Source organism: Scyliorhinus torazame, chromosome 14, assembly GCF_047496885.1.
Source record: "Scyliorhinus torazame isolate Kashiwa2021f chromosome 14, sScyTor2.1, whole genome shotgun sequence".
Lineage (NCBI taxonomy): Eukaryota > Metazoa > Chordata > Chondrichthyes > Carcharhiniformes > Scyliorhinidae > Scyliorhinus > Scyliorhinus torazame.
The window spans coordinates 175,326,444-175,398,532 of NC_092720.1; the positions used below are offsets into that span (position 1 = coordinate 175,326,444).

The 72,089-nt window shown below is 45.4% G+C and overlaps 6 non-coding genes across 6 annotated transcripts; all 6 read right to left on the reverse strand.

The window, feature by feature from the left end:
• Positions 1-27,865: 27,865 nt before the first annotated feature.
• On the reverse strand, positions 27,866-27,939 carry trnan-guu (transfer RNA asparagine (anticodon GUU)). The gene has a single exon. It is a non-coding gene; the product is annotated as a tRNA-Asn (tRNA).
• A 5,859-nt stretch (positions 27,940-33,798) lies between these two features.
• trnan-guu (transfer RNA asparagine (anticodon GUU)) lies at positions 33,799-33,872 on the reverse strand. The gene has a single exon. It is a non-coding gene; the product is annotated as a tRNA-Asn (tRNA).
• Positions 33,873-35,779: 1,907 nt separating this feature from the next.
• trnan-guu (transfer RNA asparagine (anticodon GUU)) lies at positions 35,780-35,853 on the reverse strand. Its single transcript has one exon. It is a non-coding gene; the product is annotated as a tRNA-Asn (tRNA).
• Positions 35,854-37,769: 1,916 nt separating this feature from the next.
• Positions 37,770-37,843, reverse strand: trnan-guu (transfer RNA asparagine (anticodon GUU)). Its single transcript has one exon. It is a non-coding gene; the product is annotated as a tRNA-Asn (tRNA).
• Positions 37,844-39,749: 1,906 nt separating this feature from the next.
• Positions 39,750-39,823, reverse strand: trnan-guu (transfer RNA asparagine (anticodon GUU)). Its single transcript has one exon. It is a non-coding gene; the product is annotated as a tRNA-Asn (tRNA).
• Positions 39,824-41,732: 1,909 nt separating this feature from the next.
• On the reverse strand, positions 41,733-41,806 carry trnan-guu (transfer RNA asparagine (anticodon GUU)). The gene has a single exon. It is a non-coding gene; the product is annotated as a tRNA-Asn (tRNA).
• Between the last annotated feature and the right edge of the window lie 30,283 nt (positions 41,807-72,089).

Genomic DNA, 72,089 nt, shown 5'->3' on the forward strand with positions numbered 1-72,089 from the left:
CCATTGTTGTATTTTCTGCTTCCAAATATTCGCAATGAAACCAATATTAAACTGTTTTTTCTGATGTGCAGTAAGGACAGTTTTTGTGACTTCTAAATATCAGTTAATTTCTCGAATTATTCTAAACATGGGAAATGTTTCTTGACTGCCTCTGATCAGTCGGCAGCGCCCTTCGTTCTCCCCGGATTCTGATTCTCGAAGTGTTTCTCAACATTCACAAAACTGGTGCTTGATTTTCGTGCGTCGCTGCGTTTCCGTTTTCTCCACTGCCAACTGGTTCTATTTCCCCAAATTCTGCCCGCTCCTCCTCGTTGCATCGTGAACAGATGTCAGGAAATACATTTATATGGCGAGAATATCGACTTCTCCGCCCACATACCAGTTATAATTTGGAACGACTCTTATTTGCCTTCTAACCCTCTTTGATCCAAAGAGAAAAATCTCGGCACCTTTCGTCCTCGTGCTCGAAGTCCCTCCCACAGTCCAAAGACGTGAAGGTTCGGTGGAGTGGCCATGCTAAACAAAGAACAAAGAAATGTACAGCACAGGAACAGGCCCTTCCGCCCTCCAAGCCCGTGCCGACCATGCTGCCCGACTAAACTACAATCTTCTACACTTCCTGGGTCCGTATCCCTCTCTTCCCATCCTATTCATGGATTTGTCAAGATGCCCCTTAAATGTCACTATCGTCCCTGCTTCCACCACCTTCTCCGGTAGCGACTTCCAGGCACCCACGACCCTCTGTGTAAAAAACTTGCCTCGTACATCTACTCTAAACCTTGCCCCTCTCACCTTAAACCTATGCCCCTCCCCCCCAGGAATTGACCCCTCTACCCTGGGAAAACGCCTCTGACTATCCACTCTGTCTATGCCCCTCATAATTTTGTAGACCTCTATCAGGTCGCCCCTCAACCTCCGTCGTTCCAGTCAGAACAAACCGAGTTTATTCAACCGCTCCTCGTAGCTAATGCCCTCCATACCAGGCAACATTCTGGTAAATCTCTTGTGCACCCTCTCTAAAGCCTCCACATCCTTCTGGTAGTGTGGCGACCAGAATTGAACATTATACTCCAAGTGTGACATAACTAAGGTTCTATACAGCTGCAACATGGCTTGCCAATTCTTATACTCAATGCACGGGCCAATGAAGGCAAGCATGCCCTATGCCTTCTTGACTACCTTCTCCACCTGTGTTGCCCCTTTCAATGACCTGTGGACCTGTACTCCTAGATCTCTCTGACTTTCAATACTCTTGAGGGTTCTACCATTCACTGTATATTCCCTACCGGCATTAGACCTTCCAAAATGCATCACCTCACATTTGATCGGATTAAACTCCATCTGCCATCTCTCCACCCAAGTCTCCAAACAATCTAAATCCTGCTGTATCCTCTGACAGCACTCATCGCTTTCTGCAATTCCACCAACCATTGTGTTGTCTGCAAACTTACTAATCAGATCAGTTTACATTTTCCTCCAAATCATTTATATATACTACAAACAGCAAAGGCCACAGGACTGATCTTTGCGGAACACCACTGGTCACAGCCCTGCAATTCGAAAAGCATCCTTCCATTGCTACTCTCTGCCTTCTATGACCTAGCCAGTTCTGTATCCACCTTGCCAGCTCACCCCTGATCCTGTGTGACTTCACGGTTTGTACTAGTATACCATGAGGGACCTTGTCAAAGGCCTTACTGAAGTCCATATAGACAACAGCCACTGCCCTACCTGCATCAATCATTTTTGTGACCTCCTCGAAAAACTCTATCAAGTTAGTGAGACACGACCTCCCCTTCACAAAACCATGCTGTCTCTTACTAATACGTCCATTTGCTTCCAAATGCGTGTAGAGCCTGTCTCGAAGAATTTTCTCTAATAATTTCCCGACCACTGAAGTAAGGCTCACCGGCCTGTAGTTCCCTGGATTACCCTTGCTACCCTTCTTAAACAGAGGAACAACATTGGCTATTCTCCGGTCTTCTGGGACATCACCTGAAGCCAGTGAGGATTGCAGGATTTCTGACAAGGCCTCAGGAATTTCCTCTGCAGCCTCCTTCAGTATTCTGAGGTAGATCCCATCAGGCCCTGGGGACTTATCTCCCTTAATATATTTTAAGACTCCCAACACCTCGTCTTTTTGGATCTCAATGTGATCCAGGCTCTCTCCACACCCTTCTCGCGACTCAACATCTACCAATTCCTTTTCATTGGTGAATACTGATGCAAAGTATTCATTCAATACCGCGGCCATTTCCTCTGGCTCCACACATAGATTCCCTTGCCTATCCTTCAGTGGGCCAACCCTTTCTCTGGCTACCCTCTTGCTTTTTATGTACGTGTAAAAAGCCTTGGGATTTTCCTTAACCCTATTTGCCAATGACTTTTCGTGACATATTCTAGCCCTCCTGACTCCTTTCTTATGTTCCTTCCTACTTTCCTTATATTCCACACAGACATCGTCTGTTCCCAGGCTTTCAGCCCTGACAAATGCCTCTTTTTTTCTTGTTGACGAGGCCAACAATATCACTCGATATCCTCACAGGAACATGCCGGTCCTGAATTCCTTTCAAATGACACTTGAAAGCCTCCCAACATGTCAGATGTTGATTTGCCCTCAAACATCCGCCCCCAATGTAGGTTAATCAGTTCCCGCCTAATATTATCATAATTAGCCTTCCCCCAATTTAGTACATTCACCGTAGGACCACTCTTATCCTTGTCCACCAGCACTTTAAAACTTACTGAATTGTGGTCACTGTTCCCGAAATGCTCCCTTACTGAAACTTCTACCACCTGGCCGGGCTCATTCCCCAATACCAGGTCCAGTACCGCCCCTTCACTAGTTGGACTGTCTACATATTGTTTTAAGAAGCCCTCCTGGATGCTCCTTACAAACCCTGCCCCGTCTAAGCCCCGGGCACCAAGTGAGTCCCAGTCAGTATTGGGGAAGTTGAAGTCTCCCATCACCACAACCCTGTTGTTTTTACTCTTTTCCAAAATCTGTCTACCTATCTGCTCCTCTATCTCCCGCTGGCTGTTGGGAGGCCTGTAGTAAACCCCCAACATTGTGACTGCACCCTTCTTATTCCTGATCTCTACCCATATAGCCTCACTGCCCTCTGAGGTGTCCTCCCGCAGTACAGCTGTGATATCCTCCCTAACCAGTAGCGCAACTCCGTCTCCCCTTTTACATCCGCCTCTATTCCGCCTGAAACGTCTAAATCCTGGAACGTTTAGCTGCAAATCCTGCTCTTCCCTCAACCAGGTCTCTGTAATGGCAACAATATCATAGTTCCAAGTACTAATCCAAACTCTAAGTTCATCTGCCTTACCCTTAATACTTCTTGCATTAAAACATATGCACTTCAGGCCACCAGACCCGCTGTGTTCAGCAACGTCTCCCTGTCTGCTCTGCCTCATTTCCCTAGTTTTCCCTCAATGCTCTCCCGTTCTGACCTATTGCTCCCGTGCCCACCCCCTGTCATACTAGTTTAAACCCTCCCGTGTCACACTAGCAAATCTCGCAGCCAGGATATTTCCGCCTCTCCAGTTTAGATGCAACCCGTCCTTCTTATATGGGTCACGCCTGCCCCGGAAGAGCTTCCAGTGGTCCAGATAACGGAAACCCTCCCTCCTACGCCAGCTGTTTAGCCACGTGTTTAGCTGCTCTATCTTCCTAGTTCTAGCCTCACAGGCACGTGACACAGGGAGTAATCCCGAGATTACAACCCTAGAGGTCCTTTCTTTTAACTTTCTGCCTAGTTCCCCGAATTCCTGTGGCAGGATCTCATACCCCGTCCTGCCTATGTCGTTAGTACCAATATGTACAACGGTCTCTGCCTGTTGGCCCTCCCGCTTCAGGATGCCCTCTACCAGTTCGGAGACATCCTGGACCCTGGCACCAGGGAGGCAACATACCATCCTGGAGTCTCTTTCACGTTCACAGAAGCGCCTATCTGTGCCCCTGTCTATAGAGTCACCAATTACTATTGTTCGTCTGCGCTTTAACCTCCCTTCTGAACATCAGAGCCAGCCGTGGTGCCACTGCTCTGGCTGCTGCTGTTTTCCCCTGATAGGCTATCCTCCCCGACAGTATGCAAAGGGGTATACCTATTCGAGAGCATCACAACCACAGGGGATTCCTGCACTGACTGCCTGCCCTTTTTGGTGGTCACCCATTTCTCTGCCTGCAGCTTGGGTGTGACCTCATTTATATAACTGCGATCTATGACGTTTTCCGCCACCTGCATGCTCCTAAGTGCATCCAATTGCCGCTCCAACCGAACCATACGGTCTGTGAGGAGCTCCAGTTGGGTGCACTATCTGCAGATCAAGCCATCCTGAACGCTGGAAGCCTCCCGGACCTGCCACATCTCATAGTCAGAGCACTGCACCCCTCTAACTGACAATGCGTCAATTAATTAGTAAATTAAAATGAAAAGTTAAATTTTAAAAAAAAGTTACTGTTAACTAACTGTTTCCTAGCACTAGATTTCTACTATAAATGTGAAAGCTAAATATAGTACTCTCCGATCTCTGGCTTAGATACCCCCCCTAAATTATAATAAAGTAAGTATGTTTAATTAGTTACCAATGCTTAATTTTTTAAATTTAGTGTACATTCCCAACCAGTCACTCAGGTCACAGCTTTTCTGTCATGTCACTTCAGTCCCCCCCCCACCCCCCCACCCCCCCACCCCCCACCCCCCACCCCCCCACCCCCCACCCCCCCACCCCCCCACCCCCCCCACCCCCCCACCCACCCCCCCCCCACCCCCCCACCCCCCCACCCACCCCCCCCCACCCCCCCACCCACCCCCCCCCACCCCCCCACCCCCCCCCCCACCCCCCCACCCCCCCCCACCCCCCCCACCCCCCCCCCACCCCCCCCCACCCCCCCCCACCCCCCCAACCCCCCCCACCCCCCCACCCCCCCAACCCCCCCCCCCCACCCACCACCACACACACACACACACACACAATTTGAAAAGGTAATTTGTGTGTGTGCCATTTTGTCCATTGATTAGCAGTTTAGCTGGATTGGACATCATCAACGTGCCGGGTGACGGGTATACAGCGCAGGAACGTGGTCACGTCGTCCTCTGCTGATTTTTTGAAACCATTTCATCATGTGTGCCTTTCCTCTCATTCCTGAATTTTGTCAGTGAAAACACACACTCTCTCTACTTCCACGATTGAACTTTTTCGCCGAAGTTGTACTTCGGATCGCCTCTCATTCGCCGTCTAACCCTCTTTAATCGAGAGAGAAATCTGGGCCGCTTTCGTCCCACTGTTGCTCCTGGGGTGAATGACTGTCTATCGTAGTTCAAATTATATCGATTAACTCTTGGGATGTGAACTGCCTGTTTATAATCAGAATGACAGCGTATGGCGTGTTTAAGATTGGAACCGGAGGAAAGAAATCAATCAGTGTGGCTTGAAGTATAAACACTACCCAGGTGGATGATTTGACCCCACATAGATACGAAGTATAAAAACACTTTAGCGAGGCGTGGGATAACACTTCGTCGCTGGGTGGGATAGAACCACTAATTTTTCGGTTTATAGCCGAACGCGCTAACCGATTGCGCTACAGAGACGACAACTGCTGTTGTTCATCGAATAAACATGCCAAATTATGATGGAAACAGTCTGATCTTCTCCACATGATATTCGCAAATAATTGTTGATGCACCAATCTGGAACAAAAACACGAAAGGCTGGTGGGCAATCGCAGCATATCTGACAGCATCTGTGGAGACAGAACGCAGTCTGTGTTTCAAACCAGGGTGACTGTGTGTCACAGAACGAAGTCGACACCATTTGCTGTGGCCCTGTCAATTACGCGCCTCCAGCCTTCTACATTCGAGCCATTGTTGTAATTTCTGGTTCCAGATATTTGCAATAAAACCGATATTCAACTGTATTTTCTGATGTGCAGTGAGGACATAGTCTCTAAATATCAGTTAATTTCTCAAATCATTCCAAACAAGGGAAATGTGTCTTGACTGTCTCTGATCAGTCAGATAGCGCCCTTCGTTCTCCTCGGATTCTGTTTCTCGAAGTGTTTCCCAACATTCACAAAACTGGTACTTCATTTTCGTGTGTGGCGTCGTTTCCGTTTTCTCCACTGCAAAGTGGCTCTATTTCCCAAAATTCTACCCACTCCTCCTCATTGCGACATGAACAGACGTCAGGAAATACATTTATATGGTGACTATCGAAACCAAGATTATTCTTCGCGGATACAGAAGGTTCAGTGCGTATTTGCTTAAGACACTTTGAAATATTGGGTGAATTGCCGAAGAAGCTAATGCAGCAAATTGAGGGAGACTGTTTCAGTTCCAAAAAGACAAGAACCGGAGGAGTATGATTGAACATTATAGTTAAAGTTTTAAACGGGGAACTGAGCAGATTCTCTTTTTCACAACATTTTGAATTCTGGAGCATCAAACAGGAGCAGAAGCACGCACTCAGTGGTGAGCCCGTTTTAAAGAGGCCTTTGCACAGAAAGTTCCACAGAGTTTATTCAGACGAACACGTCAACTTATCACTGCCCTGCCTTGGATTGGAACCGCGGTTGCTGCAGCCTCAACGCAAAGCACGATCGACTGTATGATTACGGTGCCTCACGTTATCGCCGAGGCAACCTGCAACTGTCGATGTGCTTGGTCATCAACTGTTTGGAATCCAACATGGCCCACGCTTTCTGACTCCCTCATTACACCTTTCGTAGATACACAGTTTGGATGCCTTAAACATGGTTCCATAATAATGTTCCTGCAACAAGGAAATATGCACTTAAAGCCAAGCTCATAAAAATAATCATGCAACCGCTATAATATGTAATACATAACACTTTCGACATTCATCCCAAACATATGGAATTTGGACGTTCTCCTGGTGTCTACATAGTGTTGTCCTCGTGCTCGAGGTCCCTCCCACAGTCCAAAGATGTGAAACGTCGGTGGGTTTTCCATGCTAAAGTGTGCCAAATTGTCCATTGATTAGCAGTTTAGCTGGATTGGACATAATCAACGTCCCGGGTTACGGGTATACTGCGCAGAAACGTGGTCACTTCGGCACCTGAAGATTTTTTGAAACCATTTAATCCTGTATGCCGTTCCTCTCATTCCTGAATATTGTCAGTGCAAACAATCTCTCTCTCTATTTCCACGACTGAACTTCTCCGCCCACATGCCAGTTGCACTTTGGAACGCGTCACGTTCGACGTCTAAACCTCTTTAATCCAAAGAGAAAAATCGCGGCCCCTTTCGTTCCACTGTTGCTATTTGGGTGAATGTCTGTCTATCGTAGTTCAAATGAATATTGATTAACTCTTGTGGTGTGAACTGACTGTTTATAATCAGACTGACTGCATGTGGCGTGGGTAATATTGGAACCGGAGGAAAGAACTCTAATCAATATGGCATGAAGTATAAAAACCACCAAGGTCGGTGATTTGATCCCACAGAGATACGAAGTGCAATAACAATTCAGTTGGGGGTGGGATAACAGTTCGTCTTTTGGTGGAATCGAATCACAATTCTTTCGGTTAATAGACGAACGCGCTACTCGATTGCGCCATAAAGACGACAATAGCTGCTCTCCCTCCAATAAACATGCAAACAGTCTAATTTTGCCCACATGATAATCGCAAATTATTGATGATGCACCAATCTGGAACAAAAACATAAAAGGCTGGGCAATCTCATCAGGTCTGACAGCATCTGTGGAGAGAGATCGCAGTCTGTGTTTCAAGCCAGGGTGACTGCGTGTCACAGAACGAAGACTACACCATTAGCCGTAGCCCTGTCAATTGCACGCCTTCAGCCTTCTCCATTCGATCCATTGTTGTATTTTCTGCTTCCAGATATTCGCAATGAAACCAATATTAGACTGTGTTTTCTGATGTGCAGTAAGGACAGTTTTCGTGGATTCTAAATGTCAGTTAATTTCTCGAATTTTTCCAAAGAAGGGAAATGTTTCTTCACTGTCCCTGATAAGTCGGACAGCGCTCTTCGTTCTCCACGGATTATGTTTCTCGAAGTGTTTCTCAACATCCACAAAATTGGTGCTTGATTTTCGTGTGTCGCTTCGCTTCCGTATTGTCCACTGCAAACTGGCTTTATTTCTCAAAATTGTGCTCACTCCTCCTCATTGCATCATGACCAGATGTCAGGAAATACATTTATATGGAGAAACTATCGAGGTGCTGTGCGTATTTGGTTGAGACACTTGAACATTTTGGGTGAATGCCCGCAGAAGCTAATGCAGCAAATTGAGAGAGACTGTTTTCGCTTCCAAAAAGACAAGAACCGGAGGTGTATGATTGGTGATAATAGTTAAAATATTAAACCGGGAGCTGAGGAGATTCTCGTCTTCACAACAGTTTGAATTCTGGAGTGTCGTGTACCACTGCATTAGGGGATGTAAGGTAGGACCTGCACTACAGGTTCGCCGGTAGGCCCTGCCGGCTGGCTCCGCCCACTAAGATCTCTATAAGTATGCATGACCTCCATTGCCCTGCCATTTCGCCTGCTGCAGCAGGAGGACACGCACCTGACTGCAATAAATCCACAGTGGTACCCAATCTGCGTCTTTGTGCAAATGATTGCACATCAATGTATTGCAGTCATATTTTTCCACAGAATGGATGTCAGAATCAAACCAGATCGCCTGCAGCTGGATCCGCAGTCGCCCCACGCCAGAAAAGACTTTACTCACTGGATAGCGTGTTTTGAGGCCTATATCAACGCTGCAGACCCGCCCCAATGGAGGCTCAGAAGAAAAACGTCCTGTGCTCCAGGCTGAGCTCCAGCGTGTTCCCGTTGATCCAAGACGCCTCGAATTACGCGAAAGCAATGGCATTCCTTAAAGAACACTCTGCTCAGAAGACAAACATGCTCTTCGCCAGGCATGTACTTGCCACCCGCTCGCAACTACCTGGTGAGTCCATCGAAGATTTCTGGCATGCACTAATTCCACTTGTTCGGGACTGTGACTGTTAGGCCATTAACGGCGCTGAACACGTGAACCTCCTCATGCGCGATGCTTTTGTGACGGGATTTGCATCGGACCGCATCCGAGAACGATTACTGGAAGGGGCCACGCTCGAACTGGCTGAGACAAAAACCTTGGAGCTCTCCATGATGGTCGCATCCTGTAATGTACAGTCCTATCTCTCCCGCCGCGCTGCCCACCCGTCTACCAATTCCTATTGTCCCTGGACCCCGCCGGCGACGTCCTCAGACTGGGCCCTGCCTTCCAATATGCCTGCACCGCACGCCGACCCGCGCGCCCCGTGGGTCCCCGCTGCTACTTCTGCGGTCAGCAGAAGCACCCCGCCAACCCTGCCCGACCCACACTGCTGTTTGTGAATCCTGCAGAACGATGGGCCACTTCGCGGCTTTGTGCCAGGCCCGTGCAGCCGCTGTGATCGCGCCCACTATCGCCATCTTCCCCACACCAAACGCACAATGGGGGCCACCATCTTCTCCTCCCAGAGCCATGGGCGAACAATGGGCGCCGTCATCCTGTCCCCCTTAGGCCACGTGCGCCCCATCGGCGCCGACAACTTGTCCCGACCCCGCAATATGCACACCTTGGGCGCCGCCATCTTATTTCTCACAGGGTCTTCAGACATCCCGAGAACGGAACCGCACACGCTCGCAATCCGCAGCATCCGACAACTAACTGGAGCTTGCTTCCATGACACTGGACCAATCTCGCCCGCACAACCAGGCCACCGTGTCGAAGATGGTGAAAATCAACGGCCACGCGACCTCATGCCTGCTGGACTCCGGGAGCACCAACAGCTTCATACACCCAGATACGCTAAGACGCTGCTGCCTAGCGGTCCATCCTGCCAATCAAAGTATGTCACTGGCCTCCGGATCCCACTCCGTCCCGATCCAAGGCTACTGTACAGTCACCCTCACTGTCCAGGGTGTAGAATGTAATAACTTCCGCCTCTATGTCCTTCCTAACCTCTGCGCTGCACTCCTGTTGGGCCTGGACTTCCAGTGCAATCTCCAGAGCCTCACCCTCAAATTCGGCGGGCCCTGACCCGCCCCTCCCCCTCACCGTTTGCGGCCACGCGACCTTCAAGGTCGATCCCACCTCGATTTTTGCCAATCTAACTGCAGATTGCAAGCACGTTGCCACCAGGAGCAGACGGTACAGCAACCAGGACAAGACCTTGATCAGGTTCGAAGTCCAACGACTGCTTAAGGAAGGTATTATCGAGGCCAGCAACAGCCCCTGGAGAGCCCAAGTGGTAGTGGTTAAAACTGGGGAGAAACACAGAATGGTCGTGGACTGCAGCCAGACCATCAATTGGTACACGCAGCTCGATGCGTACCCCCTCCCATACATTTCTAGGGGAAAGCCATGGGGTGCAGGTCTCCGGCACAGAGTCTGTCCCTGTTGCTCAGAAGGGAAGGGGGGAGAGGAGTAGAGCATTCGTCATTGGAGACTCCATAGTTAGGGGGATAGATAGGGGATTCTGTGGGAACGAGAGAGAATCGCGGTTGGTGTGTTGCCTCCCAGGTGCCAGGGTGCGTGATGTCTCGGATCGTGTTTTCGGGATCCTTAAGTGGGAGGGGAAGCAGCCCAAGTCGTGGTCCACATAGGCAGCAACGACATAGGAAGGAAAAGGGATTGGGATGTAAAGCAGAAATTCAGGGAGCTAGGGTGAAAACCTAGATCTAGGACAAACAGAGTTATTATCTTTGGGTTGTTACCCCTGCCGTGTGATAGCGAGACGAGGAATAGGGAAAGAGAGGAGTTGAACACGTGGTTACAGGGATGGTGCAGGAGGGAGGATTTCCGATTTCTGGATAATTGGGGCTAATTCTGGGGTTGGTGGGACCTCTACAAACGGGATGGACTACACCTGGGCCAGATGGGTACCAATATCCTCAGGGGGGAATTTGCTAATCCTCTTCGGAAGGGTTTAAACTAGTTCAGCAGGTGCTTGGGATCCTGAATTGTAGCTCCAGTATACAGGAGGTTGAGAGCAGTGAGGTCATGAGTAAGGTTTAAAAGTTGCAGGAGTGTACTGGCAGGCAGGAAGGTGGTTTAAAATATGTCTTCTTTAATGCCAGGAGCATCCGGAATACGGTGGCTGAACCTGCGCCATGGGTTGGTACCTGGGACTTCGATGTTGTGGCCATTTCGGAGACATGGATAGAGCAGGGACAGCAATGGTTGTTGCTGGTGCCGGGGCTTAGATATTTCAGTAAGTTCAAGGAAGGTGGTAAAAGAGGGGGAGCGGTGGCATTGTTAGTCAAGGACAGTATTACGGTGGCAGAAAGGAGGTTTGATGAGGACTCGTCTACTGACGTAGTATGGGCTGAGGTTAGAAACAGGAAAGGAGAGGTCACCCTGTTAGGGGTTTTATATAGGCCTACGAAAAGTTCCAGAGATGTAGAGGAAAGGATTGCAAAGATGATCCTGGATAGGAGCGAAAGCAACAGGGTAGTTGAAATAGGGGACTTTAACTTTCCAAATATTGACTGGAAACACTATGGTTCGAGTACTTTAGATGGGTCCGTTTTTGTCCAATGTGTGCAGGAGGGTTTCCTGACACAGTATGTAGATAGGCCAACGAGAGGCGAGGCTGTATTGGATTTGGTACTGGGCGATGAACCAGGACAGGTGTTAGATTTGGAGATAGGTGAGCACTTTGGTGATAGTGACCACAATTCGATTACGTTTACTTTAGTGATGGAAAGGAATAGGTATATACCGCAGGGCAAGAGTTATATCTGGGGGAAAGGCAATTATGATGCGATGAGGCAAGACTTAGTATGCCTCGGATGGAGAGGAATACTGCAGGGGACGGGCACAATGGAAATGTGGAGCTTGTTCAAGGAACAGCTACTGCGTGTCCTTGATAAGTATGTACCTGTCAGGCAGGGAGGAAGTGGTCGAGCAAGGGAACCGTGGTTTACTAAGACACTCGAAACACTTCTCAAGAGGAAGAAGGAGGCTTATGTAAAGATGAGACATGCAGGTTCAGTTATGGCGCTCGAGAGTTCCACGTTAGCTTGGAAGGATCTAAAGAGAGAGCTAAGAAGAGCCAGGAGGGGACATGAGAAGTCTTTGGAAGGTAGGATCAAGGCTAATCCGAAAGCTTACTGTAGATATGTCAGGAATAAAAGAGTGACTAGAGTAAGAGTAGGGCCAGTCAAGGACAGTAATGGGAAGTTGTGCTTGGAGTCCGAGGAGACAGGAGCGGTGCTAAATGAATATTTTTCGTTAGTATTCACACAGGAAAAAGACAATGCTGTCGGGGAGAATACTGAGATTCAGGCTCCTAGACTAGAAGGGCTTGACGTTCATAAGGAGGAGGTGTTAACAATTCTGGAAAGTGTGAATATAGATAAATCCCCTGGGCCGGATCGGATTTATCCTAGGATTCTCTGGGAAGCTAGGGAGGAGATTGCTGAGCCTTTGGCTTTGATCTTTAAGTCATCTTTGTGTACAGGAATAGTGCCAGTAGACTGGAGGATAGCAAATGTTGTCCCCTTGTTCAAGAAGGGAAGTAGAGACAACCCCGGTAACTATAGACCAGTGAGCCTTACTTCTGTTGTGGGCAAAATCTTGGAAAGGTTCATAAGAGATAGGATGTATAATCATCTGGAAAGGAATAATTTGATTAGACATAGTCAACACGGTTTTGTGAAGGGTAGGTCGTGCCTCACAAACCTTATTGAGTTATTTCAGAAGGTGACCAAACAGGTGGATGAGGGTAAAGCAGTTGATGTGATGTATATGGATTTCAGTAAAGCGTTTGATAAGGTTCCCATAGGCTACTGCTGAAAATACGGAAGCATGGGATTCAGGGAGATTTTGCAGTTTGGATCAGAAATTGGCTAACTGGAAGAAGACAAAGGGTGGTGGTTGATGGGAAGTGTTCAGCCTGGAGTCCAGTTGCTCGTGGTGTACCACAAGGATCTGTTTTGGGGCCACTGCTGTTTGTCATTTTTATAAATGACCTGGAGGAGGGCGTAGAAGGATGAGTGAGTAAATTTGCAGATGACACTAAAGTCGGTGGAGTTGTGGACAGTGTGGAAGGATGTTACCAGTTACAGAGGGACATAGCTAAACTGCAGCGCTGGGCTGAGAGGTGGAAAATGGAGTTTAATGCAGAAAAGTGTGAGAGGATTCGTTTTGGAAGGAATAACAGGAAGACAGAGTACTGGGCTAATGGTAAGATTCTTGGAAGTGTGGATGAGCAGAGAGATCTCGGTGTCCATGTACATAGATCCCTGAAATTTGCCACCCAGGTCGAGAGGGTTGTTAAGAAGGCGTACGGTGTGTTAGCTTTTATTGGTAGAGGGATTGAGTTTTGGAGCCATGAGGTCGTGTTGCAGCTGTACAAAACTCTGGTGCGGCCGCATTTGGAGTATTGCGTACAATTCTGGCCGCCGCATTATAGGAAGGATGTGGAAGCATTGGAAAGGGTGCAGAGGAGATTTACCAGAATGTTGCCTGGTTATGGAGGGACGATCTTATGAGGAAAGGCTGAAGGACTTGAGGCTGTTTTTGTTAGAGAGAAGAAGGTTAAGAGGTGACTTAATTGAGGCATACAAGATGATCAGAGGATTGGATAGGGTGGACAGCGAGAGCCTTTTTCCTCGGATGCTGATGTCTAGCACAAGGGTACATAGCTTTAAATTGAGGGGAGATAGATATAAGACAGATGTCACAGGTAGGTTCTTTACTCAGAGAGTAGTAAGTGCGTGGAATGCCCTGCCTGCAGCAGTAGTGGACTCGCCAACACTTAGTGCATTCAAATGGTCATTGGATAGACATATGGACAATAAGGGAATAGTGTAGATAGGCTTTAGAGTGGTTTCACAGGTCGGCGCAACATCGAGGGCCGAAGGGCCTGTACTGCGCTGTAATGTTCTATGTTCTATGTTCATATCTGATATGATTAATCAGATTGCGCAGTACCGGGTCTTTGTAACAATTGACCTGAAATCCGCCTACCACCAGCTCCCCTTCCAGAAGTCGGACCGTCCATACACTGCCTTCGTGGTGCACCGTCGCCTCTATCACTTCCTTAGTGTCCTTTTCAGCATCACAAACGGGGTCTCGGTCTTCCAAAGGGAAATGGACCGAATGGTCGACCAGTGCGGTTTGCGGGCCACATTTCCGCACTTAGATAATATCACCATCTGCGCCCATGACCAGCAGGACCACGATGCCAAACTCGATAAATTCCTCCACACTGCAATTCTTCTCAACGTGACCTATAACAAAGAGAAGTGCATGTTCAGCATGACCCGGTTAGCCATTCTTGGCTATGTAGTCCTAAACGGACTTATCAGGCCCGACCCTGACTGCATGCGCCCCCTCATGGAGCTCCCCCTACCCCACTGCCCCAAGGCCCTCAAACGCTGCCAGGGGTTCTTTTCCTACTATGCCCAGTTGCTCCCAAACTATGCGGACAAGGCCCGCCCACTCATTCAGTCCACCCAATTCCCTCTTGCAGCCGACGCACAACACGCTTTCGCCTGCATCAGAGCAGACATCGCCAAGGCCGGGATTCGCGCAGTGGAGGAGTCACTGCATTTTCAAGTAGAAAGCGACGCTTCAGACATCGCCCTTGCCGCCACTCTAAACCAAGCAGTCAGACCCGTGGCATTCTTTTCCCGCACCCTTCATGCCTCTGAAATTCGTCACTCATCCATCGAAAAGGAGGCCCAAGCTACAGCTGAAGCTCTGCGGCATTGTAGGCATAACCTGGCCGGTAAGAGATTCACTCTCCTTACGGACCAACGGTCAGTAGCCTTCATGTTCAAGAACACACATCGAGGCAAGATCAAAAATGATAAAACCTTGTGGTGGAGAATCGAGCTCTCCACCTATAATTACGGGATTTTGTATCGCCCTGGTAAACTCAACGAGCCCCCCAGACGCCCTCTCCCAAGGTACATGTGCCAGCGCACAAGTGGACCAACTCCGGTCCTGACACGACAGCGGTTGTCACCCGGCAGTGAGTCGATTGGACCATCTGGTCAAAGCTCGCAAACTGCCCGACTCCATCGAGGAAGTAAGGACAGTCACCAGGGACTGCCAGGTCTGTGCGGAGTGCAAGCCACACTTCTACTGGCCGGACCATGCATGCCTGGTGAAGGCTTCCCGCCTCTTCGAACTCCTCAGCGTGGATTTCAAAGGAACCCTTCCATCCATCGACTGTAACACGTACATTCTTAGTATGGTCGATGAGTACTCCAGGTTCCCCTACGCCATCCCATGCCGCTATGACGTCTTCCACCATCATCAAGGCCCTCAACACCATCTTCACTCTGTTTGGATTCCCCGCTTACACCCACAGTGACAGGGGATCCTCCTTCATGAGTGATGAGCTGCGTCAGTTCCTGCTCAGCAGCATAGCCTCCAACAGGGCAACCAGCTACAACCCCAGGGTAAACGGGCAAGTAGAACGGCAGAATGTGATGGTTAGGAGGGCAATTCAGCTGGCCCTACGGTCCAGGAACCTCCCAGCCTCTCGCTCGCAGGAGATCCCCCCTGACGCTCTGCACTCCATCCGGTCACTATTGTGCACAGCCATTAATACCACACCCCATGAAGGTGTTTTTACCTTCCCCAGGAAGTACACATTCGGGGTTTCGCTGCCGACTAGGCTCGCCACTCCACGACCGGTCCCTCCCTGGAGGCACGTCCGACTCCACAAGGCGGAGCACTTGGTGGACAGCGTTCAACTGCTCCACGCCATCCCTCAATATGCCTACGTGGAGTTCCCCGACGACCGCCAAGATACTGTCTCACTCAGGGACCTGGCACCGCCAGGTACCACCCCAACACAATCCCCCACCCATGCGCCCCCCTCCCACCACGCCGCCAACATTGACCCCACCAGACCCCCACCCCCCCCCGCCTTCTGCACAAGAGGACGTAGAGGATATCGGCACGCACACGGATTTCCCCGATGACTGGCCAGCATCAGCACCACCACCACTGCCATCGGTGCCACCTCCACCACCGACTTCGCCGCCACCATTATGCCACTCTCAACGAAGCACCAAAGCACCGGATTGTCTGAACCTTTGACAGACTCCGGACGGTCAACATGGACTTTTCTTTTTTTTCTTCTTAAAACTGTACATAATTGCACTGTTTGTATATAATTTCACATCACCCCCCCCCCCCCCCCGCCCCCCGCCCGCCGGAGCCATTTTTAACAGGGGGTGAATGTGGTGAACAATTGTATTCGGGGATGTAAGGTAGGACCTGCTCTTCAGGTTCGCCGGTCGCCCCTGCCGACTGCCTCCGCCCACTAAGATCTGTGTAAATATGCATGGCCTGCATTGCCTTGCCATTTCGCCAGCTGCAGCAGGAGGCCACGCATCTGACTGCAATAAAGCCACAGTTGTACCAAATCTGCGTCTTTGTGCAATTGATTGCGCATCATGGAGCATCAAACAGGAGAAGAAGCACGCATTCAGTTGTGAACCCGTTTTAAAGAAGCCTTTACACAGAGAATTCCTCATCCGTTTATTTTCGAAAAACATATCAACTTATCGCTGCTGTGGTTCGGATTCTAATCGAGGTTACTGCGGCCACAACGCAGAGTACTAACCAGTATACGATCACGCACCACACGTTACCGCCGAGTAGACTTGCGACTGTGGATGTACTTGGTCGTCAACAGTTTGGAATCTATCATGGCCCACACATTACGACTCCCTAATTACAACTTTAGTAGATATAGAGTTTGGATGCATTAAATACGGTTCTATAATAATGTTCCTGCAACAAGGATTTATGCACTTTAGCCGAGGCTCATAAAAATAATCATGCAACCGCTATAATATATAATACAAAACAATTTCGATATTCATCCCAAACATATGGAATTCGGACGTTCTCCCGGTGTCTGCATCGGTTTTCTCCTCCTGCTCGAAGTCCCTTCCACAGTCCAAAGACGTGAAGGTTCGGTGGATTGGTCATGCTAAAGTGTGCCAGATTGTCCAGAGGTTAGCAGTTTAGCTGGATTGGCCATGATCAACATGCCGGGTTCTGGGTATACTGCGGGGGATCTTGGACATGGCGTCCCATGCTGATTATTTTGAACCATTTAATCCTGCATCCCTTTCCTCTCATTCTGCACTTTGGAACGCCTGTCATTCGCCGTCTAACCCTCTTTGATCGAAAGAGAAAAATCTAGGCCCCGTTCGTCCCACTGTTGCTATTGAGATGAATGTCTGTCTATCGTAGTTCAAATTAATATTGATTTACTCTTTGGGGATGATCTTACTGTTTAAAATCAGAATTATAGCATTTGGCGTGTTTTATACTGGGACAGGAGGAAATAAATCAAATCAATGTGGCATGAAGAATAAAAAGCAGGGGTGCTTTTCATACAGGGGTGGGACAACTCTTCGTCTCTGGGTGGGAACAAACAACCAACCTTTCGGCTAACACCACGATTGCGCCACGGAGACGACAACTGCTAGCTTATCCTCGAATAGACATGCCAAATTATGATGGAAACAGTCTCATCTGATCCACATTACAATAGCAAATGAGTGTTGATGCACCAATCTGGAACAAAAACACAAAAGGCTGGACAATCTTAGCAGGTCCGACAGCATCTGTGGAGAGATAACACAGTCTGTGTTTCAAGCCAGGGTGACTTTGTGTCACAGAATAAAGACAACACCAGTTACAGAACGAAGACTGCACCATTATCCGGAGACCTGTCAAAAACGCGCCTCCAGCCTTCCACATTAGAGCCATTGTCGTTATTTCTGCTTCTAGATATTCGCAATGAAATCAATATAAATCTGTATTTCATGATGTGCAGTAGGGACAGTTTTCTTAGTTCCTAAATATCAGTTAAATTCTCCAATCATTCGAAACAAGGCAAATGTGTCTTGACTGTCTCTGGTCAGTCGCACAGCACCCTTCGTTGCCCCCGGATTTTGTTTCTCGAGGTATTTCCCAACATTCGCAAAACTGGTGCTTGATTTTCGTGTGTCGCTTCGTTTCCGTTTTCTCCACTGCCATCTGGCTCTATTTTCCAAAATTCTGCCCTCTCCTCCTCATTGCATCATGCTCCGATGTCAGGAAATTCAATTATATGGAGAGACCATCGAGACCAAAATTATTCTCCTCGTGGACAGCAGATTCAGTGGGTATTTGGTTGAGACACTTCAAAATTCGGGGTGAATAGCAGAAGAAGCTGTTGCAGCTAATTGAGAGAGGCAGTTTTCACTTCCAAAAAGACATGAACCGGATGAGTATTATTGATGATAATAGCTAAAGTATAAAACGGGGAGCTGAGGTGATTCTCGTGTTTTTTTGTTTTTTTAAATATGTTTTATTGAAAATTTTTTCGATCAAGATTTTTTCCCTTTACAGATCAAACATAACAGTAAAGAAAGTTTAACAATAAACAAATGACTAATCAACATGGTCATCTAATCGTTTAACATAAACTAAAACTTCCACCCCCCCCCCTCCCCCCTGGGATGCTGCTGCTGGTCATCTGTCTTCCCTCTAACGTTCCCCTAGGTAGTCGAGGAATGGCTGCCACCGCCTGGTGAACCCTTGAGCCGATCCTCTCAGGGCAAACTTTATCCGCTCCAGTTTTATGAACCCCGCCATATCGTTTACCCAGGCCTCCAGTCCGGAGGGTTTCGCCTCCTTCCACATGAGTAGAATTCTACGCCGGGCTCATCCGCAACTCCAAATAGAGCTAGCCCCCAGCCTGGTTTAACCCGGGCCTTCACCACCTTGGAAATCACTCCCGTCACTCCCTTCCAATACCCCTTCAGTGCCGGGCACGACCAAAACATATGTTTGTGGTTTGACCGGCTTCCGCCGCACATCCCACACTTGTCCTCCACTCCAAAGAACCTGCTCAGTCTTTCTCCCGTTATGTGTGCTCTATGTAGCACTTTGAATTGAATCAGGCTAAGCCTGGCGAACGAGGAAGAGGAATTTACCCTGCATAGGTCATCAGCCCACATACCCTCCTCTATCTCCTCCCCTAGCTCTTCTTCCCACTTTCCTTTTAATTCGCCCATCAACTCCTCCCCCTCTTCCGTGATTCTCGTGTTCACAACAGTTTAAATTCTGGTGCATCAAAAAAGAGCAGAAGCATGTACACAGTTGCGAACCAGTTTAAAAAAGGCCTTTACACCGAGTATTCCTCATCCGTTCATTTGGGAAAAACACTCTCTCTTTATTTCCACGATTGAACTTCACCGCCCTCATACCATTTGCACTTTGGGGCGCCTCTATTTCGCCTTCTCACCCTCATTGATCCAAAGAGAAAAGCCACGGCCCCTTTCGTCCCACTATTGCTATTCGGGTGAATGTCTGTCTATCGGAATTCAAATTAATATTGATTCACTCCTTGGGTGTGAACTGACTGTTTAAAATCAGAATGACAGCATTTGGCGTGTTTAATATTGGAACCTGAGGAATTAAATCAAACCAACATGGCAAGAAGTACAAAAAAAAAACCCAAGATGGGTGATTCGATCCCACAGAGAGAGAAAGTATAGAAAACGCTTCATCAGGGGTGCGACAGAACTTCGGCTGTGGGTGGAATCGATCCAACAACGTTTCAGTTACCAGACGAACGCGCTAACCGATTGGGCAACGGAGACGACAACCGCTGCCTCATATTCGAATAAACATGCCAAATTATGATGGAAACAGTCTAATCTTGTCCACATCATAATAGCGAATTATGGCTGATGCACCAATCTGGAACAAAAACACAAATGGCTGGGTAATCTCAGCAGGTCTGACAGCAGCTGTGGAGAGAGAATGCAGTCTATGTTTCAAGGAAGGGTGACTGTGTGTCACAGAACGAAGACTGAACCATGACCCGTTGCCCTGTCAATAACGCGCCTCCAACCTTCCACATTCGAGCCATTGTCGTATTTTCTGCTTCCAGATATTCGCAATGAAACCAATATTAATCTGTATTTAATGATGTGCAGTCAGGACAGTTTTCTTAGTTTCTAAATATCAGTTAATTCTCGACTCAATCGAAACAACGTAAATGTGTCTTGACTGTCTTTGATCAGTCGGGGAGCGCCCTTCGTTCTCCCCGGATTTGTTTCTCGAAGTGTTTCCCTCACAAAACTGGTGCTTGATTTTCACGTGTCGCTTCATTTCCGTTTTCTCCACTGCCAACTAGCTCTATTTCCCAAAAGTTTGCCCACTCCTCCTCATTGCACCATGACCAGATGTCAGCAAATACATTTAAATTGCTATGGGCTAGGGTTTAGAGAAACCCAAAGTGCATCATGGAGTTCACCTGACCCACAACTTTTAGTAGATTGTGGTATGGGGAGCACACGGTTCACTCTACAGGTATGGAAAAGCAGAAAAAAAGTGTTTTTTTAAAACTAAACAATGTTTATTCTATGAACTCAGATCAACCTTCTTAAAACAAACAGTTAATATTTTAGCAACCAGTAAATCAAATATACCGCCAAAGAATACAACACTAAGTGATCTGTATGCTTTCCTTTTAACATTCAAAAGACTTAACAACCCTCCAAACAGGAGCATATTAGGATTTACCTTCAAGACTGAAAACATTTATAATTATTTTGAATTCACCAAATGACTAAGAGATGGTCCTTCATGTCAGAGATCAACAGCAGTGCAGCCCACAGACACATCCAAGCTCTTTCTCAAACTGAAACTAAATAAAGCAGAAGTGAAGCTCAGCTCCACCCACACTGTGACACCACTCCTGTAACATGAACAGCTCAATTTCTCAAAGGTACATTTCTTAAAGACCCATTGATTAAAGCTTACTCTCACGTGACACCTCCCCCTCCCAAGAGAAAAACCGCAACCGTAACTTCAAGATGGTTTCATTTTTCACCCTTTCACCATCCTTTAAGAATTGCACACAGTAAATAAACGTTTCGTTTCAAATGAACAACATACGCAAACAGGTACAATAATATAGTACATTTTTTCCCTTCATCTTCCTCCTACTTACATTGCTTCCGTTCATCACATTCGTGACAGAGCATCAGCTATCACGTTTGCTCGTCCTGCCACATCGAATATTTTTAAATGAAATGTCTGTAACAGTAAACTCCAGCGAAACAGCCTTGCATTGTTGTTCTGGAATCGCTCCCAAAATTGCAAACGGATTATGATCAGTATATATAACGGTGTGAGATGGATTGCTAGTTACGTAAATGTGAAAATGTTACAAAGCCAGCACCAAACTCAAAATCGCCTTCTCAATCGTGGAATACCTTTTCTGGGGAGAATTCAATTTCTTTGAAAAATAACCAAAAGGCCGCTCGAGCGCTTCGTCGTCGTTCTGTAGAAGCATCGCACCTACACCCACATCACTCGCATCAACCGCCACTTTGAATGCTTTGGTGTAATGTGGGATGGCTAACACAGAAGCAGTGGTTAACACCGCATTCAGGCCGTGAAATGCCTGTTGACACTCCGCTGTCCAATGGAATTTGTGACGCGTCTTGAGTAAGTCAGTCAGTGGTGCGACCACACTGCTAAAATTGGGTAAAAATTTCTGGTAAAATCCACTCATACCAAGAAATCGCATTATTTCCCGTCGTGCCGAGGGTATCGGAAACTCCCCAATGACTTTCGTTTTCACATCCCGTGGGACCGTTCGACCCTGTCCGATTGTATGGCCAAGGAAAGTGACAAATTCACTTTTGGCTCGGCTTATTATCAAACCCGCCTCCTGAAGTTGATCGAATAACCCTATCAGATGTGTTAAATGTTCTTTCCATGACTAGCTGAAAATTAACAGATCATCGATGTATACCGCACAATTGGGTAATCCTGTTAACCGTTGAAATGTGACTGGTGCGTTTTTCCTGCCAAATGGCATAACTTTGAATTGGTATATACCACCTGGAGTCACAAAAGCTGAAATCTCCTTCGCCCTTCCGGGTAAAGGTACATGCCCGCAACGTTTAAGTAAATCCAATTTAGAAATAAGCACTGATTGGCCCACTTTCTCAATGCAATCCTCCAAACGTGGGATAGGATCAGAGTCCGTTCCTCTAACTGCATTAACCTTTCCATAGTCCACACATAACCGTTGGGTACCGCCTGGCTTTGGTACCATCACTATGGGTGAGCTACATTGGCTGCAACCCACTTCGTTTGTGCCATCATTAAGCACACTCTCACTCTCTTTGTTAATCTGTGCCAATTGTAAAGGGTTAAGTCCATATGGATGTTGTTTGATTGGAATAGCATTTCCCACATCTACATCATGTATAGCTATTTTAGTACTTCGCAATTTATCTCCGCAAACTTGTCCATGTGATATCAATAACTCTTTCAGGTCAGTTCGTTTTTCCCCTGGAAGATAACTCAACAATTTATCCCAATTTCTAAGAACATCCTAATTTTCCAATTTAATTTGAGGTATGTGAAATTTACAGTCATCTGGATGTGGTTCGATACTTTGAGTTGAATCATTAAAACCTCCTCCTTTTTCTCTCCTCCCCTTTCAAAGTAACTTTTAAGCATATTCACGTGATACACTCGGTGATTCTTCCTTCTATCTGGTATTTTTGCCACATAATTCACCTCACTTAATTACCTCTCAATTTGATAAGTTCCACAAAACCTAACTTTTAAAGGTTCACCTACCACGGGGAACAATACTCAAACAGTTTCTCCACTGGCAAAACAACAAACTTTGGATTTCTTGCCCGCTACCCATTTAATCACATTTTGTGCAACTTTTAAATGCTGTCTAGCCAATTCACCTGCTCTATTTAATCGTTCCCTAAAATTTGAAAGGCAATCCAAAAATCTATTTTCCGATATCTCCCTCACCAATTTTTCCTTAATCAATTTAAGTGGTCCTCTTACCTCATGACCAAAAGTTCAAAAGGACTAAATTATGTTGACTCATTAGTTGCATCCCTAATTGCAAACAGATGAATGGAATTCCTTTATCGCAATCCCCTGGATAATCTTGACAATAAGCCCTCAACATTGTCTTTAATGTCTGATGCCACCTTTCTAACGCTCCCTGCGATTCTGGATGGTAGGCAGTTGATTTAAATTATTTTATTCCTAAGCTATTCAAAACTTCTTTGAATAACCTCGAGATAAAATTTGATCCATGATCCGATAGTATCTCCGTGGGTAGTCCATGTCCAGTAAAGTATTTAATTAATTCCTCCACAATCCTTTTAGCTGTAACATTACGTACTGGAATGGCCTCTGGAAACCTAGTGGACGCATCCATTGTAGTCAAAAGACATTGATTCCCACTTTTTGTTTTCGGAAGCGGTTCGATGCAATCAATTAGGACCTTGGTAAAAGGTTCCTCAAATGCTGGAATGGTATTAAGGGCGCTGGTTTTATCACCACTTGAGGTTTCCCTGTCACTTGACATGTGTGACATGATTGACAACATTTAACTACATCTTTATGTAGTCCAGGCAAATAAAAATGTTTTTGGATTTTAACTTGAGTTTTCCATTGCCCCAAAAGACCTCCCACTGGTACCTTATTTGCAACTCGCAACACATCCTTTCTACACCCTACCGGCAATACTACTTGATGAACTTCTGCACACTTTTCATCCGCCTGCATATGTAAAGGTCTCCATTTTCACATCAAGACATTACTTTTGCGGTAATAACGCTCTGGTATACATTCAGAATCCTCTTCCGTGTATGCTTTCTGATACATCCGTTTTATTTCCATATCTTTCTGTTGTATCTCCGCCAATATTCCTGAACTAAAAATATGCGCCTCATCCTCCACCTGGTCCTCTTCTGTTTTACCACATCAGCCTTCCAAGTTCAATCACCAACACTGTGACTTTACATGGCCTAGTTTATTACAGTGAAAACATTTAAACTTTTCATTTCTTTTCCATCCTCCTGAATTTCCTTGTTAATCTTTTAAAATCTTTTTAATTTTAACTCTCCTTATTACCTCCCATCAGATCACCTTTACCTTTACCACTTGAGCATTTCTCATGTCCCAATTTCTATCCCTCACAGGCTGAAACTGATGTCGGAAACCAAGCTTTGATTTATGACCTAATTCATAATCACCTGCCATTTCTGCTGCTAATCTCGCAGTTTTAACCCTCTGCTCTCCAACATGAGGCTAAGTGAATGAGGTAGGGTCTGGCAGATGGAATACAATGTTGACAAATGTGAGGTTATCCATTTTGGTAGGAATAACAGCAAAAGGGATTATTATTTAAATGATAAAATATTAAAACATGCTGCTGTGCAGAGTGACCTGGGTGTGCTAGTGCATGAGTCGCAAAATGTTGGTTTTCAGGTGCAACAGGTGATTAAGAAGGCAAATGGAATTTTGTCCTTCATTGCTAGAGGGATGGAGTTTAAGAATGGGGAGGCTCTGCTGCAATTGTATAAGGTGTTAGTGAGGCCACACCTGGAGTACTGTGTTCAGTTTTGGCCTCCTTACTTGAGAAAGGACGTACTGGCACTGGAGGGTGTGCAGAGGAGATTCACTAGGTTAATCCCAGACCTGAAGGGGTTGGATTACGAGGCGAGGTTGAGTAGACTGGGACTGTACTCGTTGGAATTTAGAAGGATGAGGGGGGGATCTTATAGAAACATATAAGATTATGAAGGGAATAGATAGGATAGATGCGGGCAGGTTGTTTCCACTGGCGGGTGAAAGCAGAACTAGGGGGCATAGCCTCAAAATAAGGGGAAGTAGATTTAGGACTGAGTTTCAGAGGAACGTCGTCACCCAAAGGGTTGTGAATCTATGGAATCCCTTGCCCAGTGAAGCAGTAGAGGCTCCTTCATTAAATGTTTTTAAGATAAAGATAGATAGTTTTTTGATGAATAGAGGGATTAAGGGTTATGGTGTTCGGGCAGGAAAGTGGAGCTCAGTCCACAAAAGATCAGCCATGATCTCATTGAATGGTGGAGCAGGCTCGAGGGGCCAGATGGCCTACTCCTGCTCCTAGTTCTTATGTTGTTATGAGTTCTCATAACATCAGGAATTGAATTTTTAAACTCCTCTAAAATTATAATTTCTCTGAGAGCTTCATACGTTTGGTCTATTTTCAAACCCCTCATCCACCTACCAAAATTACTCTGTTTGAGCCTTTCAAACTCCATGTATGTTTGCCCAAATGCTTTCCTTAAATTTCTAAACCTTTGTCTGTAGACTTCTGGCATTAGTTCAGATGCACCCAAGATAGATGTTTTCACCTCCTCATACGTCCCAGATAACTCCACCGGTAATGATGCGAAGACTTCACTAACTCTACCTCCCAGCTTTGTTTGAATCATCAATACCCACATGTCCTGTGGCCATTTCATTTGTTTAGCTACCTTGTCAAATGAAATGAAAAAAGCTTGCACTTCCTTCTCGTCAAACCTTGGAAAAGCTTGGACATATTTAATCGATCCACGCCAAGCCTTCGACTTTGACGGTTTTTCTCAATATCCTCATCAATATGATCCAACTGTACGTTTCCCTTTCCATCTGCAAATTTTAACTGACTGTCATGTTTAGTGGCCATTGAGACTTCCGGGTGCGGCTATGCAGAGCTAGGTCGCATATTCGGTAGCTCCTGCTTGGAACGGACTTTTGGGCTCTTTTGCAGGTCCCCCACGGCATTTGTTTGACATTTCCCGGTGTGGGAAGAAGGCTGCAATATTCCCCCGACAGTGTCCCCCAGGAACGGTATGTCTCTTGGGTGCCAGACACAGCAGAAACAGTAAAGGATTTGGCTGCAACTGCAGGATAAACAGTGCCTCTTCCAGCATCCAGGCGGGGGAAGGGCAAGCTTAAAGCTGCAAGCTGACCTGAGGGCCTGTATCAAAGGTGAATTCTAGCAGCAGAGGGAACAACTGTGAAAAGATCTCATCAAGGCCACTGAAGGGACTTCCGGTTGCGGTGATGCCTAGCTAGCCGCACGTTTCGGCAGCTCCAGCTCCGACGGACCTTCTGGCTCTTTTAAGAGCCCCAACGGGGAATTTTTTGACGACGCAACCCGGTGTGGGGTGTGTGGGAAGAGAGTCTCCACCCCCCACCCCCCCACCCCCAAACGAAGGAAGAAAAAACCGGCGGCGGCGGCTGCAGCGCGAGGAATCGTCGACCAAAGGGTCAGAAAGAGAGAAGTACAAGATGGCGGGGGAGAAAGCGCAGGCGACATGGGGGCCTGAGCAGGATGAAATTGTGAGACGGTGCGCGGAGCTGCTGAAGAGGGAGGTGCTGACCCCGTTGCTACAGGCAATTGAGGGGCTCAAGGAGACACTAAAGACCCAGGAGACAGAGCTCCGCGTGGTGGAGCAGAAGGTGACAGATATTGAGGACGAGATCCTGGGCCTGGCGGTTAAGACACAGACGCACGAGGCACTTCATAAAAATTGTACTGAAAGGATCGAGGCCCTAGAAAATGGAGCGCGAAGGAAGAACCTTCGGATACAGGGTCTCCCTGAGGGTGTGGAAGGAGTGCTCTGTGGAGCGTACGCAAGTACGATGCTGAGCTCACTGATGGGTGCTGAGGCCCCTACGGGCCCCTTGGAGGTGGAGTGGGCAAATCGGATTCCGGCGAGAAGACCAAAAGCGGGAGAACCACCCAGGGCGGTAATCGCGCGATTTTACTGCCTTAAGGATAGAGAAGAGGTCCTGAGATGGGCTAAAAAGGTGCAGAGTAGCAGATAACAAAGAACAAAGAACAAAGAACAAAGAAATGTACAGCACAGGAACAGGCCCTTCGGCCCTCCAAGCCCGTGCCGACCATGCTGCCCGACTAAACTACAATCTTCTACACTTCCTGGGTCCGTATCCTTCTATTCCCATCCTATTCATATATTTGTCAAGATGCCCCTTAAATGTCCCTATCGTCCCTGCTTCCACTACCTCCTCCGGTAGCGAGTTCCAGGCACCCACTACCCTCTGCGTAAAAAACTTGCATCGTACATCTACTCTAAACCTTGCCCCTCTCACCTTAACCCTGTGCCCCCTAGTAATTGACCCCTCTACCCTGGGGAAAAGCCTCTGACTATCCACTCTGTCTATGCCCCTCATACTTTTGTATACCTCTATCAGGTCTCCCCTCAACCTCCTTTGTTCCAGTGAGAACAAACCGAGTTTATTCAACCGCTCCTCATAGCTAATGCCCTCCATACCAGGCAACATTCTGGTAATACACAATACATAACAATTTCGATATTTATCCCAAACATATGGTATCTGGACGTTCTCCCGGTGTCTGTATCGAGTTTCTCCGCCTGTTCCTGGTCCCTACCACATCCAAAGATGTGAAGGTTCGGTGATTAGCCATGCTAAAGTGTGCCAGATTGTCCATACATCAGCAGTTTCGCTGGATTGGTCCAGATCAACATGCCGGGTTACGGCATTCTACGGAGGAACTTCGTCACGTCGTTCCCTGCTGATTTTTTTGAAACCGTTTCACCCTCTGTCCTTTTCCTTTCATTCCTGAATATTGCCAGTGCGAATAAACTCTCTCTCTATTTCCACGATTGAACTATTTCGCCTAGATACCAGTTACACTATGGAACGCCTCACAATCGCCGTCTCACCCTCTTTGAACCAAAGAGAAAAATCGAGGCCCCTATCGTTTCACTGTTGCTATTGGGATAAATGTCTCCCTCTGGTAGTTCAAAGTAATATTGATTAGCTCTTTGGATGTGAAATGACTGTTTAAAATCATAATGTCAGCATTTGGCCTGTTTAATATTGGAACCGGAGGAAAGAAATCAAATCAATGTGGCATGAAATATAAATAGCACCAAGGCGGTGATTCGATCCCACAGAGGGACGAAGTATACAAAAAATTTCATCCTCGGGAGGAATATCATTTCATCTCCAGGTGGGATTGAACCACCAACCTTTCGGTTAACAGCCGAACGCGATAACCGATTGCGCCACAGAGACGACAATAGCTCACATCGCTAGAATAAACATGCCAAATTATGATGGAAACAATCTCATCCTGGCCACGTCATAAGAGCAAATTATTGTCCATGCACAAATCTGGAACAAAAACACAAAAGGTTGGGCAATCTCGGCAGGTCTTACAGCATCTGAGAAGTCAGAACGGAGTCTGTGGTTCAAGACAGGGTGACTTTTTGTTACAGAACAATGACTACACCATTATCCGTAGCCCTGCCAATAACGCGCCTCCAAACTTTTACATTCGAGCCATTTTTGTATTTCTGCTTCCAGATATTCGCAGTGAAACTATAATAAAACTGTATTTTCTGATGTGCAGTTAGGACAGTTTTCTTAGTTTCTAAATATCAGTTGATTTCTCATTCTAACCAAAGGAAATGTGTCTTGACTGTCGACGATCAGTCGGGCAGCGCACTTCGTTCTCCTCGAAGTCTCTTTCTCGAAGTGTTTCCCAATATTCACAAAACTAGTGCTTGATTTTCGTGTGTTGCTTCGTTTCATTTTCTCCACTGCCAAGTGGCTCTATTTCTCAAAATTCTGCCCACTCCTCCACACTGCTTCATGACCAGATGTCAGGAAATTCATTTCCATGGAGGGACTATCGAGACCAAGATCATTCTCCGCGTATATAGAAGGTTCAGTGGGTATTTGGTTGAGACACTTGAAAGTTTTGGGTGAATAGCCGAAGAAGCTGATGTAACAAATTGAGAGAGACTGTTTTCACTTGCAAAAATAAAAGACCCGGAGGAGTAGGATAGATGATAATAGTTAAAATATAAAACCGTGATCTGAGGAGATTCTCGTATTCACAACAGTTTGAATTCAGGAGCCTCTAACAGGAGCAGAAACATGCACTCAGTTGTGACCCGCTTTAAAGAGGCCTTACACAGAGAATTCCGCACCCGTTCATTTCCGAGATACACATTAACTTACCGCTGTCGTGACTCGGAGTCGAAGAAGGTTGATGCAGCCACAGCGCAAAGTACAAACCACTACACGATCACGACGCCACACGTTGCCGCCGAGGTGCACAGTGACTGCCGATGTACTTGATCATCAGCTGTTTGGAATCTATCGTGGCCAACACTTTATGACTCTCTCATTACAAGTTTCGTAGATACACAGTTTGGATACCTCAACATTGGTTCCAGAGTAATGTTCCTGCAACAAGGGTATATACATTTTAACCGACGCTGAAAAAAAGAACCGCTATAATAGATAATACATAACAATTTCGACATTCATCCCAAATATATGGCATTTGGACGTTCTCCCGTCTCTGCATCGGTTTTCTCCGCCTGCTCGAGGTCCCTCCCATAGTCCAAAGATGTGAAGGTTCGGTGGATTGGCCATGCTAAAGTGTGCCAGATTGTCCATAGAATAGCAGTTTCGCTGGATTGGCCAAGGTCAACGTGCCAGGTGACTGGCATTTTACAGAGGAGCTTGATCACGAAGACCCCTGCTGATTTTTTAAAAACCATTTCATCCTGTATCCCTTTCCTCTCATTCCTGAATATTGTCAGTGCAAACCAACTTTCTCTCTATTTCTACGACTCAACATCTCCGCCCGCATACCAGTTGAACTTTGGAGCGTCTCTCATTCGCCGTCTCGCCCTCTTTGATCCAAAGAGAAAAATCTAAGATCCTTTCATCCCACAGTTGCTATTGGGTGAATGTCTCTCTATGGTAATTCAAATTCATATTCATTAACCCTTTGGATGCGAACTGACTGTTTAAAATCAGAAAGACAGCATTTGGCGTGTTTAATATTGGAACCAGAGAAAATAAATCAAATCAACGTGGCATGAAATATAAAAAGCACCAAGGCGGTGATTCGATCCCACAGAGGGACAAAGTAAAATACGCTTCACCCGGGGTGGGATAACACTTCGTCTCTGGATGGGATCGAACCACAAAACTTTCGGTTAATGGCCGAACGCGCTATAGAGACAACAAATGCTCTTTTAGCTCCAATAAACAAGCCAGTTTAAGATGGACACAGTCTCATCTTGTCCACATCGTAACAGCTCATTCTTGTTGATGCACCAATCTGGAACAAAAACACAAAATGCTGGGCAATCTCAGCAGGTCTGACAGCATCTCTGGAGAGAGTCTGTGTTTCAATCCAGGGTGATTATGTCTCACAGAACAAAGACTACGCCATTATCCGTAGCCCTGTCAATAACGCCCTCCAGCCTTCTACATTCGAGCCATTGTTGTATTTTCTGCTTCCAGATATTCGCAATGAAACTAAAATTAAACTGTATTTTCTGATGTGCAGTAAGGACAGTTTTCTTAGCTTCTAAATATCAGTTGATTTCTCGAAACATTCAATCCAAAGGAAATGTGACGTCGCTGTCGATGAGCAGTCGGGCAGCGCCCTTAGTTCTCCCCGGTGTCTCTTTCTCGAAGTGTTTCCCAACATTCACAAAACTAGTGCTTGATTTTCGTGTGTCGGTTCTTTTCCATTTTCTCCATTGCCAACTGGCATTATCTCCCAAAATCCTGCCCGCTCCTCCTCATTGCATCATGACAGGTGTCAGGAAATTCATGGAGATGGAGGGACCATCCAGACCAAGAATATTCTCCGCGGAGACAGAAGATTCCGTGGGTCTTTACTTCAGACACTTGAACATTTTGGGTGAATGGCCAAAGAAGCTGATACAGCAAATTGAGAGAGACTGTTTTCACTTCCAACCAGACAAGAACCTGAGGAGTATGCTTGCTGATAATAGTTAAAATAAAAAACTGGGAGCTGAAGAGATTCTCGTATTCACAAGCGTTTGAATTCTGGAGCATCAAACAGGAGCAGAAGCATGCACTCAGATGTGAGCCCGTTTTAAAGAGTCCTTTCCTCAGAGAATTCCTCATCAGTTCATTTGCGAAAAACTCATCAAATTATCGCTGCCGTGACTCTGAATCGAAATTGCTGCGGCCACAACGCAGAGCACTAACCACGAGACGATCACAGCGCCACACGTCACCAGTGAAGCATGTCTGTAACTGTCGATGTACTTGGTCATCAACTGTTTGGAATCTATCATGACGCACAGTTTATGACTCCCTAAAAACAACTTTAGTAGATACACAAGTTTGGATGCCTTAACTTTGGTACCATAATAATGTTCCTGCAACAAAGATAATTAACCGGGCTCATAAAAATAACAATGCAATGGCTATAATATATAATACATAACAATTCCGATATTCATCCCAAACTTATGGTATATGGACGTTCTCCCGGTGTCTGCATCGGTTTTCTCTACCTGCTCGAGGTCCCTCCCGCAGTGCAAAGATGTGAACGTTCGGTGTATTGGCCATGCTAAAATGAGCCAGATTGTCCATGGATTAACAGTTTCGCTGGATTGGCCGTGATCAACTTGCGGGATTACGGGTATTCTACGGAGGAACTTGGTCTCTTTGTCTCTTGCTGATTTTTAAAAACCATTTCTCCCAGCATTCCTTTCCTCCCATTCTTGAATATTGCAAGTGCAAACAAACTCTCTCTCTATTTCCACGATTGACTTTCTCCGCCCAAATACCAGTTGCGCGTTGGAGCGCCTCTCATTCGCAGTCTCACACTCTTTGATCGAAAGAGAAAAATCTAGGCCCCTTTCGTTCCACTGTTGCTGTTAGTTGAATGTCTCTCCATGGTGGTTCAAATTCATATTGGTTCAACCTTTGGATGCGAACTGACTGTTTAAAATCATAAAGGCAGCATTTGGCGTGTTTAATATTGGAACCAGAGAAAAGAAATCAAATCAACGTGGCATGAAATATAAAAAGCACCAAGGCGGTGATTCGATCCCACAGAGGGACGAAGTATACAAAATATTTCATCCTTGGGAGGGATATCATTCCGTCTCCGGGTGGGATTGAATCACCAACCTTTTGGTTAACAGCCGAAGGCGCAAACCGATTGCGCCACAGAGACGACAACTGCTCACCTCGCTCGAATAAACATTCCAAATTATGATGGAAACAATCTCATCCTGGCCACGTCATAAGAGCAAATTATTGTCCATGCACAAATCTGGAACAAAAACACAAAAGGTTGGGCATTCTCGGCAGGTTTTACAGCATCTGAGAAGTCAGAACGGAGTCTAAGGTTCAAGACAGGGTGACATTGTGTTACAGAACAAAGACTACACCATTATCCGTAGCCCTGTCAATAACGCTCCTCCAGCCTTTGACATTCGAGCCATTTTTGTATTTTCTGCTTCCAGATATTCGCAGTGAAACTATAATAAAACTGTATTTTCTGATGTGCAGTTAGGACAGTTTTCTTAGTTTCTAAATATCAGTTGATTTCTCATTCTAACCAAAGGAAATGTGTCTTGACTGTCGACGATCAGTCGGGCAGCGCCCTTCGTTCCTCGGAGTCTCTTTCTCGAAGTGTTTCCCAACATTCACAAAACTAGTGCTTGATTTTCATGTGTTGCTTCGTTTCCTTTTCTCCACTGCCAAGTGGCTCTATTTCTCAGAATTCTGCCCTCTCCTCCTCACTGCTTCATGACCAGATGTCAGGAAATTCATTTCCATGGAGGGACTATCGAGACCAAGATTAATCTCCGCGTATAAAGAAGGTTCAGTGGGTATTTGGTTGAGACACTTGAAAGTTTTGGGTGAATAGCCGAAGAGGCTGATGGAACAAATTGAGAGAGACTGTTTCACTTGCAGAAATAAAAGACACGGCGGAGTATGATAGATGATACTAGTTAAAATATAAAACCGTGATCTGAGGAGATTCTCGTATTCACAACAGTTTGAATTCAGGAGCCTCTAACAGGAGCAGAAACATGCACTCAGTTGTGACCCGCTTTAAAGAGGCCTTATACAGAGAATTCCGCACTCGTTCATTTCCGAGATGCGCATTAACTTACCGCTGTCGTGACTCGGAGTCGAAGCGAGGTTGATGCAGCCACAGCGCAAAGTACTAACCACTTTCCGATCACGACGCCACACGTTACCGCCTCGGTGCACTGTGACTGCCGATGTACTTGGTCATCAACTGTTTGGAATCTATCATGGCTAACACATTATGACTCTCTCATTACAAGTTTCGTAGATACACAGTTTGGATACCTCAACATTGGTTCCAGAGTAATATTCCTGCAACAAGGATATATACATTTTAACCCACGCTGATAAAAAGAACCGCCATAATTGATAACACATAACAATTTCGACATTCAGCCCAAATATATGGCATTTGGACTTCCTCCCGTCTCTGCACCGGTTTTCTCCGCCTGCTCGAGGTCCCTCCCATAGTCCAAAGATGTGAAGGTTCGGTGGATTGGCCATGCTAAAGTGTGCCAGATTGTCCATAGACTAGCACTTTCGCTGGGTTGGCCAAGATCAACGTGCCAGGTGACTGGCATTCGACGGAGGAGCTTGATCACGAAGACCCCTGCTGATATTTTAAAAACCATTTCATCCTGTGTCCTTTTCCTCTCAATCCTGAATATTGTCAGTGCAATCCATCTTTCTCTCTATTTCTACGACTCAACATCTCCGCCCGCATTCCAGTTAAACTTTGGAGCGTCTCTCATTCGCCGTCTCGCCCTCTTTGATCCAAAGAGAAAAATGTAAGATCCTTTCATCACACTGTTGCTATTGGGTGAATGTCTCTCTATGGTAATTCAAATTGATATTCATTAACTCTTTGGATGCGAACTGAATTTTTAAAATCAGAAAGTCAGCATTTGGCGTGTTTAATATTGGAACCGGAGAAAAGAAATCAAATCAACGTGGCATGAAATATAAAAAGCACCAAGGCGTTGATTCGATCCCACAGAGGGACAAAGTAAAATACGCTTCACTCGGGGTGGGATAACCCTACGTCGCTGGGTGGGATCGAACCACCAACCTTTCCGTTAACAGCCGAACGCGCTGACCGATTGCGCCACAGAGACGATAAACGCTCGTTTAGCACCAATAAACAAGCCAATTTAAGATGGACACAGTCTCATCTTGTCCACATCGTAACAGCTCATTCTTGTTGACGCACCAATCTGGAACAAAAACACAAAATGCTGGGCAATCTCAGCAGGTCTGACAGCATCTGTGGAGAGAGAACGGCGTCTGTGTTTCAAGCCACGTTGATTATGTGTTACACAACAAAGACTACACCATTATCCGTAGCCCTGTCAATAACGCGCCTCCAGCCTTTTACATTCGAGCCATTTTTGTATTTTCTGCTTCCAGATATTCGCAGTGAAACTATAATAAAACTGTATTTTCTGATGTGCAGTTAGGACAGTTTTCTTAGTTTCTAAATATCAGTTGATTTCTCATTCTAACCAAAGGAAATGTGTCTTGACTGTCGACGATCAGTCGGGCAGCGCCCTTCCTTCTCCCCGGAGTCTCTTTCTCGAAGTGTTTCCCAACATTCACAAACCTAGTGCTTGATTTTCGTGTGTTGCTTCGTATCCTTTTCTCCACTGCCAAGTGGCTCTATTATTCAAAATTCTGCCCACTCCTCACTGCTTCATGACCAGATGTCAGGAAATTCATTTCCATGGAGGGACTATCGAGACCAAGATTATTCTCCGCGTATAAAGAAGGTTCAGTGGGTATTTGGTTGAGACACTTGAAAGTTTTGGGTGAATAGCCGAAGAAGCTGATGTAACAAATTGAGAGAGACTGTTATCACTTGCAAAAATAAAAGACCGGGAGGAGTATGATGGATGAAAATAGTTAAAATATAAAACAGTGATCTGAGGAGATTCTCGTATTCACAACAGTTTGAATTCAGGTGCCTCTCACAGGAGCAGAAACATGCTCTCAGTTGTGACCCGTTTTAAAGAGGCCTGACACAGAGAATTCCGCACCCGTTAATTTTCGAGATACACATTAACTTACCGCTGTCGTGACACGGAGTCGAAGCGAGGTTGATGCAGCCACAGCTCAAAGTACTAACCACTATACGATCACGACGCCACACGTTCCCGCCCAGGTGCACAGTGACTGCTGATGTACTTGATCATCAACTGTTTGGAATCTATCATGGCCAACACTTGATGACTCTCTCATTACAAGATTCGGAGCTCCACAGTTTGGATACCTCAACATTGGTTCCAGAGTAATGTTCCTGCAACAAGGGTATATACATTTTAACCCACGCTGATAAAAAGAACCGCTATAATAGATAACACATAACAATTTCGACATTCAGCCCAAATGTATGGCATTTGGACTTTCTCCCGTCTCTGCATCGATTTTCTCCGCCTGCTCGAGGTCCCTCCCATAGTCCAAAGATGTGATGGTTCGGTGGATTGGCCATGCTAAAGTGTGCCAGATTGTCCTTAGACTAGCAGTTTCGCTGGATTGGCCAAGATCAACGTGCCAGGTGACTGGCATTCTACGGAGGCGCTTGATCACGAAGACCCCTGCTGATTTTAAAAAAACCATTTCATTCTGTATCCCTTTCCTCTCATTCCTGAATATTGTCAGTGCAAACCAACTTTCTCTCTATTTCTACGACTCAACATCTCCGCCCGCATATCAGTTGAACTTTGGAGCGTCTCTCATTCGCCGTCTCGCCCTCTTTGATCCAAAGAGAAAAATCTAAGATCCTTTCATCCCACTGTTGCTATTGGGTGAATGTCTCTCTGTGGTAATTCAAATTCATATTCATTAACCCTTTGGATGCGAACTGAATGTTTAAAATCAGAAAGACAGAATTTGGCGTGTTTAATATTGGAACCGGAGAAAAGAAATCAAATCAACCTGGCATGAAATATTAAAAGCATCAAAGCGGGGATTCGATCGCACAGAGGGACAAAGTAAAATGCGGTTCACGCGGGGCGGGTTAACACGTCGTCTCTGGGTGGGATCGAACCACCAACCTTTCAGTTAACAGCCGAACGCGCTGACCGATTGCGCCACAGAGACGACAAATGCTCTTTCAGCTCCAATAAACAAGCCATTTTAAGATGGACACAGTCTCATCTTGTCCACATCGTAACAGTTCCTTCTTGTTGATGCACCAATCTGGAACAAAAACACAAAATGCTGGGCAATCTCAGCCGGTCTGACAGCATCTGTGGAGAGAGAACGGAGTCTGTGTTTCAAGCCACGTTGATTATGTGTCACAGAACAAAGACTACGCCATTATCCGTAGCCCTGTCAATAACGCCTTCCAGCCTTCTACATTCGAGCCATTGTTGTATTTTCTGCTTCCAGATATTCGCAATGAAACTATAATTAAACTGTATATTCTGATGTGCAGTAAGGACAGTTTTCTTAGATTCTAAATATCAGTTGATTTCTCGAATCATTCTAACCAATGGAAATGTGACGTCACTGTCGATGAGCAGTCGGGCAGCGCCCTACGTTCTCCCCGGTGTCTCTTTCTCGAAGTGTTTCCCAACATTCACAAAACTAGTGCTTGATTTCCGTGTGTCGCTTCTTTTCCATTTTCTCCATTGCCAACTGGCATTATCTCCCAAAATCCTGCCCGCTCCTCTTCATTGCATCATGTCAGATGTCAGGAAATTCATGGAGATGGAGGGACCATCCAGACCAAGAATATTCTCCGCGTACACAGAAGGTTCCTGTGTCTTTACTTGAGACACTTGAACATTTTGGGTGAATGGCCAAAGAAGCTGATGCAGCAAATTGAGAGAGACTGTTTTCACTTCCAACCAAACAAGAACCTGAGGAGTATGCTTGCTGATAATAGTTAAAATAAAAAACTGGGAGCTGAAGAGATTCTCGTATTCACAAGCGTTTGAATTCTGGAGCATCAAACAGGAGCAGAAGCATGCACTCAGATGTGAGCCCGTTTTAAAGAGTCCTTTCCTCAGAGAATTCCTCATCAGTTCATTTGTGAAAAACTCATCAAATTATCGCTGCCGTGACTCTGAATCGAAATTGCTGCGGCCACAACGCAGAGCACTAACCACGAGACGATCACGGCGCCACACGTCACCGGCGAAGCATATCTGTAACTGTCGATGTACTTGGTCATCAACTGTTTGGAATCTATCATGACGCACAGTTTATGACTCCCTAAAAACAACTTTAGTAGATACACAAGTTTGGATGCCTTAACTTTGGTTCCATAATAATGTTCCTGCAACAAGGATAATTAACCGGGCTCATAAAAATAACAATGCAATGGCTGTAATATATAATACATAACAATTCCGATATTCATCCCAAACTTATGGTATTTGGACGTTCTCCCGGTGTCTGCATCGGTTTTCTCTACCTGCTCGAGATCCCTCCCGCAGTGCAAAGATGTGAACGTTCGGTGTATTGGCCATGCTAAAATGAGCCAGATTGTCCATGGATTAACAGTTTCGCTGGGTTGGCCGTGATCAATTTGCCGGATTACGGGTATTCTACGGAGGAACTTGGTCTCTTTGTCTCTTGCTGATTTTTTGAAACCATTTCTCCCAGCATTCCTTTCCTCGCATTCTTGAATATTGCAAGTTCAAACAAACTCTCTCTCTATTTCCACGATTGTCTTTCTCCGCCCAAATACCAGTTGCGCGTTGCAGTGCCTCTCATTCGCCGTCTCACACTCTTTGATCTGAAGAGAAAAATCTAGGCCCCTTTCGTTCCACTGTTGCTGTCAGGTGAATGTCTCTCCATGGTGGTTCAAATTCATATTGATTAAACCTTTGGATGCGAACTGACTGTTTGAAATCATAAAGACAGCATTTGGCTGTGTTTAAAATTGGAACCGGAGAAAATAAATCAAATCAACGGGGCATGAAATATAAAAAGCACCAAGGTGGTGATTCGATCCCACAGAGGGACGAAGTATACAAAACATTTCACCCTCGGGAGGAATATCATTTCGTCTTCGGGTGGGATTGAACCACCAACCTTTCGGTTAACAGCCGAACGCGCTAACCGATTGCGCCACAGAGACGACAACTGCTCTCGTTACTCGAATAAACATGCCAAATAATGATGGAAACAATCTCATCCTGGCCACGACATAAGAGCAAATTATTGTCCATGCACAAATCTGGAACAAAAACACAAAAGGTTGGGCAATCTCCGCAGGTCTTACAGCATCTGAGAAGTCAGAACGGAGTCTGTGGTTCAAGACAGGGTGACTTTGTGTTACAGAACAAAGACTACACCATTATCCGTAGCCCTGTCAATAACGCGCCTCCAGCCTTTTACATTCGAGCCATTTTTGTATTTTCTGCTTCCAGATATTCGCAGTGAAACTATAATAAAACTGTATTTTCTGATGTGCATTTAGGACAGTTTTCTTAGTTTCTAAATATCAGTTGATTTCTCATTCTAACCAAAGGAAATGTGTCTTGACTGTCGACGATCAGTCGGGCAGCGCCCTTCGTTCTCCCCGGAGTCTCTTTCTCGAAGTGTTTCCCAACATTCACAAACCTAGTGCTTGATTTTCGTGTGTTGCTTCGTATCCTTTTCTCCACTGCCAAGTGGCTCTATTTCTCAAAATTCTGCCCACTCCTCACTGCTTCATGACCAGATGTCAGGAAATTCATTTCCATGGAGTGACTATCGAGACCAAGATTATTCTCCGCGTATAAAGAAGGTTCAGTGGGTATTTGGTTGAGACACTTGAAAGTTTTGGGTGAATAGCCGAAGAAGCTGATGTAACAAATTGAGAGAGACTGTTTTCACTTGCAAAAATAAAAGACCCGGAGGAGTATGATGGATGAAAATAGATAAAATATAAAACAGTGATCTGAGGAGATTCTCGTATTGCCAACAGTTTGAATTCAGGTGCCTCTCACAGGAGCAGAAACATGCACTCAGTTGTGACCCGCTTTAAAGAGGCCTTGCACAGAGAATTCCGCACCCGTTAATTTTCGAGATACACATTAACTTACCGCTGTCGTGACTCGGAGTCGAAGCGAGGTTGATGCAGCCACAGCGCAAAGTACTAACCACTATACGATCACGGCGCCACACGTTCCCGCCCAGGTGCACAGTGACTGCTGATGTACTTGATCATCAACTGTTTGGAATCTATCATGGCCAAAACTTGATGACTCTCTCATTACAAGTTTCGTAGATACACAGTTTGGATACCTCAACATTGGTTCCAGAGTAATGTTCCTGCAACAAGGGTATATACATTTTAACCCACGCTGATAAAAAGAACCGCTATAATAGATAACACATAACAATTTCGACATTCAGCCCAAATATATGGCATTTGGACTTTCTCCCGTCTCTGCATCGATTTTCTCCGCCTGCTCGAGGTCCCTCCCATAGTCCAAAGATGTGAAGGTTCGGTGGATTGGCCATGCTAAAGTGTGCCAGATTGTCCATAGACTAGCAGTTTCGCTGGATTGGCCAAGATCAACGTGCCAGGTGACTGGCATTCTCCGGAGGAGCTTGATCAAGAAGACCCCGGCTGATTTTTTAAAAACCATTTCATTCTGTATCCCTTTCCTCTCATTCCTGAATATTGTCAGTGCAAACCAACTTTCTCTCTATTTCTACGACTCAACATCTCCGCCCGCATACCAGTTGAACTTTGGAGTGTCTCTCATTCGCCGTCTCGCCCTCTTGATCCAAAGAGAAAAATCTAAGATCCTTTCATCCCACCGTTGCTATTGGATGAATGTCTCTCTATGGTAATTCAAATTCATATTCATTAACCCTTTGGATGCGAACTGAATGTTTAAAATCAGAAAGACAGAATTTGGCGTGTTTAATATTGGAACCGGATAAAAGAAATCAAATCAACGTGGCATGAAATATTAAAAGCACCAAGGCGGTGATTCGATCGCACAGAGGGACAAAGTAAAATGCGGTTCACGCGGGGTGGGATAACACTTCGTCTCTGGGTGGGATCGAACCACCAACCTTTCAGTTAACAGCCGAACGCGCTGACCGATTGCGCCACAGAGACGACAAATGCTCTTTTAGCTCCAATAAACAAGCCAATTTAAGATGGACACAGTCTCATCTTGTCCACATCGTAACAGTTCCTTCTTGTTGATGCACCAATCTGGAACAAAAACACAAAATGCTGGGCAATCTCAGCAGGTCTGACAGCATCTCTGGAGAGAGTCTGTGTTTCAATCCAGGGTGATTATGTGTCACAGAACAAAGACTAAGCCATTATCCGTAGCCCTGTCAATAACGCCCTCCAGCCTTCTACATTCGAGCCATTGTTGTATTTTCTGCTTCCAGATATTCGCAATGAAACTATAATTAAACTGTATATTCTGATGTGCAGTAAGGACAGTTTTCTTAGATTCTAAATATCAGTTGATTTCTCGAATCATTCTAACCAAAGGAAATGTGACGTCACTGTCGATGAGCAGTCGGGCAGCGCCCTTCGTTCTCCCCGGTGTCTCTTTCTCGAAGTGTTTCCCAACATTCACAAAACTAGTGCTTGATTTTCGTGTGTCGCTTCTTTTCCATTTTCTCCATTGCCAACTGGCATTATCTCCCAAAATCCTGCCCGCTCCTCTTCATTGCATCATGACAGATGTCAGGAAATTCATGGAGATGGAGGGACCATCCAGACCAAGAATATTCTCCGCGTATACAGAAGGTTCCGTGGGTCTTTAATTGAGACACTTGAACATTTTGGGTGAATGGCCAAAGAAGCTGATGCAGCAAATTGAGAGAGACTGTTTTCACTTCCAACCAGACAAGAACCTGAGGAGTATGCTTGATGATAATAGGTAAAATAAAAAAGTGGGAGCCAAAGAGATTCTCGTATTCACAAGCGTTTGAATTCTGGAGCATCAAACAGGAGCAGAAGCATGCACTCTGATGTGAGCCCGTTTTAAAGAGTCCTTTCCTCAGAGAATTCCTCATCAGTTCATTTGCGAAAAATTCATCAAATTATCGCTGCCGTGACTCTGATTCGAAATTGCTGCGGCCACAACGGATAGCACTAACCACGAGACGATCACGGCGCCACACGTCACCGGCGAAGCATGTCTGTAACTGTCGATGTACTTGGTCATCAACTGTTTTGAATCTATCATGACGCACAGTTTATGACTCCCTAAAAACAACTTTAGTAGATACACAAGTTTGAATGCCTTAACTTTGGTTCCATCATAATGTTCCTGCAACAAGGATAATTAACCGGGCTCATAAAAATAACAATGCAATGGCTATAATATATAATACATAACAAATCCGATACTCATCCCAAACCTATGGTATTTGGACGTTCTGCCAGTGTCTGCATCGGTTTTCTTTACCTGCTCGAGGTCCCTCCTGCAGTGCAAAGATGTGAACGTTCGGTGTATTGGCCATGGTAAAATGAGCCAGATTGTCCATGGATTAACAGTTTCGCTGGATTGGCCGTGATCAATTTGCGTGATTACGGGTATTCTACGGAGGAACTTGCTCTCTTTGTCTCTTGCTGATTTTTTGAATCGATATCTCCCAGCATTCCTTTCCTCTCATTCTTGAACATTGCAAGTGCAAACAAACTCTCTCTCTATTTCCACGATTGACTTTCTCCGCCCAAATACCAGTTGCGCGTTGGAGCGCCTCTCATTCGCCGTCTCACACTCTTTGATCTAAAGAGAAAAATCTAGGCCCCTTTGGTTCCACTGTTGCTGTTAGGTGAATGTCTCTCCATGGTGGTTCAAATTCATATTGGTTCAACCTTTGGATGCGAACTGACTGTTTGAAATCATAAAGACAGCATTTGGCGTGATTAATATTGGAACCGGAGAAAATAAATCAAATCAACGTGGCATGAAATATAAAAAGCACCAAGGCGGTGATTCGATCCCACAGAGGGAAGAAGTATACAAAATATTTCATCTTTGGGTGGGATATCATTTCGTCTCTGGGTGGGATCGAACCACCAACCTTTCAGTTAACAGCCGAACGCGCTGACCGATTGCGCCACAGAGCCGACAAATGCTCTTTCAGCTCCAATAAACAAGCCAATTTAAGATGCACACATGTCGCATCTTGTCCTCATCGTAACAGCTCATTCTTGTTGATGCACCAATCTGCAACAAAAACACAAAATGCTGGGCAATCTCAGCAGGTCTGACAGCATCTGTGGAGAGAGAACGGAGTCTGTGCTTCAAGCCAGGTTGATTATGTGTCACAGAACAAAGACTACGCCATTATCCGTAGCCCTGTCAATAACACCCTCCAGCCTTCTACATTCGAGCCATTGTTGTATTTTCTGCTTCCAGATATTCGCAATGAAACTATAATTAAACTGTATATTCTGATGTGCAGTAAGGACAGTTTTCTTAGATTCTAAATATCAGTTGATTTCTCGAATAATTCTAACCAATGGAAATGTGACGTCACTGTCGATGAGCAGTCGGGCAGCGCCCTTCGTTCTCCCCGGTGTCTCTTTCTCGAAGTGTTTCCCAACATTCACAAAACTAGTGCTTGATTTTCGTGTGTCGCTTCTTTTCCATTTTCTCCATTGCCAACTGGCATTATCTCCCAAAATCCTGCCCGCTCCTCTTCATTGCATCATGACAGATGTCAGGAAATTCATGGAGATGGAGGGACCATCCAGACCAAGAATATTCTCCGCGTATACAGAAGGTTCCGTGTGTCTTTACTTGAGACACTTGAACATGTTGGGTGAATGGCCAAAGAAGATGATGCAGCAAATTGAGAGAGACTGTTTTCACTTCCAACCAGACAAGAACCTGAGGAGTATGCTTGCTGATAATAGTTAAAATAAAAAACTGGGAGCTGAAGAGATTCTCGTATTCACAAGCGTTTGAATTCTGGAGCATCAAACAGGAGCAGAAGCACGCACTCAGGTGTGAGCCCGTTTTAAAGAGTCCTTTCCTCAGAGAATTCCTCATCAGTTAATTTGCGAAAAACTCATCAAATTATCGCTGCCGTGACTCTGAATCGAAATTGCTGCGGCCACAACGCGGAGCACTAACCACGAGACGATCACGGCGCCATACGTCACCGGCGAAGCATGTCTGAAACTGTCGATGTACTTGGTCATCAACTGTTTGGAATCTATCATGACGCACAGTTTATGACTCCCTAAAAACAACTTTAGTAGATACACAAGTTTGGATGCCTTAACTTTGGTTCCATAATAATGTTCCTGCAACAATGATAATTAACCGGGCTCATAAAAATAACAATGCAATGGCTATAATATATAATACATACCAATTCCGATATTCATCCCAAACTTATGGTATTTGGACGTTCTCCCGGTGTCTGCATCGTTTTTCTCTACCTGCTCGAGGTCCCTCCCGCAGTGCAAAGATGTGAACGTTCGGTGTATTGGCCATGCTAAAATGAGCCAGATTGTCCATGGGTTAACAGTTTCGCTGGATTGGCCGTGATCAATTTGCGGGATTACGGGTATTCTACGGAGGAACTTGGTCTCTTTGTCTCTTGCTGATTTTTTGAAACCATTTCTCCCAGCATTCCTTTGCTCTCATTCTTGAATATTGCAAGTGCAAACAACCTCTCTCTCTATTTCCACGATTAACTTTCTCCGCCCAAATACCAGTTGCGCGTTGGAGCGCCTCTCATTCGCCGTCTCACACTCTTTGATCGAAAGAGAAAGATCTAAGCCCCTTTCGTTCCACTGTTGCTGTTAGGTGAATGTCTCTCCATGGTGGTTCAAATACATATTGATTAAACCTTTGGATACGAACTGACTGTTGAAAATCAGAAACACAGCATTTGTCGTGTTTAATATTGGAACTCAGAAAGGAAATAAAATCAACCTGGCATGAAATATAAAAAGCACCAAGGCGGTGATTCGATCCCACAGAGCGACAAAGTAAAATACGCTTCAACCGGGGGTGGGATAACACTTCGTTTCTGGGTGGGATCGAACCACCAACGTTGCATTTAACAGCCGAACGCGCTCATCGATTGCGCCACAGAGACGACAAACGCCACTTTTGCTCGAATAAGCAAGCCAATGTATGATGGACACAGTCTCATCTTGTCCACATCGTAACAGCTCATTCTTGCTGATGCACCAATCTGGAACAAAAACACAAAATGCTGGGCAATCTCAGCAGGTCTGACAGCATCTGTGGCGAGAGAACAGAGTCTGTGTTTCAAGCCAGGGTGATTATGTGTCACAGAACATAGACTACACCATTATCCGTAGCCCTGTCAATAACGCGCCTCCGGCCTTCTACATTCGAGCCATTGTTGTACTTTCTGCTTCCAGATATTCGCAATGAAACTATAATTAAACTGTATTTTCTGATGTACAGTAAGGAGAGTTTTCTTAGTTTCTTAATATCAGTTGATTTCTCGAATCATTCTAACCAAAGGAAATGTGAAGTGCCTGTCGATGATCAGTCGCGCAGCGCCCTTCGTTCTCCCCGGTGTCTCTTCTCGAAGTTTTTCCCAACATTCTCAAAACTAGTGCTTGATTTTCGTGTGTCGCTTCTTTTCCGTTTTCTCCATTGCGAACTGGCATTATCTCCCAACATTCTGCCCGCTCCTCCTCATTGCAATCATGACCAGATGTCAGGAAATTAATTTATATTGAGGGACTATCCAGACCAAGAATATTCTCCGCGTATACAGAAGGTTCCGTGGGTCTTTACTTGAGACACTTGAACATTTTGGGTGAATGGCCTCGAGCGGCGGAGAAAACCGATGCAGACACCGGGAGAACGTCCAAATACTATATGTTTGGGATGAATATCGAAATTGTTATGTATTGTATATTATAGCATTTGCATTATTATTTTTATGAGCCTGGGTTAAAGTGTATATTTATCTTGTTGCAGGGACATTATTATGGAACTAAGGTTAAGGCGTCCAAACCGTGTATGTACTAAAGTTGTAATTGGAGAGTCATAAGTGTGGGCCATAATAGATTCCAAACAGTTGATGACGAAGTACATCGACAGTTACACGTTGCTTCGGCGGTAACGTGCTGCGCGGTCGTCGTATAGTCGTTAGTACTCTGCGTTGTGGCCGCAGCAACCTCGGTTCCAATCCGAATATCGGCAGCGATACGTTGATGTGTTTTCCCAAATGAACGGATGAGGAATTCTCTGTGAAAGGCCTCTTTAAAGCGGGTTCACAACTGAGTGCATCTTTCTGCTCCTGTTTGATGCTCTCGAATTCAAACTGTTTTAAATACGAGAATCTCCTCAGCTCCAGTTTTACATTTTGACTAGTCTCATCAATCATAATCCTCTGGTTCTTTTCTTTTTGGATGTGCAACACTCTCTCTCAATTTGCTGCATCATCTTCGGCCATTCACCCAAAATGTTCAAGTGCCTCCAGCAATACCCTCTGAACCTTCTGTATACGCGGAGAATAATCCGGATCTTGATAGTCCCTCCCTATAAATGAATTTCCTGACACCTGGTCATGATGCAATGAGGAGGAGCGGGCAGAATCTTGGGAAATAATGACAGTTGGCAATGGAGAAAACGGAAACGAAGCGACACACGAATATCAAGCACCAGTTTTGTGAATGTTGGGAAACACTTCGAGAAACAGATTCCGTGGAGAACGAAGGGCCCTGCCCGACTGATCAGCGACAGTCAAGACACATTTCCTTTGATTAGAATGACTCGAGAAATTAACTGATATTTAGAAACTATGAAAACTGTCCTTACTGCACATCAGAAAATACAGTTTAATTATAGTTTCATTGCGAAGATCGGGATGCGGAATATACAACAATGGCTCGAATGTAAAAAGGCTGGAGGCGCGTTATTGACAGGGCTACGGATAATGGTGTACTCTTCGTTCTGTGACACAGTCACCCTTATTTGAAACACAGACTCCCCGGGCAACATCCTGATGAAGCTCCTCTGCACCCTCGCCAAAGCATCCACATCCTTTTGGTAATGTGGCGACCAGAACTGTATGCAGTATTCCAAATGTGGCCGAACCAAAGTCTTATACAACTGTAACATGACCTGCCAACTCTTGTACTCATTTCCCCTTCCGATGAAGGACAGCATGCCGTATGCCTTCTGAACCACTCTATCGACCTGTGCAGCCACCTTCAGGGTACAATGGACCTGAACACCCAGATCTCTCTGTACGTCAATTTTCCCGGGGCTTTTTCATTTACGCTCTTGAATGACAGGGAGGAGGATAGCTTGATCTTGGTTTCGGACAAACCTCGGCACAACATCGAGGGCCGAAGGGCCTGTTCTGTGCTGTACTGTTCTATGTTCTATGTTCTCTCACAACAGATGCTGTCGGACCTGCTGAGATTGTCCAGCCTTTTTTGTTTTTGTTCCAGATTGGTGCATCAGCAAGAATTTTTTATTTCAATGTGGACAAGATGAGACTGTTTCCATCATAATTTAGCTTTTTTATTCGAGCAAAGCAAGCATTTGTGGTCTCTATGGCGCAATCGGTTCGCGCGTTCGGCTGTTAACCGAAAAGTTGGTGGTTTGATCCCACCCAGAAGCGGTTATCCCACCAAGAGACGGTTATCCCACACCTGGATAAAGTGTTTCTTATACTTTGTCCCTCTGTGGCATCGAATTATCCAACTTGGTGCTTTTTATATTTCATGCCACATTGATTTGATTTCTTTCCTCCAGTTCCAATATTAAACTCACCAAATGCTGTCTTTCTGGTTTTAAACAGTCAGTTCATATACAAAGAGTAAATCAATATTAATTTGAATACCACAGAGAGACATTCACACAAGAGCAACAGTGGGATGAAAGGACCTTAGATTTTTCTCTTTGGGTTATAGAGTGTGAGACAGCGAATGAGAGACGCTGCAAAGTGCAACTGGTATGCGGACGGAGAAGTTCAATCGTAGAAATTGAGAGAGAGTTTGTTTGCACTGAAAATGTTCAGGAATGAGAGGAAAGGGATGCAGGATGAAATGTTTTTTTTTTAAATCAGCCTGGGTCGACGTGACCAAGCTCCTCCGTAGAATATCCGTCACTTGCACTTCCATCATGGCCAATCCAGCGAAACTGCTACTCTATGGACAATCTGGCACACTTTAGCATCGTCAAGCCAGCGAACCCTCATATTTTTGGACGGTGGGAGGGACTTGGAGCATGCGGAGAATACCGATGCAGACACCGGGAGAACCTCCAAATACCATCTGTTGGGATGAATATCGAAATTGTTATTTATTATATATTATAGGTGCTGCATTGTTATTTTTATGATCCTGGGTTAAAGTGTATATATCCTTGTTGCAGGAACATTATTATGGAACCAAGGTTAAGGGATCCAAACTATGTATCTACTAAAGTTGTAATTAGAGAGTCATAAAGTGTGGGACATGATAGATTCCAAACAATTGATGACCAAGTACGTCGACAGTTGCAGGTTGCCTTCGACGGTAACTTGCGGCGCCGTGATCATATAGTGGTTCGTACTCTGCGTTGCGGCCCCAGCAGCCTCGGTTCAAATCCGAGTAACGGCAGCGATAAGTTGGTGTGTTTTTCCCAAATGAACGGATGAGGAACTCTCTGTGTCAGGGACTCTTTAAAACGGGTTCACAGCTGAGTGCATGCTTCTGCTCCTGTTTGATGCTCCAGAATTCAAACGGTTGTGAAGAGAAGAATCTCTTCAGCTCCCGGTTTTATATTTTATCTATTATCACCAAGCATACTACTCCGGTTCTTGTCTTTTTGAAAGTGAAAACAGTGTCACTCAATGTGCTACATCAGCTTCTTCGGCCAAATACCCACTGAGCCTTCTGTATACGCGGAGAGTAACCTTGGTCTCGATAGTCTCTCCATATGAATGAATTTCCTGACATCTTGTCATGATGCCATGAGGAGGAGTGGGCAGAACGTTGGGAAATAGAGCCACTGGCAGTGGCGAAAACGGTAAAGAAGCGACACACGAAAATCAAGCACCAGCTTTGTGAATGGTGGGAAACACATCGAGAAACAGACTCCGGGGAGAACGAAGGGCGCTGCCCGACTGATCAGGGATAGTCAAGACCCATTTCCTTCAATTAGAATGATTCGAGAAATTAACAGATATTTAGAAACTGAGAAAACTGTACTTACTGCACATCAGAAAATAAAGTTTAATTGTAGTTTGATTGCGAAGATCTGGAAGCAGAAAGTACAACAATGGCTCGAATGTAGAAGGCTGGAGGCGCGTTATTGACAGGGCTACGGATAATGGATAATGTAGACTTTGCTCTGTGACACATAGTCACCCTGGCTTGAAACACAGACTCCGTTCTGTCTCCACAGATGCTGTCAGAGCTGCTGAGATTGCCCAGCCTTTTGTGTTTTTGTTCCAGATTGGTGCATGTTAAAAAAATTGCTATTATGACGTGGGCAAGATGTGATTGTTTCTATCATAATTTGGATTGTTATTTCGAGCTGAGGGTGCAGTTGGCGTCGCTGGGGCGCACTCGGTTAACGCGTTCGGCTGTTAACCGAAAAGTAGGTATTTCGATCCCACCCGGAGACGATGTGTTATACCACCTCCGGATTAACAGTTTTTTATACTTTGTCGTTCTGCGGGATCGAATCACCACCTTGGTGCGTTTTATATTTCATGCCACATTGATTTGATTTCATTTCTCCGGTTCCAATATTAAACACGCCCAATGCTGTAATTCTGATTTTAAACAGTCGTTTCGCATCCGAAGAGTTAATCAATATTAATTTGCACGACCAGAGAGAGACATTCACCCTAATAGCAACAGTGGAACGAAAGGGGCCTGGATTTTTTTCTTTGGATCAAAGAAGGTGAGACGGCGAATTAGAGGCTTTTCAATGTGCAACTGGTATGTGGGCGGAGAAAGTAAATCGTTGAAATAGAGAGAGAGTGTGTTTGCAGTGGCAATATTCAGGAATGAGAGAAAAGGAATACAGGGAGAAATGGTTTCAAAAAATCAGCAGGAGACAAAGTGACCAAGTTCCTCCGTAGAATACCCGTAATCCGGCACGTTGATCATGGCCAATCCGGCGAAACTGCTAATCCAAGGACAATCAGGCACACTTTAGCATGGCCAATCCACCGAACTTTCACATCTTTGGACTGTGGGAGGGACTCCGAGCAGGCGGAGAAAACCAATGCAGATATCGGGAGAACGTCCAAATGCATACGTTTGGGACGAATATCGAAATTGTTATGAAGTATATATTACAACTGTTGCATTGTTATTCTTATGAGTCTGGGTTAAAGTGTATATGTCCTTGTTGCAGGAACATTATTATGGAACCAAAGTTAAGGCATCCAAACTTGTGTATCTGCGAAAGTTGTAATTAGGGAGTCATAAACTGTGGGTCATGATAGACTCCAAACAGTTGATGACCAAATACATCGACAGATAGAGCATTCACCCTAATCGCAACAGTGGAACGAAAGGATCCAATGTGCTCCGCCGTTGACGTGTGGAGCCTTGATCGTCTCGTGGTTAGTACCCTGCGTCCTGGCCGCACCAATCTCGTTTTGAATCCGAGTCACAGCTGCGATAAATTGATGAATTTTTCTCAAAAGAACTGATGAGGAATTCTCTGTGTAAAGGACTCTTTAAAACGGGTTCACAGCTGAATGCATGCTTCTCCTCCTGTTGATGTTCCAGAATGAAAACGGTTGTGAATACGAGAATCTCTTCAGCTCGCGGTTTTTATTTTAACTCTTATCATCAAGCCTATTCCTCAGGTTCTTGACTGTTTGGAAGTGAAAACAGTCTCTCTCAATTTGCTGCATCAGCTTTTTTGGCCATTCACCCAAACTTTTCAAGTGTCTCAACCAAATACCCACTGAACCTTCTGCATACGTGGAGAGTAATCTTGGTCTCGATAGTGCCTCCATATAAATGAATTTCCTGACATCTGGTCATGATGTAATGAAGAGGAGCAGGCAGAATTTTCGGAAATAATGCCAGTTGGCAATGGAGAAAACAGAAAGGATGCGACATACGAACATCAAGCACCAGTTTTATGAATGTTGGGAAATAAGTCGAGAAAGAGAATCCGGGGAGAACGAAGGGCGCTGCCCGACTGATCAGAGACAGTCACGACACATTTCCTTTGATTCGAGTGATTCGAGAAATTAACTGATATTTAGAAACTAAGAAAACTGTCCTTACTGCACATCAGAAAATACAGTTTAATTATAGTTTCATTGCGAATATCGGGAAGCGGAAAACACAACAATGGTTCGAATGTAAAAAGGCTGGAGGCGCGTTATTGACATGGCTATACAATGGTGTACTCTTCGTCCTGTGACACAGTCACCCTGGCTTGAAATACTGATTCCGTTCTCTCTCCACAGATGCTGTCAGACCTGCTGAGATTGCCCAGCCTTTTGTGTTTTTGTTCCAGATTGCTGCAGCCGCAAGGATTTCCTGGCACGATGTGGACAAGGTGAAATGTTACCATTATAATTTAGCTTGTGTATTAGTGCCAAACCAACATTCGTCGCCTCTGTGGCGCGAACGGTTAGCGCGTTCGACTGTTAACTGAAAATTTGTGGTCCGATCCCACCAACAGCCGGAGTATTATCCCACACACGGATAACTTTTTTTTGTACTTCGTCCCTCTGTGGGATCGAATCCACCCACCTTGGTGCTTTTTACATTTCATGCTCATTGATTTGATTTCTTTCCTCCGGTTCCAATATTGAACACGCCAAATGCTGTCATTCTGATTTTTAACAGTGAGTTCACATCCAAGGAGTCAACCAATATTAATTTGAATTACCAGCGAGAGACATTCGCCCCAATAGCAACAGTGGGACCTAAGGGGCCTAGATGTTTCTCTTTGTATCAAAGTGAGTCAGACGGCGAATGAGAGGCGCTCCAAAGTGCAACTGGTATGTGGGCGGAGAAGTTCAATCGTGGAAATAGAGAGAGCGTTTGTTTGCAGTGACAATATTCAGGAATGAGAGGACAGGGATACAGGATAAAATAAATGTTTTTTTACAAAACAGAAGGGCTCGATGTAACCAAGCTTCTCCGTAGAATGCCCGTCGCCCGGCACGTTGTTCATGGCTAATCCAGCGAAACTGCTAATCTATAGACAATCTGGCACACTTTAGCATGGCCAATCCATCGAAACTTCACATCTTTGAACTGTGGGAGGGACCTCGAGCAGGCGGAGAAAACTGATGCAGACACCGTCCAAATACCATATGTTTGGGATGGATATCGAAAATGTGATGGATTATATATTAAAGCGATTGCTTTGTTATTTTTGCGAGCCTGTGTTAAAGTGTATATAACCTTTTTGCAGGAATATTATTATGGAACCAAAGATAAGGCATCCAAACTATGTATCTACTAAAGTTGTAATTAGAAAGTCATAAAGTGTGGGCCATGACAGATTCCAAACAGTTGATGACCAAGTACAGCGGCAGTTACAGGTTGCTGCGGCGGTAACTTGAGGCGCCGTGATCGTACCGTAGTTATCATTCTGCGTTGTGGCCGCAGCAACCTCGGTTCGAATCCGAATCACGGCAGCGATATGTTGATGTGTTTCTCCCAAATGATCGGATGAGGAATTCTCTGTATGAAGGGCTCTTTATAACGGGGTCACAGCTGAGTGCATGCTTCTGGTCTTGTTTGATGTTCCAGAATTCAAACGGTTGTGAATACGAGAATGTCTTCGGCTCCCTGTTTTTTATTTTAACTATTATCATCAAGCATACTCCTCAGGTTCTTGTCTGTTTGGAAGTGAAAACATAGAACATAGAACATTACAGAGGAGTACAGGCCCTTCGGCCCTCGATGTTCCACATACCCGTGAAACCACTCTAAAACCCATCTACACTATTCCCTTATCGTCCATATGTCGATCCAATGACCATTTGAATGCTCTTAGTGTTGGCGAGTCCCCTACTGTTGCAGGCAGGGCATTCCACGCCCTTACTACTCTCTGAATAAAGAACCTACCTGTGACATCTGTCTTATATCTATCTCCCCTCAATTTAAAGCTATGTACCCTCGTGCTAGACATCTCCATCCGAGGAAAAAGGCTCTCACTTCGCACCCTATCCAATCCTCTGATCACCTTGTATGCCTCAATTACGTCACCTCTTAACCGTCTTTTCTCTAACGACAACAGCCTCAAGGCCCTCAGCCTTTCCTCGTAAGATCTTCCCTCCATACCAGGCATCATTCTGGTAAATCTCCTTTGCATCCTTTCCAATGCTTCCACATCCTTCCTATAATGTGACGACCAGAATTGCACGCAATACTCCAAATGCGGCCGCACCAGAGTTTTGTACAGCTGCGAGATGACTTCATGGCTCCAAAATTCAATCCCTCAACCAACAAAAGCTAACACACCATACGCCTTTTCAACAACCCTCTCAACCTGGGTGGCAAATTTCAGTGATCTTTGTACATGGACACCGAGATCTCTCTGCTCATCCACACTGCCAAGAATCTTACCATTAGCCCTGTTATTCCTTCCAAAATGAATCACCTCACACTTTTCTGCATTAAACTCCATTTGCCACCTCTCAGCCCAGCTCTGCAGCTTATCTATGTCCATCTGTAACTTGTAACATCCTTCCGCACTGTCCACAACTCCACCGACTTTAGTGTCATCTGCAAGTTTACTCACCCATCCTTCTACACCCTCCTCCAGGCCATTTATAAACATGACAAACAGCAATGGCACAAAACATATCCTTGTGGTACACCACTAGTAACTGGACTCCAGTCTGAACATTTCCCATCAACCACCACCCTTTGTCTTCTTCCAGCTAGCCAATTTCTGATCCAAACTGCTAAATCATCCTGAATCACATGCCTCCGTAATGTCTGCAGTATCCTACCGTGGGGAACCTTATCAACCGCTTTACTGTAATCCATAAACACCACATCAACTGCTTTACCCTCATCCACCTGTTTGGTCACCTTCTCAAATAACTCAATAAGGTTTGTGAGGCACGACCTACCCTTCACAAAACCGTGTTGACTATCTCTAATCAAATTATTCCCTTCCAGATAATTATACATCCTGTCTCTTGTAAACCTTTCCAAGATTTTGCCCACAACAGCAGTAAGGCTCACTGGTCTATAGATACCGGGGTTGTCTCTACTCCCCTTCTTGAACAAGGGGACAATATTTGCTATCCTCCAGTCTTTTGGCACTATTCCTGTAGACAATGATGACTTAAAGATCAAAGCCAAAGGCTCAGCAATCTCCTCCATTGCTTCCCAGAGAATCTTAGGATCAATCCCATCCGGCCCATGGGACTTATCTATTTTTACACTTTCCAGAATTGCTAACACCTGCTCCTTATGAACCTCAAGCCCTTCTACTCTATTAGCCTGAATCTCAGTATTCTCCTCGACAACATTGTCTTTTTCCTGTGTGAATACTGATGACAAAATATTCATTTGGCACCTCTCCTGTCTCCTCAGACTCCAAGTTCAACTTCCCACTACTGTCCTTCACTAGCCATACTCTTACCCCAGTCATTCCTTTATTCCTGACATATTTATAGAAAGCTTTAGGGTTATCCTTGATCCTACCTGCCAAAGACTTCTCATGTCCCCTTCTGGCTCTTCTTTGCTCTCTTTAGGGCCTTCCTAGATAACTTGTAACTCTCGAGCGCCCTAAGCTGAACTGTCATGTCTCATCTTTACATAAGCCTCCTTTTTCCTCATGACAAGTGTTTCGACTGCTTTTGTAAACCACGGTTCCCTTGCTCGAGCACTTCCTCCCTGCCTGACAGGTACATACTTCTCAAGGACACACAGTAGCTGTTCCTTGAAGAAGCTCCACATTTCCATTGTGCCCATCACCTGCCGTTTTCCTCTCCATCCGATGCATCCTAAGTCATGCCTCATCGCACCATAATTGCCTTTCCCCCAGATACAACTCTTGCCCTGCGGTATATATCTATCCCTTTCCATCACTAAAGTGAACGTAATCGAATTGTGGTCACTATCACCAAAGTGCTCACCTAACTCTAAATCTGTTTCATTACCCAGTACCAATTCCAATATGGCCTGGCCTCTCGTTGGCCTATCTACATACCGTATCAGGAAACCCTCCTGCACACATTGGACAAAAACGGACCCATCTAATGTACTCCAACTATACCGTTTCCAGTCAATATTTGGAAAGTTAAAGTCCCCCATAACAACTACCTTGTTGCTTTCGCTCCTATCCAGAATCATCTTTACAATCCTTTCCTCTACATCTCTGGAACTTTTCGGAGGCCTATAGAAAACCCCGAACAGGGTGACCTCTAGTTTCCAGATTCTAACCTCAGCCCATACTGCCTCAGTAGACGAGTCCTTTCGGCCACCGTAATACTGAAACTTGACTAACAATGCCACCCCTCCCCCTCTTTTACTACCTTCCCTGAGCTTACTGAAATATCTAAACCCCGACACCGACAACAACCATTCCTGTCCCTGCTCTATCCATGTCTCTGAAATCGCCACAACATCGAAGTCCCAGGTACCAACCCATGACACAAGTTCACCCACCATATTCCGGATGCTCCTGGCATTGAAGAAGACACACTTTAAACCACTTTCCTGCCTGCCGGTACACTCCTGCAAATTTGAAACCTTATTCATGACCTCACTACATTCAACCTCCTGTGTACTGGAGCTACAATTCAGGATCCCAAGCCCCTGCTGAACTAGTTTAAACCCTCCCAAAGAGCATTAGCAAATTTACCCCGCAGGGTATTGGTACCCCTCTGGTCCAGTTGTAGACCATCCAGTTTGAAGAGGTCCCACCGACCCCAGAATGAGCCCCAATTATCCAGAATTCTGAAACCCTCCCTCCTGCACCATCCCTGTAGCCACGTGTTCAACTCCTCTCTCTCCCTATTCCTCGTCTCGCTATCACATGGCAGGGGTAACAGCCCAGAGATAATAACTCTGTTTGTCCTAGATCTAACTTTCCACCCTAGCTCCCTGAATTCCTGCCTTACATCCCTATCCCTTTTCCTACCTATGTCGTTGGTACCTATGTGGACCACGACTTGGGGCTGCTCCCCCTCCCCCTTAAGGATCCCGAAAACACGATCTGAGACATCACGCACCCTGGCACCTGGGAGGCAACATACCAACCGCGAGTCTCTCTCGTTCCCACAGAATCTCCTATCTGTCCCCCTAACTATGGAGTCTCCAATGACTAATGCTCTACTCCTCTCCCCCCTTCCATTCTGAGCAACAGGGACAGACTCTGTGCCAGAGACCTGTGCCACATGGCTTACCCCTGGTAAGCCACTCCCCCAACAGTATCCAAAGCGGTATACTTTTTACTAAGGGGAATGACCACAGGGAATCCCTGTACTGACTGCTTCCTCTCAGCCCCTCTCACCGTCATCCATCTATCTTTATTCTTCGGAGTAACTACATCCCTGAAGCTTCTATCTATGTCCACGTCTCCCTCCCGAATGATCCGAAGTTCATTCAGCTCCAGCTCCAGTTCACTAACGCGGTTTCTGAGTAGCTGGAGATGTCTGAACTTCCCACAGGTGAAATCAGCAGGGACACTGACGGCGTACCTCAGCTCAAACAATCTGCAGGAGGGACAATGCACTACGTTCCCTGCCATTCCTTCACGATAAAAAAGAAAGATAGAGCTTACCTGTTATTCACTGCCCTTTTCAGCAAGTTATCACTCAGCCACATCTGCGCCCCGCACGATAACACCTGAGGGAAAATAAAAGAAAAACTTCTTACCAGTCACCAGCCAATCTCTTACCTGCAGGCTGTGACGTCACAGTTCAACTTCTTTCTATTTCTACCTGCCCTCGAGCCTTCCTCTTGATCTTGACAGCGGTTGGGGTTTTTTTTGTTAGTAGAGGGGGGTAGGGAGGGAACCACTAAAGAAGTGTTTCTAAACCCGAGCTGTAGAGGAGAACAGCTCCTCTACAAACCACCTTCAAGTTAGGGTGAGCACACGGACGTATGCAAATTTCCCACGCAACAACCAATCAGCAGCTCCGCTCTACTGCCCTCTGCTGGATGCTTGTCTTCACTAGAACAGCTCGGATCTCTTGCTCAGGTACACCTTCAAGTTAGGGTGAGCACACGGACGTATGCAAATTGCCCCCGCAACAACCAATCAGCAGCTCCGCTCACCAGCCCTCTGCCCGACAGTCTCTCTCAATTTGCTGCATCAGCTTCTTTGGCCAATCACCCAAAATGTTCACGTGTCACAACCAAATAACCACTGAATTTACTGTTTACGCGGAGAATAATCTTGGTCTCGATAGTCCCTCCATATAAATGAATTTGCTGACGTCTGGAAATGATGCAATGAGCAGGAGCACGCAGAGTTTTGGGAAATAATGCCAGTTGGCAAAGGAGGAAATGGAAACGAAGCGACACACGAACATTCAGCATCAGTTTTGTGAAACAGAATTCGGGGAGAACGAAGGGCGCTGCCCGACTGATGAGCGACAGTCAAGACCCATTTCCTTTGATTAGAATGATTCGAGAAATTAACTGATATTTAGAAACTAAGAAAACTGTTCTCACTGCACATCAGAAAATACAGTTTAAATGTAGTTTCATTGCGAATATCTGAAAGCAGAAAATACAACAATGGCTCGAATATAGAAGGCTGGAGGCACGTTATTGACAGGGCTACGGATAATGTTGTAGTCTTTGTTCTGTGACACAAAGTCACCCTGGCTTGAAACACAGACTCGTTCCATCTCCACAAATGCTGTCAGACCTGGTGAGATTGCTCAGCCTTTTTAAATTTTTTCCAGATTGGTGCATCGGCAATAATTTGCTATTGTGACGTGGGCAAGATGAGATTGTTTCCATTAAATTTGGCATATTTATTCGAGCAAAGGGAGCAGTTGTCGTCTCTGTAAAGGTTGGTGGATCGACCCCACCCCCCCACCCGGAGACGAAGTGTCATTCCACCCCCGAATGAAGCCGTTTTTTACGTCGTCCCTCTGTGGGATCGAATCACCACCTTGGAGCATTTTATATTTCATGCCACGTTGATTTAATTTCCTTTCTGCGGTTTCAATATTAAACACGCCAAATGCTTTCATTCTGATTTTAAACAGTCAGTTCACATCCAAAGAGTTAATCAATATTAACTTGAATTACCATAGAGAGACATTCACCCCAATAGCAACAGAGGAACGAAAGGGGCCAAGAATGTTCTCTTTGGCTCAAAGAGGGTGAGACGGCGAATGGGAGAATGCACAACTGTATGTGGGCGGAGAAGTTCAATCGTGGAAATTGAGCGAGAGTTTGTTTGCACTGACAATATTCAGGAATGTGAGGAAAGTGGTACAGGGTGAAATGGTTTTAAGAAATCAGCAGGGGTCGACGTGACCAAGCTCCTCGTTAGAATGCCCGTCACCCGTCACGTTGATCATGGCCAATCCTGCGAAACTGCTAATCTATGGGCAATCTGGTATACTTTAGCATGGCCAATCTGCCGAACCTTCACATCTTTGGACTGCGGGTGGGACGTCTAGCAGGCGGAGAAAACCGATGCAGACACTGGGAGAACGTCCAAATACCATCTGTTTGGGATGAATATCACAATTGTGACGGATAATATATTATAGGGATTGCATTGTTATTTTTATGAGCCTGTGTTAACGTGTATTTCTCCATTTTGCAGGAACATTAATATGGAACCAAGGTTCAGGCATCCAAACTGTGTATCTACTAAAGTTGTATTTAGAGAGTCATAAAGTGTGGGCCATGATAGATTCCAAACAGTTGATGACCAAGCATATCGAGAGTTACAGGTTGCCTTGGCGGTAACGTGAGGCGCCGTATTCGTCTAGTGGTTAGTCCTCTGCATTGTGGCTGCAGCAACCTCGGTACGAATCCGAGTCACGGCAGTGATCAGTTAACGTGTTTTTCTTAAATGAACGAATGAGTGATTCTCTGTGTGAAGCACTCTTTAAAACGGGTTCACAGCTGAGTGCATGCTTCTGCTTCTGTTTGATGCTCCAGAATTCAAACTGTTGTGAATGCGAGAATCTCCTCAGCTCACGATTTTATATTTTAACTATCATCATCAAGCATACTCCTCCGGTTCTTGCCATTTTGGAAGTGAAATCTGTCAAAGTCAATATTTTCCCGCTTCTGTAGAAGAAAATTTCAACACACTCGTTATGACAGAATAACAAGCTTTATTGTCGAAAACAACTGCATGAAGTAATGGCTGAAACTTGAAGTCAGAGAGCAGTCAACAAAACTGCTCAGTCTTCACAAGTTCCGCGCTTTCGTTGAGAATTAGCTCCATATTTATACATTAACTTTATCAAGATTATGTGACAACAGTATGGTCAGGAGTTTGATCGGAAAAACAAACGGAAGCAAAGACCAGACCATGTTTGGTCATATCACTCATACCATTATTTAGTCCTCGGAGGGAACACTGAAAGTTCAGAATAGACTTGTTTCTTCCTGAACTTACCTTTGTTTTAAATTCCTACGGCCCTGGGTTATGACGAGTTAGTTTACACAGGAGTTGCCGAGGTCCGGTGTTTTGGAATGGCTCGACGTTCGCTAATATTTTGAGACTTCAAGGTATGCAGAATTGGCCTATGGCCATACTAGTCTGAAAATGGTTAGGGCAGCATTGTTTCCCTGGGCCTGGCAAGCTGGAATGAGCAGTTTCAGCCTTTCTTGTATTGTATCAAACCTTTTGACCAGTCTTCCCATTGACCAGTTTTCCCATCATGCCATTACTTAATTCGTACCATATCACATTCCCTCCTTTCGTCATATCATGACCACTAGTTAAATAGATATATCCATGACTCGTTTGAAAATGCATTTCCACAAGCAACCAGGCAATCCTATCCCTAGTAGAATTAATAGTAATAAAATGAAGGCCTTAAAGGTCCAATCAAATACTCCGTGACCCAGCCATCCTAGCCAACCCAGTGGGTTTTTGTCATGAAATACACTGTCAATCTCTTGAATTTGAGAAGCCTGTCTCTTTATACGGTCGACCAGGTTAGTGATATTTTCCGAGCCATCTGGAATATAAGTACAGCACTCCTGACCTATGATAGCGCACGTTCCTCCCTGCGAGGCTAACAAATAATCCAAAGCCAGTCGATTTTGTAATGCCACAGTCCCGACAGCTACTAGCTCAGCTGAGACCTCAGCGAATGCCTGTCCAGTTTCCCTGGCTTCTGCTGCCATTACGTACGCCAGTTGTTCCAATGCTGTGGCCATGTGGATCAGTTAGTCGGATGCCTTGCCCATTCTGTACAAGGGAAAGGCCATCATAAAGAACTGTTCCATTTTAGAAATAGTCCTTTTTGCTCACGAGGGGGAGTGCTTAAAGGTGGGTAGGTGACGCATTTGAAGTACAACATATCCCAAAAAGCAGGATCCTGTCCAATCAATGGGAAGCCATGGATGTCCTTTCGTGCCGCATATGAAATAGGTTCCATTATAGGCCGTAAAATCATCAGCTGATGTCATCCAGGGGATTGGGGATGTCTGTCCCCATGAAATGTTAGAAGTTATATTTCATACCTTGGACCAATCACAGTTAAACATGCCCTTGTTGGATATGCCTGGTACCGGTCCTTGCCAGTCAACTGTAAGGTTGCACCTACTTTGCCCCATTAACTTTCCTTTCCCTGATTTATTAAAACACATGGAACCTTGAACATTATACGAGTGGACAGTGAGGGAGGGTGGAGTCAAGGCATGATTATAGGTAGGTTGATATGAAGCTGAAAATTTAGTCATGTCATAGCCAGCAGATCTCCATATTTCCATATCCCCCCTATTTCCCCTGCTCCCTGTTTGATTTTGTCATAAAATCCATTCAACCGTCTCTGCGATATGAAAGGGGAGGGATTGGAGAGGTATTCATTCCCTCGAATGGACGGGGATGTGGGTACAAACCCAACACTTGCTTACATTCAATTTTTCGGCATAAAGATATGACATACATAAATAGGTATTGGAAGGCAGGTCTCGTTTCGGTCGTTTTTTTCACTACCGAGTGGCCATTAAGGCTAAATAGTCCAAAAATTATAATGAAGATCTTCATCCTGTGTTCTCGTCTGGTTTGGAGACTATCTTCTTGCAATCGGATGGATGTATCCAACTTGAACGTCCTTCAAGTTTGACGGAAGTCGGTGTAGTCAGCAGTACGCGGAAGGGTCCACTCCAGCACTATCCTAGTTTCTTTCTGTCCCAGTTTTTAACCAACATGTGGTCTCCGTGTTTATTCACTGGATATCGAGGGACGGCTGTCTCTGCCATTACTGGGAGATGTGCCTGTTTTACCTGTGAGTGGAGAAACTTCAGAGAATGTGTTAATTGCTTCAAATTCTTCTGCATTTGTTCCCCGATCATGTGGAGGTCTACTCCCTCTGGGAATTTTTCATGGGCATCCCAGGGAGTTCTCATTGGCCAACCATAGACTATCTCTGTAGCTGACAGTCCGGTCCGCGAATGGGGAGTCACACGCATGTGAAATAGTGCCAACTTTTAGCCAATTTAACCCAGTTTTTTCAGTTAATTTAGATAATTTTTCTCTTAATGTCCCGTTGGCTCTTTCCACAATTCCCTCAGCCTGCGGGTGATATGCGCAGTGCAGTTGCTGTTTAATTACGAGTGCTTCACACAATTCAGTATTGATCCGAGCTACAGCATATGGTCCATTGTCTGAGTTCACCATTTTGGGTACCCCAAAACGAGGAATGACTTCCGTTAACAACCACTTCACCAGTGTATGTGCCGTACAATTAGTGGTGGGGAAGGCTTCAATCCATTTACTAAATACATTGATTATTACTAAACAATATTTATGGCACTGTGCTTTTGGCAATTCGATAAAATCAAGCTGTATACAGGCAAAAGGGCCATCTGGCAAGGGAGTGGTTCCTGGAGGGCATTTAATGCCTTTACCCTTATTATGTTTCACGCAAATAACGCATCGATCCAGCCGCGTTTGCGTTGCTGTATTCAAATCTGGGTGCCACCAGGTTTTCAGGAGTAGCTGTGCCATTCCCTCCTTGCCAAGATGGGTACAAGAATGCAAATAATCAATAAGTACCGGCAATAAAGAATTCGGAATACAAACTTGACCAACGGGAGTAAGCCTGAGGTCTCGTGTCAAGGTTTGTGAACACCCCATTGACTTCCATAGTGTGCGCGCGGAGTCAGAGGCGTCCCTCTGTAAATTTTGAACTTAGTTATGTCTGGCATGCCCTTCGTTCCTAATGCAGGTACCTGCTTTAGAGCCTGATTAGCCCCACTGGGAACAATCAGCCGCAGCTAAAGCAGCCGAATCAGCACGGGCATTTCCTAATTGAACGGGAGTGTCCCGCTTTGTGTGCGCAACACATTTAATAATTGCCAATTGATGGGGAAGCTGATTAGCATCGAGGATATTTTTAATCCAAAGAGCATTTTGAATGGGAGCTCCCGCAGAGGTGAGGCTGTTGCCAGAGGCGACCGAAAGCGTGCGTCACGCCAAAGGCATACCTAGAATCAGTGTAAACATTAGTACTTTTACATGTGGCCAAAATACATGCTTGAATACGGGCAAATAGCTTGTGCGGAGACAGGGGTCTCGAAGGCTGCTGCTTCCTGCACGTCAGTGTCGGTTACCACGGCATATCCCGACTGTGGGATGCCAGTGAGAGAAATGGAGGAACTGCCATTAACATAAAAAATTAGATCTGGATTATCAATAGGCCGGTCCGTTAAATCCGGGCGACGCGCGGTAAGGAAGTGATTCCGAAGCAAACAATCGTGTGGCGGGTCCACAAGGTTATCGGGGGGCTGTTCGAGGAACACAGCAGGATTTAAGGTCGAACAGTAATGAAAAGAGAGGTAAAGGTTTTGCAATAGTGAAACCTCATAGCGGCTCAAGCGGGCTTGAGTCAGATGCTGGGTTTGCTGAGACGTTAGGAGAGCCACAATAGAGTGTGAGGTATGCACTTGTACTGGCTGGTAAAGGGTCAGATTAGAGGCTGCGTGAGCTAACAAATGGACAGCCATAAGAATTTGGGTGCAGGGAGGTAGACTGCAAGCTACAGGGTCCAATTTCGTAGAATAGTAGGCGACCGGGCGACGCCGGTCACCGTGTTCTTGTGTTAGAACACTCGTGGCATATTCATCAAGAACATTAACGTACAACTGAAAGGGTCTGTCATACATAGGTCGTCCTGGCGCTGAGGCGGCTGCCAGGGCGTTTTTCAGAGTAACAAAAGATTGTTTTGCTGAATCAGGAAGTTCAAACTTAAGAGAAGCATTTTGAGAGGAGTACAGAGTTAACTCTTTAGTATGGACAGTAACATTCGCAATCCATTGTCTGCAAAAGTTCACCAATCCAAAAATGGCTCGCACCTGCTTGGGCGATGTAGGAAATAGGGTCTGCAGTGAAGGAGTAATGCGTTCCTGAGTAGGGGAGCGATCCGTAGCACTTATTAGGACACCCAAACATTTGACCTGCCGTTGGCCTTTATGAACTTTAGTGGGTGGGATCACATACCCCCATGAATGGAGACGGATGAGCAGGTAAACGGTGTCATGCTGGTTAGTGGTGAAGTCAGGGCTGGCAAGGAGTAAGTCATCAACATATTGGATGATGGTGGAGCCACCAGGAGTTGATAATGTCGCTAACTGGGAGTGCAATGCTTGTGAGAAAAGGGTTGGAGAATGAATGAAGCCCTGTTGGAGCCTAGTCCAAGTGTATTGGTTGCCTTTAAATGTAAAGGCAAACAAATACTGTGATTCAGGGGCGAGGGGTATTGCAAAAAGGCATGTTGTAAATCAACAAGGGTGAAAACAGCCGCCTGTGGTGGGACATTACTCAGGATTGTCACCGGGTTTGGAACAATAGGATGTAAGGGTTCTACTATCTGATTAATACGTCAGAGGTCTTGGACCAAACGCCATTCGGATGTCTTGCTATCTCAGGAACTGGAAGAATCGGGGTGTTACAGGGCGATTGGCATGGTACCACAATTCCCTGTTGAAGCAACGATTGAATCATGACCAAGACTCCTTCTTCAACCTCGGGGCGCAAAGGGTACTGTGAAATCGAGGGAAAGGGCATGTCGGGTATAACTTTAATAACAACGGGAGGGACATTAGTGAGATCAACTTCGTGTTTCGATGCCGCCCATAAATCTGCGGGTAGTTCAGAAGTCGTTGATTGGACTGAACGATGGTGGTGCAGTGTGCCAATGAGGACAAATGGGCGTTGAAAATATTGTAAAGTGCCTGCGGGTAGTATTTGACTTCCATTAAAGAAAGGATCTGCTTGTCCTCGTAATGCAACTGCCAGAAATCCCAAGGACTTGGCACTGTAGCCTTCGTTCACAGAAAGGATCACGTGGGGTGACACAAGTCCCGACTGATGCCAGAGGCCATGGGGTAAATTGACAAGAAAGGCAGACCCTTCTTTTCCCTGAGCGAGGCCAACAAATGATACAGATTTTAGAGAACCGAGGGTGTCTTGGTACATGCTCTCCAAATCAGGTGAGCATCCTGTATGATCGTAGCAAAGAGTGACATGTGGATCGGGAATATCTAAGGGAGTTGAAAAGTGTGAGGGATAAAAATCAACCGACCACCACTGTGGAGTAGTGAAAAGGGGAAAATTTCGAAGCTGGGCCTGCGGGATAGCTGATATAGTAATGCCGTTATCAAGGCAAACAATTTCCACCTGCAAGGGACACAGCAAGTCACGTCTGACCAGGTTTACTCCAAGGACGCGGGTAACTGTGAAAGGGATGCAACATTCCTGGCCCTCAAATTGAACAGAGAGTGGCTTCGTAAGCGGATAAACAGCACCTTCCCCCATGAAACCAGCAAGTTCCACATGCTTATCAGAAAGGGGAAAGCACTGTTTCTGAATTAATGTCCAGTCCAGCGTAGAATGAGTCACGCCGGTGTCAATCAGGAAGGGGATAGGCATGCCCTCTATGCAAATCGTAGCGGTGGGCTCGTCAGAGTGGTCTGTTCAGAGGAGCGGAAAGTTCGATCTGGCTAGTCAGTAGGGGTTAGAGGTAGTAAAGGGTGTCTGCCAACAGGGTTGAAATCTACTTTGTCGTCGGGGTACTGGACAATCCCTAGCATAGTGGCCTGTACGTTGACAGTTGGAGCAAGTGACATTATATTTGGCAGCAGGACGATGCGGAGGAGCGCTGTCGAAATCCTGCATGTATGGAGTGAAGGGCTAAGGAGCCTGTCAGTGGTAACCAAATTCAGGAGGGTCCGTGCAATCTGGGCGATAGTAACGTTAATCTGTCTGAGAGTTCTGACCTTAAGGAGCTCTTCTTTGAGAGGGACATTGGATGAATTCGAATTTAACTTTGGGCAAAGTGTCTTTGTAACAGGTCTCACCCCACGTTTCATTTGAGGTTTGGAATTGTCAGACCAGTCCATGTTATTAGTTGTAATACTGGATGCTAAGCGGTCAGGCAAAACCTGCATTAATAGTGCATTAAAATGGGGAAACTGTGTGCCTGCATTGAAAGCAATGTCCATAAGACCATAAGACCATAAGACATAGGAGTGGAAGTAAGGCCATTCGGCCCATCGAGTCCACTCCAGCATTCAATCATGGCTGATTTCAACTCCATTTACCCGCTCTCTCTCCATAGCCCTTAATTCCTCGAGAAATCAAGAATTTATCAACTTCTGTCTTAAAGACACTCAACGTCCCGGCCTCCACCGCCCTCTGTGGCAATAAATTCCACAGACCCACCACTCTCTGGCTGAAGACATTTCTCCTCATCTCTGTTCTAAAGTGACTACCTTTTATTCTAAGGCTGTGCCCCCGTGTCCTAGTCTATCCTGCTAATAGAAACAACTTCCCTACATCCACCCTATCTAAGCCATTCATTATCTTGTAAGTTTCTATTAGATCTCCCCTCAACCTCCTAAACTCTAATGAATATAATCCCAGGATCCTCAGACGTTCAGCGTATGTTAGGCCTACTATTCCTGGGATCATCCATGTGAATCTCCGCTGGACCCGCTCCAGTGCCAGTATGTCATTCATGAGGTGTGGGGCACAACATTGCTCACAGTATTCTAAATGGGGCCTAACTAATGCTTTATAAAGCTTCAGGAGTACATCCCTGCTTTTATATTCCAAGCCTCTTGAGATGAATGGCAACATTGCATTTGCTTTCTTAATTACGGACTCAACCTGCAAGTTTACCTTTAGAGAATCCTGGACTAGGACTCCCAAGTCCCTTTGCACTTCAGCATTATGAATTTTGTCACCGTTTAGAAAATAGTCCATGCCTCTATACTTTTTTCCAAAATGCAAGACCTCGCACTTGCCCACGTTGAATTTCATCAGCCATTTCTTGGACTACTCTCCTAAACTGCCTAAATCTTTCTGCAGCCTCCCCACCTCCTTCATACTACCTGCCCCTCCACCTATCTTTGTATCATCGGCAAACTTAGCCAGAATGTCCCCAGTCCCGTCATCTAGATCGTTAAGATATAAAGAGAACTGCTGTGGCCCCAACACTGAACCCTGTGGGACACAACTCGTCACCGGTTGCCATTCCGAAAAAGAACCTTTTATCCCAACTCTCTGCCTTCTGCCTGACAGCCAATCGTCAATCCATGTTAGTACCTTGCCTCGAACACCATGGGCCCTTATTTTACTCATCAGTCTCCCATGAGGTACCTTATCAAAGGCCTTTTGGAAGTCAAGATAGATAACATCCATTGGCTCTCCTTGGTACAACCTATTTGTTATCTTTTCAAAGAACTCTAACAGGTTTGTCAGGCACGGCCTCCCCTTACTAAATCCAAGCTGACTTGTCCGAATCCGACCCTGCACTTCCAAGAATTTAGAAATCTCATCCTAATGTCCCCGGAGTAAAGAGTGTACACGCCACAAAAGTTGATCTGTTTTTCCCAAATGAACGGATGAGGAATTATGACTTATCGACAGTTACACTTCTGCCTCGGCGGATACGTGTGGCGCAGTGATCGTCCCGTGTTTCGTACTCATGGTTGTGGCTGCAGCAAACTCGGTTCGAATCCGAGTCATGGCAGCAATAAGTTGATGGGGTTTTCTCAAAAGAACTAATGAAGAATTCTCTGAGGAAAGGACTCTTTAAAATGGGTTCACAGCTGAGTGCTTGTTTGGTGCTCGAGAATTCAAACGGTTGTGAATACGAGAATGTCTTCAGCTCCCTGTTTTTTATTTTAACTATTATCATCAAGCATACTCCTCAGGTTCTTGTCTGTTTGGAAGTGAAAACAGTCTCTCTCAATTTGCTGCATCAGCTTCTTTGGTCATTCACCCAAAATTTTCAAGTGTCTCAACCAAATACCCACTGAACCTTCTGTATACCCGGAGAATAATCTTGGTCTCGATAGTCCCACCATATAAATTCATTTCCTGACATCTGGTCATGATGCAATGAGGAGGAGCGGACAGAATTTAGGGAAATAATGCCAGTTGGCAATGGAGAAAACGGAAACGAAGCGACACACGAACATCAAGCACCAGTTTTGTGAATGTTGGGAAACATTTCGAGAAACAGAATGTGGGGAGAACGAAGGGCGCTGCCCGACTGATCAGCGACAGTCAAGACACATTTCCTTTGATTAGAATGATTCGAGAAACTAACTGATATTTAGAAACTAAGAAAACAGTCCTTACTGCACATCAGAAAATACAGTTTAATTATAGTTTCATCGCGAGTATCGGGAAGCGCAAAATACAACAATGGCTCGAATGTAGAAGTCTGGAGGCGCGTTATTGACAGGGCTACGGATAATGGTGTAGTCTTTGTTCTGTTACACAGTCACCCTGGCTTGAAACACAGACTCAGTTTTCTCTCCGCAGATGCTGTCAGACCGGCTGAGATTGCCCAGCCTTTTGTGTTTTTGTTGCAGATTGATGCAAGAACAAGAATTTGCTGTTCCGATGTGGACAAGATGAGACTGTTTCCATCGGAATTTGATATGTTAATCCGAGCAAAAGCAGAGGTTGTCATCTCTGTGGAGCAATCGGTTAGCGCGTTCGGCTGTTAACTAAAAGGTTGGCAGTTTGATTCCACCCAGTGATGAAGTGTTTTCCCACCCCATGGATGAAGTGTTTATGAGACTTTGTCCCTCTGTGGGAAAGAATCACCCACCGTGGTGCTTTTTATGTTTCATGCCACATTGATTTGATTTCTTTCCTCCGGTTCCAATATTAAACACGCCGAATGCTATCATTTTGATTTTAAACAGCCAGTTCCCATCCAAAGAATTCAGCAATATTACTTTGAACGACCAGAGAGAGATATTCACCCTAATTGCAACAGTGGAATGAAAATGGCCTCGATTCTTCTCTTTGGATCAATGAGGGTGAGGCGGCGACTGAGAGGCGCTCCAAAGTGCAATTGGTATGTGGGCGGAGAAGTTCAATCGTGGAAATAGAGAGAGAGTTTGTTTGCACTGACAATATTCAGGAATGAGAGGAAAGGGATACAGTGTGAAATGGTTTCGAAAAATCAGCAGGAGTCGAAATGACGAAGTTCCTCCGTACAATACCCCTCATCCGGCACGGAGATCATGACCAATCCAGCGAAACTGCTAATCAATGGACAATCTGGCACACGTTGCCGTGGCCAATCCACCCGAACCTTCATATCTTTGGACTGTGGGAGCGACGTCGAGCAGGCGGAGAAAACCGATGCAGGCACCGGGAGAACGTCCAAATACCATATGTTTGGGATGAATATCGAAATTGTTGTGTATTATAGATTATAGCGATTGCATTGTTATTTTTATGAGCCTGGTTTAAAGTGTATATATCCTTGTTGCAGGAACATCATTATGGAACCAAGGTTAAGGCATCCAAACTGTGTATCTACTAAAATTGTAATTAGAGAGTCATGAACTGTTGGCCATGATGCATGCCACACCGTTGATAATCAAGTACATCGACAGTTGCAGATGAGCCTTTGCTGGAACGTGTGGTGCCGTGATCGTGTATTGGTTAGTAGTCTGCGTTGTGGCCGAACCAATTTCGGTTCGAATCCGAGTCACGGCAGCGATAAGTTGATGTATTTTTCCCAAATGAACGGATGAGGAATTCTCTGTATGAAGGACTCGTTAAAACGGGTTCACAGCAGAGTGCATGCTTCTGCTCCTGCTTGATGCTCCAGAATTCAAACGGTTGTGAATACGAAAATCTCCTCAGCTCCCGGTTTTTTATTTTAACTATTATTATCAAGCAGGAAGTCTCTCTCAATTTGCTGCATCGCTTACTTTGGCCATTCACGCAAAATGTTCAAGTGTCTTAACAAAATACCCACTGCACCTTCTGTATACGCGGAGAATAATCTTGGTCTCGATAGTCCATCCATATAAATGAATTTCCTGACATCTGGTCATGATGCAATGAGGAGGAGTGGGCAGAATTTTGCGAAATAATGACAGTTCGTAATGGGGAAAACGGAAACGAAGTGGTACACGAACATCAAGGAACCGTTTTGTGAATGTTGGGAAACACTTTGAGAAACAGATTCCGTAGCGCTGCACGACAGATCAGCGACAGTCAAGACACATTTTCTTTCGTTAGAATGTTTCGAGAAATTAACTGATATTTAGAAACTAAGAACGCTGTCCTTACTGCACATCAGAAAATACAGTTTAATTATAGTTTTATTGCGAATATCGGGAAACGGAAAATACAACAAAGGCTCGAATGTAAAAAGGCTGGAGGCGCGTTATTGACAGGGCTCCGGATAATGGGGTACTCTTCGTTCTGTGACACAGTCAACTTGGCTTCAAAAACAGACTCCGTTCTCTCTCCACAGATGCTGTCAGACCTGGTGAGATTGCTCAGCCTTTTGTGCTTTTGTTCCAGTTTGGTGCATCAGCAAGAATTTACTGTTACGAAGTGGACAAGGGGAGACTGTTTCCATCATAATTTGGGTTCTTTATTCGAGCCAAAGCAGCATTTGTCGTCTCTGTGGCGCAATCGGTTAGCGCGTTCGGCAGTTAACCAAAAGTTTGGTGGTTCGATTTCACCCAGTTACGAAGTGTTATCCCACCCCCGGATGAATTGTATTTTGGACTTTGTCCCTTTGTGGGATCGAATCACCCACTTGGTGCTTTTTATATTTCATGCCACACTGATTTGATTTCCTTCCTCCGGTTCCAATATTAAACACGCCAAATGCTGTCATTATGATTTTAAACAATCAGTTCACATCCAAAGAATTAATCAATATTAATTTGACCTACCAAAGAGAGACATTCACCCCAATAGCAACAGTGGGACGAAAGGCCCGAGATTTTTCTCTTTGGATCAAGAGGGTGAGACGGCGAATGGGAGACGCTCCAAAGTGCAACAGGTATGCGGGCGGAGAAGTTCAATCGTGGAAATAGAGAGAGTTTGTTTGCACTGACAATATTCAAGAATGTGAGGAAAGGGATACAGGACGAAATGTTTTTTTTTTAATTAGCAGGGGTCGACGTGACCAAGCTCCACCGTAGAATACCCGTAATCCAGCACGTTGATCATGGCCAATCCAGCGAAACTGCTAATCTATGTACAATCTGGCACACTTTAGCATGGCCAATCCACCGAACCTACACATCTTTGAACTGTGGGAGGGACTTCGAACAGGCGGAGAAAACCGATGCAGACACCATGAGAACGTCCAAATGCCATATGTTTGGGACGATTATTGAAATTGTTATGTATTATATATTACAGCGGTAGCATTGTTATTTTTATGAGCCTGGGTTAAAGTGCATATATCCTTGTTAAAGGAAAATTATTATGGAACCAAGGTTAAGGCATCAAAACTGTGTATCTACGAAAGTTGTAATTCGAGAGTCACAAAGTATGGGCCATGATAGGTTCCAAACAATTATGACTAAGTACCTCAACAGTTGTAGCTTGCCTCGGCGGTAACGTGTGGCGCCATGATCGTATAGTGGTTAGTGCTCTGCGTTGTGGGCGCAGCAACCTCGGTTCGAATCCAAGTCACGGCAATGGTCAGTTGACGTGTTTTTCCTAAATGAACGGATGAGGAATGCTCTGTGCGAAGCACTCTTTAAAACGGGTTCACAGCTGAGTGCATGCTTCTGCTACAGTTTGATGTCCCGGAGGACTGGAGAATAGCCAATGTTGTTCCTCTGTTTAAGAAGGGTAGCAAGGATAATCCCGGGAACTACAGGCCGGTGAGCCTTACTTCAGTGTAAGGGAAATTACTGGAGAGAATTCTTCGAGACAGGATCGACTCCCATTTGGAAGCAAATGGACGTATTAGTGAGAGGCAGCACGGTTTTGTGAAGGGGAGACAACTTAGTGTCTCACTAACTTGATAGAGTTTTTCGAGGAGGTCACTAAGATGATTGATGCAGGTAGGGCAGTAGATGTTGTCTATATGGACTTCAGTAAGGCCTTTGACAAGGTCCCTCATGGTAGACTAGTACAAAAGGTGAAGTCACACGGGATCAGGGGTGAGCTGGCAAGGTGGATACAGAACTGGCTAGGCCATAGAAGGCAGAGAGTAGCAATGGAGGGATGCTTTTCTAATTGGAGGGCTGTGACCAGTGGTGTTCCACAGGGATCAGTGCTGGGACCTTTGCTCTTTGTAGTATATATAAATGATTTGGAGGAAAATGTAACTGGCCTGATTAGTAAGTTTGCAGATGACACAAAGGTTTGTGGAATTGCGAATAGCGATAAGGACTGTCGGAGGATACAGCAGGATTTAGATTGTCTGGAGACTTGGGCGGAGAGATGGCAGATGGAGTTTAATCCGGACAAATGTGAGGTAATGCATTTTGGAAGGTCTCATGCAGGTAGGGAATATACAGTGAATGGTAGAACCCTCAAGAGTATTGAAAGTCAAAGAGATCTAGGAGTACAGGTCGACAGGTCATTGAAAGGGGCAACACAGGTGGAGAAGGTAGTCAAGAAGGCATACGGCATGCTTGCCTTCATTGGCCGGGGCATTGAGTATAAGAATTGGCAAGTCATGTTGCAGCTGTATAGAACCTTAGTTAGGCCACACTTGGAGTATAGTGTTCAATTCTGGTCGCCTCACTACCAGAAGGATGTGGAGGCTTTAGAGAGGGTGCAGAAGAGATTTACCAGAATGTTGCCTGGTATGGAGGGCATTAGCTATGAGGAGCGATTGAATAAACTCGATTTGTTCTCACTGGAACGAAGGAGGTTGAGGGGAGACCTGATAGAGGTATACAAAATTATGAGGGGCATAGACAGAGTGGATAGTCAGAGGCTTTTCCCCAGGGTAGAGGGGTCAATTACTAGGGGACATAGGTTTACGGTGAGAGGGGCAAGGTTTAGAGTAAATGTACGGGGCAAGATTTTTACGCAGAGGGTAGTGGGTGCCTGGAACCCGCTACCGGAGGAGGTAGTGGAAGCAGGGACGATAGGGACATTTAAGGGGCATCTTGACAAATATATGAATAGGATGGGAATAGAAGGATACGGACCCAGGAAGTGTAGAAGATTGTAGTTTAGTCGGGCAGCATGGTCGTCACGGGCTTGGAGGGCCGAAGGGCCTGTTCCTGTGCTGTACATTTCTTTGTTCTTTGTTCTTTTGTAAAAACGGTTGATAATGCGAGAATCTCTTCAGCTCCCGGTTTTTTATTTTAACTATTATCATCAAGCATACTCCTCAGGCTTTGGTCTGTTTGGAAGTGAAAACAGTCTCTCTTAATTTGCTGCATCTTCCTTTGCCATTAACCCAAAATGTACAAGTGTCTCAACCAAATACCCACTTAACCTTCTGTATACGCGGAGAATAATCTTGGTCTCGATCGTCCATCCATATAAATGAATTTACTGACATCTGGTCATGATCCAATGAGGATGAGTGAGCCAATTTTCTGGAAAGAGAGCCAGTTGGCAATGGAGAAAACGGAAACGAAGCGACACACGAACATCAAGCACCAGTTTTGTGAATGTTGGGAAACACTTCGAGAAACAGAATCCGGGGAGAACGAAGGGCGCTGCCCGACTGATCAGCGACAGTCAAGACACATTTCCTTTGATTAGAATGGTTCGAGAAATTAACTGATATTTAGAAACTAAGAAAACAGTCCTTACTGCACATCAGAAAATACAGTTTAATTCTAGTTTCATTGCGAATATCGGGAAGCGCAAAATACAACAATGGATCGAATGTAAAAAGGCCGGAGGCGCGCTATTGACAGGGCTACGGATAATGGTGTACTCTTCGTTCTGTTACACAGTCACCCTGGCTTGAAACACAGACTCCGTTCTCTCTCCACAGATGCTGTCAGACCTGCTGAGATTGCCCAGCCGTTTGTGTTTTTG